The sequence below is a fragment of the Hibiscus syriacus genome, unplaced genomic scaffold (assembly GCF_006381635.1).
Source record: "Hibiscus syriacus cultivar Baekdansim isolate YM2019G1 unplaced genomic scaffold, ASM638163v2 tig00003454_pilon, whole genome shotgun sequence".
NCBI lineage: Eukaryota > Viridiplantae > Streptophyta > Magnoliopsida > Malvales > Malvaceae > Hibiscus > Hibiscus syriacus.
The window spans coordinates 2,307,535-2,379,623 of record NW_024061972.1 but is presented as its reverse complement, the minus strand read 5'-3'; positions in this window follow the sequence as shown (position 1 = coordinate 2,379,623).

Here is a 72,089-nt window from a genome sequence, read left to right as displayed (position 1 = left end):
CTGAGCCAAAAATAACCCGAATCGAAAGCAGCCCGAACCAAAATGAATCGAAAATGGTCCGAACCAAATTTAACCAGATATGAATCTAACCTGGACCGAAAGCTTTCCGAATCGAAAATAACCCGAATTGAAAGCAACCCGAACCGAAAGCAATTTGAATTTAATTTAACAAAATCCAATTTGGACCAAACATTGACTAGATTTTTAACCCGATAAATGAGTAAAAGTGACTTAATAATTTATTGTTATTATATATTTCTTAATAATATGTTGAATAGTAAAAAGAGGCATGTTTTATTCTCTTTTTCCATTACATTACTAGTTAATTACCATCTTTGATAATAGTTTAATAACCAACAGTACCGCGTTTGATAATAATTTAATAGTTTATTATTATTTCATCTCGTTTAAAAGATCATCTCTATATTTAATCTGATAATTTTGAAAAAAAAAATTAATTGATATGAAGTATTATAAAGTCAAGCTTCTACCCAAAATTTCATTTTATATGATTAAATTTAATTATCATCACTTATATGATATATTATAATTAACTTAAAATAACAGAAATTTCACTTTTTTACGAACACAAATTAGCATAAAACACAAATGTCAAATAAAGAGAATTCATTTTAATTAAAACGATCATAGTTATTTTAAATAATAAATTAATGTAAATATAGTTAAAAATTAATAAAATATTAAATTTATAATAAAAAATTATTAAAAAATTACTTAGGTTTTATTTTTTTAAATTTAATATTTTTAATAAAACAATTAAGCATTAAACATATGATTGAAAATTTTAATTGAGAATGAAATTTATAATAGCAACTTTTTTTTTACCAAAATAGTTTTCACTATAATTTTTTTGGATCAGTTCAATATAAAATTCAAGTTACAAATTTTAGCACGAGTTATATAATCGAGTTTAGATTAAATTATCATATCCAATTAATGATTTAATTCAAAATATTGAATGATTGAAAGTTGAAATTAAACCTAAATGACAAGATTATCAAACAAATTGACATATGTTTTTACAATAATATATCAATAATTCTAAATATACTTACTTAGACTTATATCAGACTCAACCCAAATTGACCCAATCCAAAGGTTGACCCAAACTGAAATCAATTGATCCGACATTAACTTGAACCGAAAATCAACTGATTCAATCCAAAAATCAACTGATTTGATATTAACCTGACCCAAATATCAACCGATCTGATATTGACCCGAAGGAATAAAATAACCGACCTGTAAATTAACCCGATTCAATTCTTGAAGCGACCCAATTTATTAAACACCCGAACTTATTCCAAACCAAACATGATCTGATTCGAACAAAATTAAACCAATCTAGATCTAAAATAATTCAATCCGAATGACCTGTTTGCCACCTCTAAACATCATTTACTATACAGTGTCTTTAACCATTTTTGTAACACCTAAAACCCGTATAATTATACCTATACAGATTATAGATGTCACAGGAATTGCTCAAAATGTTTTCCAATTCAAAACTGATTTAAATTTTATTTTCTTAAAATGGTAACTGATAATATAAAAATATCATATCATATTAAACTATCACATACTATTTAAAATATATATTAGTATGTAATTATACTATTCATACTGAAATAGAGTAAAATAGTTTAGTTTAGTTATAACAAACCAGTTCCAAAATAGTTCAACATAGAAACTAGGACATTGATAAGTACATGCCACTAACTAAGTCAAAATCACATCATAGGATGTCTTACTCATATGAAAATATACTCCTCGATGCTTGATGTCGCTCCGAACTCTTTACTCTACTACTGGCTTTTTACCTACGTGTGAAAATCATCACACGCTAAGTATAAACTTAGTGAGGCAATTTAAAACAATAAATAGTGGAATACAACTCATGCATGAAATTCAATGTCAAAATCAAAATGCCATAAGATCTTGTTACCTGCATGTCCATTATTTTACCATGATCAAAACATTATGATAATCGTGCATTATAAAATATTTTCAATAAACCATAGGCAATATGTAAACTCCGAGGACCCTGGGTACATGAGTCAATATAAATAAACACCGTAGTGTTAACCCGAGTATGACACATAAGGTCGTATCCACCATATGTACTAGGTATCATTAAGTATAATCCCGAATATGCAGCATGTTGCTGGACTATATGGTATGCCAACTATACCCTGTCGCTCAATAACTCACTTGGGCTTATAGTTTATTTCATTCATTCATGGTATTATATAACCATACATTTAACATTAGGGAAGTTCATACACAAAATAACATCCATGGTAAAATATCACAATATTCATTATCAATACACTATAATTTCACGCCATAACTTATCAATGTCATATCGAAGTTATAAAAATGACATAATATCATGCTGATATAAACAAGGTCGACTTATCACAAGTCCTCCTAATGATGTATAAAACATCCATGTACAATGTCATGCATGTATTACACTCACCTTGACATTTTATATATCCAAAAGACGTGCCTCACTACGATCCACAATAAACCCTTTTATACTTGACTTACTTCGATCACAAATCAATCACGATTGTACAAATCACAAATTCATAACAATACATATGTTAGTATTGTACTAACATAAACACATTCCCAAAACAAAATCCACAATATACTTGACACTCATTTTCTTTCAAAATACTTAACACTTAATAATTCCTTTTTAACATTGGCACCAACTTTTCCAATTTACACAAAATGGTTCTTCACCATTTTATCACTTAGATTCTTAATATCAAAATTCCAGCATTGAATTGTTGCTATTCTAATGCTTTTACAAAGGCATAATTACATTTAAGTACCCTAACTATGCGAATTTTGCACTTAAATCCCCAATCTTTTCAAACTTCCAAAATGGTCATATTCATATCTAAACACTCATTTCAATTCCAAAACAGTAGTTTTCAGCATAGTACACCAACTACTAAACAATTATACAACCCTTCACAACTTTTCCAAAATTACCAAATTGGTCCCTAACTTTTTCAAAAATTACAAAATGGTCCCCAAAATTTTATAAGGCTTGTACAATACTCCGTATATCATTTCCAGCCCTTATATAATTTTTCCATAATTTTTCTCACTCAAATAACCCATGGCCAAATAATTTATCCTTAAAAACTAAGTTTTCATGATTTTGCTCAATTTTGATTCAATTCTAATTTCTTCAAAACACCAAGATCTATAATTTCTTCATTTGACCAACATTTCTAGAATCATGTATAGGAAGTTTGAACATGTTTTAATCATAATCCATGCTTGAAAATGAATCTACAACCTCAAAAACATAAATATTCATCATCAATTTCATAAACCATAGCATGAACATAAAACCTAAGATTTGGGATCTTTGAAATTAAGCAAGTTGAACAAGAATAATTGGTACCAAAAGATAGCATTTCTCGACTAGATCACTTTTCTATTTCACGACATAACTTGAATTCCATAAGAAATGGCTTAAAAATTGAAAACAAATATGTTTCCTAACCTTGGTATAGCTCACGGCAATGGAGAGGATGAAGAACAACTTTTTCTTGAATTTTAGATATTTTCCATGCTAAATTTACCTTTAATGAATATTAAATTCATTAAACTAGAAAAATACCAATTTACAGTTAATGAAACTTCATAATTACCATTAAACCAATACACCTAACCTTATCATCTTCCGAACCAAGACACCTAACCCTTATCCTCTTACAAAAGTCAAATATGAACCAATAAGATCTTAGTTTACCGATTTGCCCTTGCATTTTTCCAAAAATCACAATCTTGCCACTTTAATCCAACGATCCAAATTAAACATGGAATTAAAACCTTAAATCTATTGATTTATATTATTTTCCAACATTTACAAATGTGAAAATAATATTTTCGGTCTAATGTTTCATCCTTCAGATTTTTCTGAATTTTCTATTCGATACGATTTACCGAATTTTTTCTCAACTTCCTTGCTCTATAACTTTTATTACAATTCTCGGATTAAAATTCTAATTCCCACCAAAACATTATTCTTGAAATAAAATATTTATTTACGAGGATAAAATGTAACTTTTTTTAAAATTACCATTTTGGTCCCTAAACTTTTCCAAAGTTTATAATTTGGTAACCAAATTTTAAAAAAAATTTATTTTGGTCACTAGCTAAATTTCGGGGTATCACAATTTTACCCAATTTATTAAATTATACGTTCTTAGACCTCAAATATAAATCCAATTCATATATAACTTGCATATGCTACATTCTATGGAATACATGCATTGAATCAAACATTTATGGGAAGTTATGCTGTGAGGCGGTTAAAATATGACTAAAAATGGTGTGGCTGGTTAAATAAGTGACCGGTTAAAATCGATACCAGAAATGTTATATGATTTCACTAAAAATATTATTTGTGTTGGTAATAATAATGGTAATAACCGATTATGTTATCGTCGTATGTAAAATGCGCCAAAAAATATTGACGATAACATAACCGGTTAAATACTGGAAATATTATCAACCATAATAACATATTAGGTAGCACTTATGTAACGTAATAGGTAGCGCCTTTTTAAAGCTTATGGGGCCTTAAAAATTTGACGATAACAAAATAGGATAATTACTTAATTTGTTATCAGTATTATTAACATATTAGGTAATGCCTAAAATGTTATCAAAGTTTAAGCTAATGGAGCCTTAGAAATCCGAAAATAAAATAATTGATTAATTACTAAAAACATTATCAAGCATAGTAACATATTAGGTAGTGTTTATATAACGTAATAGGTAGCGCCTTTTTAAAGTTGATGGGGCCTTAGAAATCCGACAATAACAAAACCGGTTAAATACTAGAAACATTATCAAGCATAATAACATATTAGGTAGCACTTATGTAACGTAATAGGTAGCACATTTTTAAAGTTGATGTGGCCTTAGAAATCCGACGATAACAAAATAGGTTAATTACTTAATTTGTTATCAGTATTATCAACATATTAGGTAACGCCTAAAATGTTACCAAAGTTTAAACTGATGGAGCCTTAAAAATCTGACGATAACATAACCGATTAATTACTTGATTTGTTATCAAGCATAATAACATATTAGGTAACGCTTAAGTAACGTAATATGTACCACCTTTTTAAAGCTGAAGGGGCCTTAGAAATCTGACGATAACAAAATAGGTTAATTACTTAATTTGTAATCAGTATTATCAACATATAAGGTAACGCTTAAAATGGTACCAAAGTTTAAGCTGATGGAGCCTTAGAAATCCGATGAGAACATAACCACTTAATTTATTGATTTGTTATCAAGCATATTAACATATTAGGTAGCGCTTATGTAACGTAGTAGGTAGCATCTTTTTAAAGCTGACGGGGCCTTACAAATCCGACGATAACAAAATAGGTTAATTACTTAATTTGTTATCAATATTATCAACATATCAGGTAACGCCTAAAATGTTACCAAGTTTAAGTTTATGGACCCTTAGAAATCTGATGATAACATAACTGGTTAATTACTGGAAACATTATCAAGAATAATAACATATTAGGTAGCGTTTATGTAACGTAATATGTAGCGCCTTTTTAAAGCTTATGGGGCCTTAGAAATCTGACGATAACAAAATAGGTTAATTACTTAATTTGTTATAAGTATTATTAACATATTAGGTAACGCCTAAAATGTTACCAAAGTTTAAGCTGATGGAGCCTTAGAAATCTGACGAGAACATAACTGGTTAAATACTGGAAACATTATCAAGCATAATAGCATATTAGGTAGCACTTAAGTAACGTAATAGGTAGCATATTTTTCAAGCTGATGGGGTTTTAGAAATCTGACGATAACAAAACAGGTTAATTACTTAATTTGTAATCAGTATTATCAATATATTAGGTAACGCCTAAAATATTACCAAAGTTTAAGCTGATGAAGCCTTAGAAATCCGACGATAACATAACTGGTTAATTACTTGATTTGTTATCAAGCATAATAACATATTAGCTAGCGCTTATTTAATGTAATAGGTAGCGCCTTTTTGAAGCTGATGGGGCCTTAGAAATCCGACGATAACAAAATAGGTTAATTATTTAATTTGTTATCAGTATTATCAACATATTAGGTAACGCCTAAAATGCTACCTAAGTTTAAGCTGATGGAGCCTTAGATATCCGACGAGAACATAACCGCTTAATTACTTGATTTGTTATCAAGCATAATAACATATTAGGTAGCGCTTATGTAACGTAATTGGTAGTATCTTCTTAAATCTGATGGGGCCTTAGAAGTCAGACGATAACAAAATAGGTAATTTATTTAATTTGTTATCAGTATTATCAACATATCAGGTAACATTTAAAATGTTACCAAAGTTTAAGCTGTTGGAGCCTTAGAAATTTGATGATAACATAACCGATTAATTACTTGATTTGTTATGAAGCTTTACCAAAATATTATCGTGTATATTGTTTACACATATTATCATGATACTAATTGACTTTAATAATTTTTATTGGAAATTAACCTATTACTTTAAAGTAATAGGTTTTGAAATTATAAGTATGGAATATATATATATATATGTATGTATGTATGTATTGATACATCTTGTGTGTAGATTGTTTGAGCCTTTATGTGGAATTATCCAAAGTTCAAGCTTATGAAACCTTAGAAATCTGACGATAAAATCACCGGTTAATTACTTGATTTGTTATAAAGCTTTATCAACATATTACCATGTACATATTTTAAGCATATTATCATGATATCGATTGACTTTAACCATTTTCATTGGAAATTAACTTATTACTTTAAAGTAATAGTTTCCAAATTATAAGTTTGGAATATATATATATATATATATATATATATATATACATTTTGTGTGTAGATCGTTTGAGCCTTTATGTTGAATTAAAGTATCGAGACCGATATAACAAAGTATTGATACTATGAGTTTACGTTATTATCATTATACCTGTATACTTTTACCGTGTACATTGTAAATTTACCTATTACTTCTACAATGCTCTTTAAATATGGGTTATCAGAATGTTGGATTTACACATAAAGACATCTACAATGCACTTGAAAGAGGTTAATCAAAGGAAATCATCGATGGGATGTCAATGCACTAATTGCTTAGTTAAAACCGATACTTGGAGTATCGATACTTCAAATTTTGAAACCTATCACTTTAAAGTAATAGGTAAATTAACAATGTAAACAAATAAGCCCATTCTTTCTCAGAATCCCTCCATGTTTTATGCAACTACGAGCCCTTTTTCATATGTTCCCTTGTACCGTGTACTTGAACTTTTCCAAATAGTCTGTAGAATATAGTCTCCCGCAAGTTGTTGCCGAAATCAGTTCTGTAGTTAAGATTAACCAAGTTAATCATGTTGACTGCATAACCACTAAAACCCCCTTGCAGGGTCTAAATGGAAAGCTAGACATTGGTTTAGGGACTGCATGATTGAACATTACATAGAATAGTTATATTCAGTTCTTGAAGAATTGTTCTTCATTGTATATAGGAATAGTTGTAATGATATCCGTTCACATTTCCAAACCAATAATTGTCATGCATGCAATACCTTATATCCTCGACACAGACGACAAGAAATCTGTAACTTAAAATTTTACCAAGAGCGGTAGCTTTTGCTCTGCATGAAGACCAAACCTAGAATCAACTTCTCCATTATTCCCATACTGCTCAACCGTGAGTGTTTTATGGTAAACCCCAGTACGGGTTTCCCCAGACATCTCTTTTGTAGAATTTTAGCAGAGTCCTTAGGGTTTCTGATAAAATACTCATAGTTGTGTACAAATCCTATCATTTAGCAGGTTCTCTTGAGTAGTATATGCATAATGAAAAAGATGATTATAGGTTTGATCTTAATGCAGAGCAGAAGCTACCGCTCTTGGTAAATCTTTAAGTGGTAGATTTCTTGTTGTCTGCCTCGAGGATATAGGGTATTGCATGCATGATACTTATTGGTTTGGAAAAGTTAACGGAGACCATTACAACTATTCTTATATACAATGAAGAACAATTCTTCAAGAACTGAATACAATTATTCTATGTAATGTTCAAACATGTAGTCCTTACCCAAGAGGGGTTGAGTCCCTAAACCCTCAAATGAAGCTTGTCTTACCAATTCCTAGCTTACCATTTGGACCCTACCCTCCAGGTTTTATTGGTTATGCAGACGACATGATTACCAACTTCATGCATCCTTAAGCATTTTGTCATATTGTCAAGATTTGAAATTTGTGATCAATTAAAAATTCTTAAATACTTTAATTCATTTACCATTTTAACAACAATTACACAAATACATTGATACTTACTAGAAGTACATTATCCACCCAGTGTTTGCTTTCGATTTTGTTCAATGTTGATACTCTCGGCTTCCATTTCAATGTCATCATCTTTGCGAACAACGATTGCACTTCTACCTATAATAGGATCAAAATGTTTCTTTACTTTAAAACCCTAAACTTAGAAACCTAACCCCTATTTTCAAATATTATAATACTAAAAATCAAGGTTCGATAACATACCTTTCTATTTGATTGCATCAACAAACAAACAACTACGCTTCAAAAAATGCCTTGCTACGACTATTTCACAACAACTAACTTCCTTCGATCTCTAAAACTATGATCGGTTTCTATCTATTTCTCTGGTTTAGGGTTTTCTTTGTAACTGATTATGTTATTTATATTGAGTACCCTTACCAAAACGCTGATACTTTTGTGTAAGGTATCGATACTTTTGAGACGTTTCGTTTTTGTGTAAACTAGTAGCGCTTTATCGATTTTGTCATATTTAAACCGGTTTTGTCAATTTTCAACCTGTTATATTGTTATGTATCGATACATGTGTCTGAGCTATCAATACTTTATAGGTGCTATTATTGAAACCGATTCTGTCAATTTTCAACTTGTTATGTTATTTATATTTAATAGATACCATTACCCATATCGAAGTGTTGATACTTTTGTGTAAGATATCGATACTTTCGAGATGTTTCATTTTTGTCTAAATCGGTAGCTCTTTACCTATTTTGTCATATTGAAATTGTTTTTGTCAATTTTTAACTTGTTATATTATCATGTATCGATACATGTGTCTGATGTATCAATACTTTATAGGCTCTATTATTGAAACCGGTTTTGCCAATTTTCAACCTGTTATGTTATTTATATTTAATCGATACCATTACCCTTACCGAAGTGTTGATACTTTCGAGACATTTCATTTTTGTGTAAACTGATAGCTCTTTACCGGTTTTGTCATATTGAAACTAGTTTTCTCAATTTTCAACCTGTTATATTATCATGTATTGATACATGTGTCTGAGGTATCGATACTCTATAGGCATTATTATTGAAATCAGTTTTGTCAATTTTCAACCTGTTATGTTATTTATATTTAATCGATACCATTACCCTCACCGAAGTGTTGATACTTTTGTGTAAGGTATCGATACTTTCGAGACGTTTCATTTTTTTGTAAACGAATAACGTTTACTGGTTTTGTCAATTTTCAACCTGTTATATTGTCATGTATCGATACATGTGTCTGAGGTATCAATACATTATATGCATTATTATTGAAATTGGTTTCGTCAATTTTCAACCTGTTATATTTAATCAATTTTGTCAAATTTTAAATGTTTAGTCAAATTCGTTACTTGTTTAAAAGTTTCAATACTTATATAGACATTTTCGATAGTTGTATTTACGTTAAAACGATAGATGTTGACCGTGTACATTGTAAATTTACCTATAACTTAAAAGTAATATGTTTAAAATTTGTTGATAAGCATAGTGGACTAAAATTATGAATACCCATACAAAACAAATCGGTGCTTGCTATTTACTCCTATAATTACCTATTTTTGTTGTCACCGATGGGGATAGGGCAATGCAAAGGGTTATCAAATCTATTATCCCTTTTTCTAAGAACATATTATGTTCTTGGCATCTTTCTCGCAATGCACAAGCTAACATTGGTGACCCCAAATTTACAGAAGCATTCTCAAAATGCATGGCTTCCTTGTGGACAACGGAGGAATCTAATACTCAATGGCATTCAAGTATTTTATAATTCAATGTCGAAAAGCATCCATGGGTGATTGAGAAGGGAAATACTCGGCACTTATGGGCATAAGTATATCTAACCAATCATTTCTTTGCCAGTATTCGCTCAACACAAAGGTGCAAGTCTATGAATGCTTCACTCGCAATTGCACTGAAAAACAAAAAGACATATTTAGATGATGTTCGTGCACTTGAAGAAGGAATCTGTAGAATGCGTATCAACGAGTTGAAAGATGATTACTTAATTTCCCATACAAAACCTTTCCAGATCAAAAAACTGATTGACCTTGAAAGCCATGCTACTGAAATTTATATGTGCGAATTTTTCGTTTGTTCCAAGAAAAACTTCAACGGGAGATATTGTACCTTCTTCACGAAGAGATTCAATCCTTATCAGATGAATGTCAAAATTATATTTTGACAAAGTACAAAGAAAAAAAAACAAGAGATTTGAAATCAGTTTTGATGTCGGTACGAAAACCCTAACATGCTCATGTAGAAAATTTGAGATAGTAGGAATTCTATGTCACCATCAACTTCACGTTTTGATGCACTTGTATTATACATCTTTGCCTATGTCTTTAATTCTAAGTAGGTGGACTAAGGATGCAAAGGCTTGTATTGATACATGTTATATTGTCATATTGTCATGTATTGATACATGCTTCTAAAGTGTTGATACTTTATAGGCGCTATTACTGAAATTCTTTAAAATTCCTAAAGTATCGATAAATTGGTGCATATACTTAGAAATGTATCGATACAAATTTCAACAATTTCGGTATCTCTACCGATTTTGTCAAATTGAAACTGGTTTTGTCAAACTTTAACTTGTTATATTGTTATGTATCGATACTTCTACAAGGTATTGATACCTACCTATAACTTAAGTTCGTCGGTTACCAAATTTTTAAATATTTCTTCATGATTTCCACTTACAACATTGTTATTACTCAACATTTAAGGTATCGCTAAACCGACTTTGTTAAGTATCTTATTATGTTTCTTGTAATGTCATATATTAGTCGTATTTAGTCCGCCTTTCCTGAGACAACCCAACATTTATTGATTTGAAGAAAAAGGCAAAAGTTGTCATTTCCGTGAAGAGATAAACAGTAACATCATCATGGGAAGGCCAAGGCCAATTTTAATGCACTCATTTTTCTAATCCAACTAGGCGTAAGGGTGAAAAATACTCGACTCGACTCAAAAAACTGATTTTCCACTCAACTCAATTCGAAAAATCTTGACTCGAAATGACTTCGAGTTGTAATTTCATAAACTCTACTCAAATCGAAAAAAAATTCAAATTCAAATCGAGTTGTAAAAGACAACTCAAATAACTCAAAAATTTTAGTAATTAGTGGACGAATTTTCAAGTTTGAGTCGAGTCTCTCAATTCTGTATGATATATGTATATCACATATGAAAGAAATATATATGTATTGTATTTTTTTTTATCAAAAATCACACATGAATGGAATGTTATATATATGTATTGTATATGATCATAAAAAACATTTAAATTAAAATCAAATAATATCATAATATTGTAAGTATTGGTAATTAAATTTAAACACAAACTCGAAAATTTGATTTGACTCAACTCAACTCGAAAAAATTTAAAGTCAACTCCGAGATGTAAAATAGGACTCGTCAACTCGAAATTTTTTGACTCGACTCGATCGAACGCTACCCCTAAATCCAACTCGTACATCATTTTTTGTATCTCTTACTTAGGGCCCGAGTAAAGTTATGTTTTATAATAAAATGAAATTAGTTTGTTTTTAATTTCCTTATTATATATGGCCAGAGACGAACGTAAAATTTTATGTTAGATGGAATAAATTTATAAAAATACAATAGTTTATAAATATACAAATATGGGGACGAAAATAGACTTCTAATAAAAAAATTTATAATATATAAAAAACTGAAATTTCTAAGGGTGAAATATATAAATATACAATTTTACTTATATGTTATTAAACATGTTTTTAACAATGTCCCTCGGTTTCTTGACCATCTTTTTAAAGTAATGAAATTTAAAAAAATGATGATAAGCCGACACTGATGTCTTAATCATCCACGTTGTTCCGTCATGTTCATATTGTTTCACCCACGATTTTATTTTCTTATTAATGTTATTTTAACTTTTCCTTTTGTAATCTCCAATTTTCACCATATATTAAAAATAACAGTGATCAATCCTCGAATATCTGGGGCATTTATTACCCTGATCACAGTACCACAAGCTCCCTGCCATCTCCACTAACTGACCCCAGCTCATCCACAGTCGCTGCAATGATCAACACCAAATCAACCAGAGCAATGTCACTTTAAAAGAGAGGAAAAAAATGTAATTTGAAGAAAAAGGAAAAAAATGGTTGTAATAGTTGGGGTTATAAAAACCCCAAAAAATCAATGTAAAAGGGGTTTTTTTCCTTTTATCTGATTTAAAAAATGAAGGGCAGCAATACAAACCAAGAAATATTTTTCAAGTTCTTTATTCATTTTCTCGGTTATTGTTTTTCTTTTTTTCTTCAAGTAAAATAGAGGAAAAAACGAAGAAGGAGAGAAAGAGGGGGTTTACCTTCAGTCGGAGTTCTTTGCCAGCGTTCGGAGGGACTAATCATGGATCGCGACGGTGAGGATGAACGCACGAGGGAGGAGAACAACATACGCCGGAAACAAAGCCATCAAACGGTCCGGCAACGATATCGTGAGCAAAGAAGCTAAAAAATTTCGGCGTTGATTCATTGTCGATTGGACATTTTTTGGTAAAACAACGGTCTGATCTGAACTCACAGCGCCAAGATGAGCAAACCCCCAAGGTTTGGTGGCCAAGGCCACCAGAGACGGAGGTAGCTCGGCGACTGGTGGTAGGAAGTGGGGCGGTCGGTGGTGGCACTCATTGTATGCTTCTATAGAAGTGGAGAGAGAGGGGAGAAAGTTTGAGTGAAGAGAAAAATGAAAAAAAAGAAAAAAGAAAAGAAAGGGGTATATGTAACCCAGATCGAACAGTGTCGTTTTGGGACCATAACTGTGCATTTTGGCCTATGATGGTCAAATTATCTTCGCAACCATCCCACCTTTGCTTTCTTTCAATTTAGTTGCCATTTTCAAGTTATTTCATGATTTTCTTAAATTATTTTGTCCTTATTTTGTTAATTTTCCATTTTATGTTATAATGCTAATTTTTTGGTTTACTTTCTTTCAGGTTCCTATAATATTTAGCGTGTTTTTACACTTTAGTCAACAAATCTTCCTTTTTATTTATTTTGATTTTGGCACTATGTTTTATTTCTTTTAAATTTAGTCATTCTGTTGTTATGTTATTTCTCTAAAATTAACTGTTGAATTTTACATTTATTCATTTTAGCCATTTTGGACTCTGCTTCTTTATTTATTTATTTATGAATTTGATGTGATACTTTCAATTTATTCATTTTTTATTTCTGATTTAGCTATTGTTCTTTATTTTATGCATTTTAGTTACTGTTTATTTCTGATTTAGCTAGTGTTCTTTTATTTTATGCATTTTAGTCAATGTTTATTTCTGATTTGGGTATTGTTCTTCTATTGTATGCATTTTGGTCACTTTTTATTTCTGATTTGGCTACTATTTTTTATTTTATTTAATTTTATTCCTTGTTGTTTAAGATACGAATACCAAACTCTATCGACTTTGTGGTGACCCGATCTGGGGTATGATCCACATTATTATGGTCATGACTCTTTCAACTACTAACTTTTAACCTCTACCTTTTTATTTATTTATGTATTTCATTTTATGTTTGAATCAATTTCGACCTTGCGACGACCCATCTTGGGGTACGGCTCGCATTATTTACGGTATGGGTTAAATATTAAAAGTTAACACTAACATTTTTATTGCTCTTTTATTTTTGTTATTTAATTTTATGCACATTTAAATTTATACCATTTAGTTTTTATTTATTTAATTTGAACCCTTTAAATTCTAGCTTTGATTTTCTACAATTTTTTAATTTCAGCTTTATGTTTCGATTTCCTTACATAATGTTTTAATGTTAGTTCTATATTTTTAAATTGTTTTAATTTTGTCAATATTTATGTGTTAATTGTCTTTTATTTAATAGTTGTTTTTAATTTCAATTTCTTTAAATTAGTCATAGAATTTTATATTTTAAATTAAACCTTTCGATTTAGATTTAGAATATTTTAGTACTAATCTATATTACATAGATTTTAGGTCTAGTCCATAAATTTAGACTCCTTTAAATTTGATCCCTAAACTTTTAATTGAGGAGAATTTTTTGTTCGACCCTTGTGTGTGCTCAAGGTCTTAAATTAATTATTCGAATTCAATAGCCGACTAAAATTAATTAGAATTAATATTAGAGCCTCTAACTTAGGCCTAAATTCATATTTAATACTTAAAATAGGAGAACTTTTGATTTGGTCTTCGCTTATGCTCGGAGTTCCATTTTGGTTGTTCAATTCAATAATTTACTAAAAAATTATTAGTATTAATATTAGAGCCTACACTTTTCAGGTTTATACATCTAGGTTATTTATTTATTCATAATTTGACACTTTAAGTTTAATCCATCTTTAGTTTAATCAGGATTAATAATAAACTGTTTGATTGTGTCATATTTTAAAACCTAAGGCAATGTTCACTTATTATTCATTCAATAGTATATCTCTCGCAAGTATGCTTAAGGGTGACTACTGGTGATTCCCGAAATAGGTCGACATCATTTTCAAGACTACACCATGATTTCTAAAATTGAGGCAATTTACGATTATTTGGAACAATAGTTGATCTCTCGCATTCATGTTAGGGGGAGAATATTATTGGCTTTAATAAACTAATATCCTTTTCAACTTTTCATCCGTAATGATTTTTAAATTTGATAAAGTTCGAACTCAAAATTTATGATTCTAAATATAGAGTAATCAACTAGGTACCAATTTTTGAGCGCTGTAGGGGTATTAATCCTTCCCCATGCGTAACTGGTTCCCAAACCTATTTTTTTGTTTTTATAAACCCTAAGCTTGGTATTTTGATAAAAATAAAATATTTTATTAAAATCACCCGATTTTTATGGTGTCTTGATTGAACCTTAAAATGATTGGTGTTGACTCTTCACATTTCAAAATCTTTTCAAAAAAGAAAAACCCTAAGATGTACCAATTTTTTTACCCCACTTGGCTAAAAAATGGTGATGACAGCTTGGTGACTCCACTAGGGACATTTTATTTTCTAAAACAAATTGAGAGTCAAGCCACGAGTTGGTTACCCTATATTTAGGATTATGGAAATTATGAGTTCAATCTTATTTAATTTACAGTTCATTATGTTATTTCAAGAAAAAAATATTTTCTCTCTGGTTAATGCTTACACTTCTGTGAATATTTAGGACTGTTGTATATCATAGCTTTAAATCTGAGATCAATCTCGATTTATTTAAGTAGGGGAAATGATAACTCCAAGACTTAATTTCTAGTCTTTTCACTTAAGTTATTGCTCGTCTAAACATAGTACTCATAACAATTTAGTTGCATTTAGTTTCATATAGGTTATATTAGCTTGTGGTGAATAAATTTTGCTTAGGAAAAATTTAGTTGGTTTGATTGATGCTGCTGAGGAGAAAGGATTGTTTGGATTGTGCCTGTGCAGGGAACTTACAGGGGGAGAACATTTCAGTCGTGACAATTTAATTTTGCAAAGGCCAATGGAACAAATGAGAATGTGAGGAGCATATTTATCTCACCGAGGCAAGATTTATCTGAGGGAGTCTGAAGTAGGTGTGACGAAAATGCCTATGTCACAACCGCCTTTCCTTTTTAAGTCTGGACATTTATTTGATAACGGTTATTTAAGGAAACTCCAAAACATATGCAAAGCCCTGGGAGATTTTTCCTTATAAATAACCAACCGTAGCCGCCAAAGAAATAGAAAAAGAAGAAGAGAGAAGAAAATTACCCAAGGCGTGAGCAAGCAACTACAGTGCTTCTTCACCGTCTACCCACCGACCTTCCTTGGTGACCTCCATAACCAGACATTAGCAGAGCCATGATCAGGCCTCAAGAGAGGGTGATCACCAAGGCAGGCGTAGTGCTGATCAGAATCGTCGTGACAGAGCCCCCGATTTTGGGAGTCGTTCTTCCTTTGTTTTAACTCTTTATCTATTTGGGGTTGTACTAAACATTGAATTTTGGATGATCTTTGATAGTACCATGAGTGTCTTACTTGGTGTTAAACGTTGTGTTGTCTGAAAAATATTTTATGTTTTATGAATGATGAATTATGTATCGCTTATGATTGTTTTGCTTACTGTTTAATTATTTTGCCTTAACACTGTAAGAGCATCGAGAGATCGCCTGGGGTTTTGGTAAAACATGTCTGGGCATTGTGAGAGCATCGAGAGATAACCTTTTGTCTAGATAGTGATTCTTATATTTAAGAGAATTAAGTAGAACGACGTAAGCAATAAATGAATCCGGGATGGTGAAATTCTAACTTGTCTGCCTTAGAGATAAAGAGTGGTTTCAATCGACTAAAAGGGATAAATGCTAGATAATGCCTATAGTTTATGCTAAGAGGTAATGCTATAACAACGGATTGTAGTTAACGTTGAGGAGTATTGCCATAGAAACTGTCTAAAAATACCTAGTAATCCTGTCGGGCAGCTTGGGCAAGTCATAATAATTCATTCTAGACTTAGAAATAATTGTTGACAATGTAAGGGTTTAGCATGAGTGCTCTGTGATATGTCTGAATATGTGAGGTTTTTTGCATTCGATTTAAATCAACCTTTATCTTGTTCTATTTACTTTAGCATCCTGCATATTTATTTTGTCTTGACCAAACTTTCCTACACTCATTAAATCACCTCCTTGTTTTAATGATATTAGTTCTTAAGTTGACAACTTAGTAGGACTTAGTTTGAGACACTAGTTCTAGTTGTGGTGAAAATATATTTCTCGACCAATCCCTGTAGAGACGATACTCACGTACCCTATATTACTTGAATCGATTGTGTATACTTGCACATATTTTCTTGCCTTAACATATACATTTACAAGCGATCAAGTTTTTGGCGCCGTTGCCGGGGATTGGCAATTGACAAAATTTTTAGACATAACAAGTTATCTCTATCACATTTTACTTAGTCTAATGTAGTTTACTATTTTCTTTTGTAGGTTTTTATTATTGCATGACCCTGAGATCTTCATGTAAGCCTTTGGAACCATTCGACCCTAAAGTTGAGCAATCACTCAGCCAAAGGTTATGCACCCAAAGAACCAGAGAACAATCAAATCAACTCCAAATGCAACACAACATGGGAGATTTAGGACCTGATGCAGCTATCGATCTTCAAGTTGCAAGGCCAAGAGCAATACAAGATCATTTGACCCCGATTCTCGATGATCTCAATCCAGGCATAGTGGCACCTGAGATAAAATCCACTCACTTCGAACTCAAACAGGTGATGTTAAACTCTATCGGACAATTTGGTGGTTCACCCAAGGAGGATGCTAGACATCATGTTCGTGCTTTCCTTGAAGTATGCGACTCGTTTCGGCAACAAGGGGTACATGAAGATGTGCTAAAAATGAAACTTTTCCCATATTTCCTACGCGATAGAGCAAGAGCCTGCTCAACAGAGTTCCTTCCGGCTCAATGGAGTCATGGGTAGATTTATGCAAGAGCTTCCTACTGCGATACAATCCGCCTAATATGAACACACAGCTTTGCAATGACATTGCTAGTTTTCGCCAAGGAGATTATGAATCAATGTACGAATGTTGGGATAGGTACAAAAGCTTACTTCACAAATGTGTTAACCATGGCTTTCAAGATTGGACGCAAGAGCTAATGTTTTACAATGGAGTCAATGTACCAACTCGAATGATGCCAGATGCCTCAGCAAATGGAACCTTACTAGACAAATCACCCGAGGAAGCTTTTGACATCCTCGACAGGATAGCAAATAATGATTATCAATTTCCAAATACAAGATTGGGAACCAGAAGAAAAATATCTGGAGCATATGAATTAGAGGGTAAGGATTCGGTAGCCGCTTAACTTTCTGCCATAACTAATATGTTGAAAAATTTGCAACGTCCTAATGAGGTAAGAGAAGTCAAGGTGACAAATAACGCATGCTTATTTTGTCATGGCAACCATCATTAGAGTGAATACTCGAAAAACCATGAGTCAACCAATTTCGTGGGTAATTACAATCGGAACAACAATAACCAATATTCGAACACATACAATCCTATTTAGAGACAACACCCAAATTTCTCATGGAGTCATCAAGGAAACAATAACAACCAAACAGCAAATAACAGGCCACAACAAAATAATTCTGAACATCAACATTTTGAGAATCAGCATCACCAGCAGTCCTGGCAAAACAATAAAGGTATAACTTCTTCCTCTAATACTAATTCCAATGTTAATTCCTTGGAGTTATCATTGCAGGAATTTATGGCTTCGACGAAAGATTTCATGGCCTCTACAAAGACCTTGATGCACAAACATTCTGCAACAATTAAAAATCAAGGGAATTTATTACAAAGCCAAGCAACACTTTTGTAAAGCCACAATTCATCCCTAAGGGAATTGGAGAATCAAGTGGGATAAATTACTGCGACATTACACTCTCTCCCACAAGGAAATCTTCCTAGTGATACGGAGATCACCAAGCATCATGGGAAGGAACAATGCAATGTAGTTACGCTAAGTAATAGTAAACAGATCAACCAAGATGACAAGTTTGGGGGAGAAAACTCAAACAATTTTCGCCATGACATAGCGCAACCTGAGGATCGAGCTGAAAATGTTGACCCGAGAGGAAACACCTAAAGAGAAGGAAAGAACTGAAGAAATGTATCGATCAAACAATGAGAAATTCATGGAAGAGGCAAAAAATTCTTCTGCAACAACGATAGATAATGCGAGACCTCCACCACCTTTCCCTCAACGGTTGAAGAAGCATGTTGATGACATCCAGTTCAAAAAAATTCGTTGATGTTTTGGATCAGTTGTGTATTAATGTGCCTTTACTTGAAGCCTTCGAGAAAATGCCTTCCTATGCCAAGTTTCTTAAAGACATTGTTACGAAGAAATGAAAGGTAGAATGCGTTGCCACGACAATGAAAATCTGTTCAACAGTGAGCAAACTCCCACCAAAGAAAAAGACCCTGGAAGCTTCGTAATACCATGCTCAATTGGTAGTAACTTCATAGGACGAGCTCTTGTTGATTTGGGATCAAGTGTGAATTTGATACCAAAGCCCATACTTATGAAACTAGACGGGTATCACGCCTGCCCAACCTCAGTCATCTCACAGCTAGTTCATCGGTCATATGTGCAGCCAGAGGGCATAATAGAGGATGTCATTGTAAGGGTGGATAAATTCGTCTTTCCAGTTGATTTCCTTATCCTGGATTGCGAAGCTGATGAAAATGCCTTGATCATCCTGGGACGACCATTCTTAGCCACTAGAAGAATCCTAATAGATTATGAAAATGGAGAGTTCACAATGCGAGTAGGAGAGTAAAGTTTCACCTTCAATGTATTCAACTCCATAAAATATGTGGACGATTCAGAAGAATTCCAATGCATTAGAGAAGTCAAGGATAAGATAATCTCAGGACAAGGTGAATCTCTACGACTCGATGAATACAATGCTTTGTATCACGATCCTACAACCGAGATACGCAAACAAGATACATTTAGCCCAAGCGAATTAAACTCATAAGAGGATTCAGAAATTCATGGCCCTGACAACATAAATCTGAACAATGAATGCCCTGCAATTGACACCAATGCACGATACGAAAGAGAGACAAATGATCAATCGAAACTTCTTCATAACAGATCAGGTATAAAATTTGAACCCTTAGAATATGATGAAATAAAGTCTTAAGAATCATCCTTGCAATAAGAACCAAAACTAGAACTTAAAACTTTGCCATCACATTTGGAATATGCTTATCTAGGAGTTGATGAAACTTTACCAGTGATAATTTCTGCCAACCTAACCTCCGAACAGGAGAATAGTTTGTTGAATGTATTGTCACAACACAGAAAAACTCTCGGATTGACAATGACAGACTTTAAGGGAATCATTACGGCTATATGCATGCACAAAATCAACCTTGAAGATAGCCATAACACTTCGGTGGAACCTCAAAGAATACTCAATCCAATCATGAATAAGGTAGTTATTAAAAGAAATCATAAAATGGTTGGACGCAGGAGTAATATATCCTATATACAATAGTTCATGGGTTAGCCCGGTGCAGTGTGTGCTAAAGAAGGGTGGTGTAACCATGATTAAAAGCGAACATGACGAACTCCTCACCACACGAACAATCATAGGTTGGCGCATATGCATGGATTATAAGAAGCTCAACAAAGCCAAAAAGAAAGACCATTTCCCTTTCCTTTCATCGACCAAATGCTTGATAGGTTGGCGGGAAAAGCATTTTACTACTTCCTCGATGGATATTCAGGGTATAACCAAATAGCCATAGCACCGGAGGATCAAGAGAACATAAATTTCACATGCCCGTATGGCACCTATGCATTTAGAAGAATGCCTTTTCGATTATGTAACGCTCCAGCTACATTCCAAATATGCATGATGGCAATATTTTCAGACATGGTGGAAGAATGCATGGAAATATTTATGAATGATTTCTCCGTCTCGGGTGATGATTTTGAACGATGCCTCGGTAAATTATTTAAGGTATTGAAATGATGTGAAGAAGCCAACCTAGTGTTGAATTGGGAGAAATGTCATTTTATGGTGACCGAAGGAATAGTAATGGGTCACAAAATTTCATGTCAAGGTATTAAAGTAGATAAATCAAAGGTAAAAATAATTGCAAACCTACTCCCACCCACCAGGGTGCGAGGTGTATGAAGCTTCCTTGGACATGCAGGCTTCTATAGGCGGTTCATAAAAGATTTTTCTCAAATCTCTAAACCCTTATGTCTTTTGCTTCAACAAAATCATCCATTTGAATTTACTAATGATTGTTTGAATTCCTTCATAGATTTAAAGAAAAACCTTTCGACGGCACAAATCATTGTCCTGCCAGATTGGAACGAACCATTTGAACTCATGTGTGATGCAGTGACTATGCAGTCAGAGCAGTGCTAGGGCAACGAAAAAGTAAAATTTTTCATGTCATATACTATGCAAGTTGTACTCTTAATGATGCACAAGTTAACTATACCACCACTGAAAAAGAACTCTTAGAAGTAGTATTTGCATTCAATAGGTTTAGACAATACTTAATAGGAACTAAGGTAATTGTGCATACAGATCACTCAGCCATTAAATATATGATTAATAAAAAAGATGCGAAACCTAGACTAATTTAATAGATATTATTACTACAAGGGTTTGCTTTAGAAATTAAGAATAGAAAAGGTATAGAGAATCAAGTGGCAGACCATTTGTCTAGGCTAGATAAAAAACCTGATTGTGTTGACACAACAGAAATTAGAGAAGATTTCCCTGATGACAAAATCTTATTTGTCACGGCTGTGCCGTGGTATGCTGACATTGTTAACTTTCTTGTTAGTGGTATTGTTCCTTCTGATTTAGCTAGCTAGGGAAAAAAGAAGTTTCAACATGATGTGCGATATTACTACTGGGATGAATCATTTCTATTAAAGCAATGCGGAGACCAAATAATTCGAAGAAGCATTCCAAAAGAAGAGCAGAAAGATATTCTACACCAGTGCCACTCGTCACCATATGGAGGGTATTTCGGTGGAATAAGAACAACAACAAAGGTGCTACAATCTGGACTTTATTAGCCAACCCTGTTCAAGGATGCGCATGAATTCTATAAGACATGTGATAGATGCTAAAGAACAGGAAATATATCAAAAAGGCACGAGATGTCATGGCAAAATATTTTGGAAATTGAACTCTTCGATGTATGGGGAATAGACTTCATGGGACCTTTTCCCTCATCTTTCGGAGATGTATACATCCTCTTAGCAGTAGATTATGTATCAAAATGGGTTGAAGCCATTGCTACACCAAAAATGATTCCAAAATGGTGTTAAAATTTTTTGCACAAAAATATATTCACCCGATTTAGAACACCACGAGCTATTATCAACGATGAAGGCACTAATTTTGATAATAAATTGTTTGCCAAGGAACTAAAGTGATATGGAGTACGACATAGGATTGCTATGGCGTATCACCCTCAAACGAATGGACAAGCCGAAGTATCTAACCGGAAAATCAAACAGATCCTTGAGAAAGTGGTCAACCCAAATCGAAAGGATTGGTTGTCGAAGCTAGATAAAGCACTATGGGCTTATTGTACAACATTCAAGACACCATTGAGAATGTCACCATTCAAAATGGTATATGGAAAGGAATGTCATCTACCAGTTGAACCCGAACATAAAGCCTACTAGGCCATCAAGAAGCTAAACATGAATGCTCAGCTTGTTGTTTGAGAAATAAGACTCTTGGAACTCAACGAGATGGATGAATTCAGAGCACACACACACGAGAATGGCCACATATACAAAGAGAAAACAAAGTGATGGCATGACAAAAAAATACTGCCGAGGTAATTTTATTCTGGACAAAAAGTACTACTCTTTAATTGACATCTCAAGTTATTCCCAGGCAAGTTAAAATCATGATGGTCCAGGCAATTCATTATACACCAAGCCAATGACAATAAATCAATTGAAATCCTGAACCAAAACAATGGTTCCATCTTTAAGGTTAACGGGCAGAGACTTAAGGAGTACAAAGGAGCCCCAGTCATGCGCGAAAAAACGACATCGTTGGCACATGATTCCCAAGAGTTTGTTTTACTTTCTTGAACAAAATTTCGTTGCCTAGGCAATGAAAATTTAAATTGTGTTCATAAACAAATTAAGTTATTTTATGCTTTCGTTATCCCTTTTATTTTATTTTCTTTATTTATTGTAGGCAATCACAAAACCCGTGGCTGCATGGGTAATAAGCGCATGCATGAGATGAGAAGAAACCCTAGGACACATGGTTTTGGCGGTAAAATAAATAGGGAAAGATATCTTTTTCCCCCACATTATGTCCAATCATATATTTCTCATTAATGCACAAATCTTTTCCCTCTAAGAAAGGACAAAACTACCCCAAAACCACCCATTACTTTCCAAAGAAATGAACTGCTTAACTTATTCTTCATCATCATACCTCAATCTCTCAACACTAAGCAAGAAAATTTTATTTCACGCCCCATCATCAACACTGATATAAACCATGAACAATGGAAAAAAGAAGGAAAGCCCCATCCCCAACACAGAGTTTCGAACGCTTCCAAACAACTGAAGCAGAAGCACGCTTCAAAATTTTTCAGAAACATCATGTCTATTTGGAAGATGGATTCTTCTTTCCTGCCAAGGAAGAGGAGTTGTTTGGACCGGAGGTGATGGACGTGATAAAGAAACCCAACTGGGAGAAGTTTGCTCACAATCCCAAAGCCGTAGCATCGGCAATGGGATTGGAATTCTATGCCCATATTGAGGACCCGTCTATCCACACAATTTATGTTGGAGGAAAGCTCATTAGATTTTCCCCCTCTTTACTTAACCGATACTTTAAGTTGGGAAAACTGGAGGAGCAACACAAGCGATTTATGGTTGAGGCCGATCAATAAACATATGACGGTGTACTACACGATTTATGCTTTGGGTGGGCTAAGTTCGAAGTGAATGCCCGAACAAGGAAGAGAGTAGATCACCGAGCACTAAAACCACACGTGAAGTTCTGGAACCACTTTCTCAAAGGCAAGCTAATGCCAACTTCCCACAATACCACGGTCCTCGTGAAGAGACGGATGCTCTTGCACTCGATAATATACGGGAGGAAGATCGACGTTGGAGAACTCATTTTCGAGCATATCTATGAATGTGCCAAGAGAAACTGGGGTAACCTTCTATTTCCCAACTTGATAACCATATTATGCAAGAATAAGAAGGTTCCTAAGGAGCACTTCAAGGATTTCATTAAACCCAATGAGGGTATTACCAAGAAAAAGGTCCCCGAGTTGATGAGTTTCAATGATGACGACCCAAAGGAAGGTTTGGAGCGAGGAGCAAAATCTGTTGTCGCGGCTAGAATGGCTGTTCTGGTCACGCACACTCGAAAAACGCGTGAAAAGATCGGTCACCTAGAGGACCACATGGAAATATACTTCGAGTATGCCAAGGCAAGGGACATGCAACTCAATGCTTTCTTCAAGGAGTTGCGCCCAAACACTAATATCAGACTACCGACATTCCAAGTGTAATCCTCAAATACACTACGGGCGGCAGCACATTCCATGCCTCGAAACCGTATGCCCCTCCAGAAGTTCCCCCAAAAGTACCCATTGATGTGCCACCACAAGCAACTCAAGTACCACCCGTACCAGAGGAAGGCTAAGGCGACACAGAAAAATTCCTTAGCTCCTCCTCCTTTTCACCCTCCGAAAGAAGTGATGATACTTCACCCCACTTCTTCTCCGATGAAGATTTTACTCCAGCACCGCCGTAAGTTACGCAAGAACCCATTCCGTCCCCTTTCAGTCAAGCTACACCAGTCCCAGTAGCAGTTCCTAGTCCAATACCAGTTCCAACATAACCAACTCCTACTGCATAGCAGTCAACTCCTACACGAGCCTCGTCCAGCAAGAAGCGTTACAAGAGAACCGCAGGGCGTATACTTAAGCCATCTTCTTCGCCAGCAGTAGTAGACTCGTGATCCTAGAGTCCCTCTCCTCCCAAACGATGTCGAACGAGGGTGTTTAACCAATCCACCCCACCATAATGAGTTCCTATTTTATTTTTTGTTTTTTTCTCATCTTCATATATATTCATGTAGTCTAAATTTCACGCATTGAGGACAATGCATCCCTCAAGTTTAGGGGAGGTATTGTACCATATTCTGTCATACTTTGTTAGAAAGCAGTTGATGATAATTGGTTGAAAATTTTGATTGTCATGATATAAGCAAGGTTTTTGTTAGGAATGAATTAAGGATGCCCAATGATGAATGCATAATTTGATTGCCTAGGCCATAATTATTGTTAAGACTGTCTAAAGAAGAGAACCAACCTTAGGAATGATTCTTTGAAGTTCATAAACACGACTGTAGGCTGTCTTTGTTTCAAGTAAGCTATAAAATTTTTGGAAAAGAACTTTCTGCTTACCGAGACTTCAAAAATATTTTAATGGTGAAGTAAAAACTCTCTAGTGTTTAAAAACTTGAAAAATAAGAAGGTACACTCCTCTGTGTGAAGGTATAAACTTAAAAACTCCATAAGAAATTAAGAGTAGCCACAACATATGAGTGAATGAAAGTAGTCACAGGATGACTCGGCCTGACTAGCTTGGGGGTGGAAGGTATGCTCCCTTACACATAGAGTGTGGAATGGTAGTTGTGATGAGCTGACTCCCCTGCTTAAAAAAGTAGATAAATAACTACGAATATAAACTAAGCCTGACAAATAATTTGTTGCCTTGACAAACCAGAAGTTCTTCTTAAGTTTTCTAATTACCTTTATGCAAAGACTGATTACAATCACGCATACACTATAGCGAAGAATCCTGACTAGAGAAGGGACTTGACTTAGATGACTGTCGAACATGCTGAGGCCAAACAATTTTTGCCGAGGGCTGAAATCTCAAACCATATGATTTCCTTAACTCTGCTTTGCCATGACAATTCTGATTTTCTTCGAGCTATTGTACATTGATTGAGGATAAGCAATAACTTAATTTTGGAGGTGTGAAACTCCGTAAAAAGACTTAATTTTGAGTCTTTTCACTTAAGTTATTGCTCGTCTAAACAAAGTATGCATAGCATTTTAGTTGCACTTAGTTGCATATAGGTTATATTAGCTTGTAGTGGATAAATTATTCTTAGGCAAGATTTATTTGGTTTGAATGATGCTGCTGAGGGGAAAGGATTGTTTGGATTGTGTCTCTGCAGGAAACTTACAGGGGAAGAACGTTTCAGTCATGACAACGTAAATTTGCAAAGGCCAACGAAACAAATGAGAACGTGAGGAGCAGATTTATCTCGCCGAGGCAAGGTTTATCTGAGGGAGTCTGAAGCAGGTGTGACGAAACTGCCTATGTCACAAGTTAGCTGGAAGAACTACTTCACGTGCAAGCAAGCCTTAGTTATTTTGACACCTGCCTTTCCTTTTTAAGTCTGGACATTTATTTGACAACGGTTATTTAAGGAAACTCCAAAAAGCATGCAAAGCCTTGGGAGATTTTTCCTTATAAATAACCAGCCGTAGCCACCAAAGAAAGAGAAAAGGAAGAAGAGAGAAGAACTTTACCCAAGGCGTGAGTAAGCAAATGTAGTGCTTCTTCACCGTCTACCCACCGACCTTCCTTGGTGTCCTCCATAACCAGACGTTAGCAGAGTGGTGATCAAGCCTCGAGAGAGAGTGATCACCAAGGCAGGCGTAGTGCTGATTAGAATCGTCATGACAGAGCCCCCTATTTTAGGTGTGGTTCTTCCTTTATTTTAACTCTTTATCTATTTGGGGTTGTAATGTTACTTGGTGTTAAACTTTGTGTTGCCTGAACAATATTTTATGTTTAATGAATGATGAATTATGTATCACTTATGACTGTTTTGCTTACTGTTTAATTATTTTGCCTTAACACTATAAGAGCATCGAGAGATCGCCTGGGGTTTTGGTAAAACATGTATGGGCATTGTGAGAACATCGAGAAATAACCTTTTGTCTAGATATTGAATCTTATATTCAAGAGAATGAAGATAGATTGACGTAAGTAATAGAATGAATCCGGGATGGTGAAATTGTAACTTGTCTACCTTAGAGATAAGGAGTGGTTTCAATCGACTAAAAGGGATAGACGCTAGAGTATGATAGACAATGCATATAGTTTATGCTGAGAGGTATTGCTACAACAACGGATTATAGTTAACGCTGAGGAGTATTGCCATAGAAACTGTCTAAGAATACTTAGTAATCCTATCGGGTAGCTTGAGTGAGTCATAATAATTCATTCTAGACTTAGAAATAATTGTTGACAATGCAAGGGTTTATCATGAGTGCTCTGTGATGTGTCTGAATATGTGAGGTTGTTTGTATTCGATTTAAATCAACATTTATCTTGTTCTATTTACTTTAGCATCCTGCATCCTTATTTTGTCTTGACCAAACTTTCCTGCACTCATTAAATCACCTCCTTGTTTTATTGATATTAGTTCTTAAGTTGACAACTTAGTAGGACTTAGTTTGTGATATTAGTTCTAGTTGTGGTGAAAATATATTTCTCGACCAATCCCTATGGAGACGCTACTCACTTGCCCTATATTACTTGAATCGATTATGTATACATGAACAGATTTGCTTGCCTTAACATATACATTTACAAGCAATCTGGAAACGTCACACATCATGAGGAGCATTGGGCTTCCTTTTATGGGTCTGAAAAATTAACCCTGGAAAGAATCTAAGTTGTATGCCTAGATATCACTTCCGAGGCACACTTTTAGTAGTGTGATCTCCTAAGTAGAATCTAATTCGCGAGTTTGTAATGGGCTAGAATCGGAGTCAACTTTAGCATGATGTAAAGATGGCTCGATAACCCTTTTATAGAAGCCAACTTCATATAGAGAATTTAGTAAACCTACTATACTATAGCCATATGGATAACCTAGTAGAACTAAAACGTATACGGTTAGGACTTAATTTCCTTTGTATGTTTTATTTTTCAGTCTCAGCTTTGAGTTGAATTTAATTATTTTTGTTAAGATTACATTTCTTTGAATAATCATTTTAACTAACTTGATTGTTTTTGTCTTGTTTCTACTAATTTGATTTCCTTTTGTCTTATTTTTTCTGTTGTTGTATTTTTGCATGAACATGAGATATCCTTCAAAGGTATTGATCCCTAGAATAAGTGATCTTTTAGAAGGCTCTTGAAAAACAATTCCCACAACAAGGCCTTTCATTGGGTTCAATAGAATTTAGAAGATTCTCTACGTAGATCAAGTAAAACCAAGAGATATTCTACCTATTAAGGAGACAAGCCAGACATTCTATCTACTAAAGAGACAAGCAGAACCCAATAAGGTTCAACATTGAAGACAATAATAGAAGGTTGTGAGCCAAAAATGATGGAGAGGAAGAAAAAAACTAAATATTTTAAAGTGACAAAGAAGTGACTCATTATCCAATTACTCACACAAGTTGTAATATTTGATTTTCCCTTCCCTAGTGTACCGAGACATAGTCGATTTTTTCAAGAATTGTTGAAGTAATAGTTATTCTTGGGATCAATTCCTTTGTTGCATTTACATTTTGAATTTTGCATTCCCATTTGCATCTTTGCATTCATATGTGCCTCTTTGTATTCGAATCTATACTTCATACATTGCATCTCAATGTGCATTAATCATGGAGTATGGAAGTAACTCGCGAAGAATATTATGATAGAATTTTTTGAGGTAAATTGAAGTTACCCCATTCGTACCTAAAAAAGGATTGAGAGCTATGGACGTAATCTTAGCAGCGTTTAAAGTTCGAGGCACATCGTAGAGATCTGTAGGGAACCGATGAGTAAGTTCCAGATTTTGTTTGACCCAGGGTTATTGACCTTTAATGCGTAATTAGACATTCTGGTGCCAATTAAAAAGAAGTTCTAACATCCACTGTGAAACCTTATTGCATTGGCTTTGTCATGTTTGAACATGTTTTTATTCTTTCTTTGTATGCTCAATAAATATTTTGTTGATTGAACTTATGTCATTTTCCAATGTTACGAGCAATAAATCAAGTTTTAATCTTGTAATTCTTTGAATATCAAATTAATTAAATGTTCTTTTACAATTTCATTAATTATAAAAATTTGACAAGTGGCAAGATTAAACCTTCCATACCCCATCCAAAGCCGAAAAAACCAATACATTGTTCCTTACCCAAAATAACATATGTTTACTACCAAAAGACTGGACCTTGACATCGCTTCCTTTTGAAGCAATAAAGTCATGCCTTCATCCTCCCCGAGGCACCAAAACATGTACTTTTACCTTCCTAGACAGAAATAACCTTTCCATAATATTACTTTTTTTAGAATTATGACTTTAAAGTCACACATTTCCCTTTCTAGACACAGAACTAGTATTTATTTCCCATCATCAATATATTCTGGAGCCATAAATTACAAGATGGTCGTGCACGAGAACCATTCCTTCAAGAAAGACAAGATGGAGTGTTACGGATCAAGTTTTTGAAAGAGAATTCGAATAATTTGGGCATACTAGGAGCGAATGAAATAAGAAGAAATAAATGAAATAATTGAAATAACTATATCATGCATTAACTACATTATTTTCATGTAAATAAGGTTAATTATGAACATTTGTCCCCCCTAGGATACCGCTTTTACAAGGACTTCTATTTATGAGATGATGAATTAATTTGTTTTATTTATCCTATCAAAAAAGAAAAAAAGAAAAATATATCCCTTGTTGTCCCCATTTGAGCCTAAATTATTTTCTTTTGATTCAACCTAACCAAGGATCACCCTCCACACTAGGGGTAAGGTAAAGGCAATCTGCTTGAAAGAATGAAAGCCATCGATCTATATTTTATTACAAAGGCAAGTCATGGTGAGAAATAACAAGATATCGCAATGTAGACTAAACACAAAGAGCTTGAAGATCAAATCAAGTTGGCATCACAAAGAAAAAAGGAAGATATAACAAAAATAAGAAAAAAGAAAAAAGAAAAGAAAAGAAAAAAAATATATAATAAAAAGAAAGAAAGAAAATACTTCGAGACGAGTGAATCAGTAATCATCAAACCACAAGGTTGATCAAGTGCCACTAGTTCGAAGATCCGAATTCAATAAGAAGATCATGAATGTGATAGCATAGCGAGATGGAGATGAACTCTAGGGAGAAAACCCAAAAATGGGTAGTCTAAAGGGATCCAAGAAAATGAAGAAAATTAAATGGTTGTAGGCATATTCAAATCAGGCAGAGCAAGATTAAAGATGTCAACACAAGTTGATCCTTTGTTCAATCACCATTAAACACTTATTTGGGTCTATTTATCATTTTCTTTCATAACCGTAAACCCTAGCCTACATTACGTGCCTAAAAAGTCATTTCTAATCATACATGGATTTCTTACTGGAGAGATTATCTTCAGATTTCATTCAGCCTCTGATAACTCCGTAAAAAGACTCAATTTCTAGTCTTTTCACTTAAGTTATTGCTCGTCTAAACAAAGTATGCACTACATTTTTAGTTGCATTTAGTTTCATATAGGTTATATTGGCCTTTGGTGGATAAGTTTTGCTTAGGCAAGATTTATTTGGCTTGACTGATGCTGCTGAGGAGAAAAGGTTGTTTGAGTTGTGTTTATATAGGAATTCTACAGAGAAAGAACATTTCAGTCATGACAATGAAAAGTTGCATAGATTAACGGAACAGAAGAGAACATGAATAGCAGATTTTTCTCTCCGAGGCATGATTCATCTGAAAAAGTCTGAAGCAGGCGTGGCAAAACCGCCTATGTCACATGCCAGCTGGATGACATACTTCACGTGCAAGCAAGCCTTCATTGTTCTGACAGCCGCCTTTCCTTTTTAAGCTTGGGAAATTAATAACGGCTAATTAAGGAAACTCCAAAAGCATGCAAAGCCCTATAAGATTTTTCCTTATAAATATTCAGTCGTAGCCACAAAGAAAAAGAGGTAAGGAAGAATAAGAGAGAAGAGCTTTACCAAAGGCATGAGCAAGCAACTGCAGTGCTTTCCCACCGTCTACCCACCAATCTTCCTTGGTGTCCTCTATATCCAGACGATAGCAGAGCGGTGATCAGGATTCGAGAGAGGGTGATCACCAAGGAAGGTGTGATGCTGATCAGGATTGTCGCTATAAAGCCCTCGGTTTTGGGAGTCGTTCTTCATTTGTTCTTAATTCTGATTTTATTTGGGGTTGTATTAAATGGTTAAATCTTGGATGATCTTTGATAACACCATGAATGCTTTACTTGGTGTTAAACTTTTTTTTACCTAAACAATATTTTTATGTTTATGAATGATGAATTATGTTTGCTTATGACTGTTTGCTCATAGTTTAAATATTTTGCCTTAACACTGTAAGAGCATCGAGAGATCGCTTGGGGTTTCGGTAAAACATGTCTTAACATTGTAAGAGCATCAGAAGATATCCTTTTGTCTAGATAGTGATTCTTATATTCGAGAGAATTAAGATAGATCAATGTGAGCAAAGGAATGAATCTAGGATGGTGAATTTCTAACTTGTCTACCTTAGTGATACGGAGTGAGTTTCAAGCAACTAAAAGGGATAATTTCTAGAGTAGGTGAATACAACGTCTATAGTTAACACAGAGAGGTATTACCATAGCAACCATCCAAGAATACCTAGTAATCATGTCGGTTAGCTTAGTAAGGCATAATAATTCGTTCAGAACTTAGAATAATTGTTGTCAAGACAATAGTTTAGCATCAATGCTCTGTGACACGTCTGAATATGAGAGGTTGTTTGCATTATATTTAAACCAATACTTGTTTTATTTTATCTGTATGCATATTTCATTTGTCTCGACTACATTATTATGAAATCATTGAATCATTCTTCTTAGTTTCTTCGTATTAGTTCTTAGTTCAAATACTTAATAGGATTTAGTTTGTGACATTAGTTCTATTTATGGTGAAAAATATATTTCTAATCCAATCCCTGTGGAGACGATACTCACTCAATACTATATTACTTGCATCGAATGTGTATACTTGCACAGATTTGCTTGCCTTAGCATATACATTTACAAGCGATCAAGTTTTTGGCGTCGTTGCTGGGGATTGGCAACTGACGAAATTTTTAGCCATAACAAGTTCTTTTTGTCACTTTATATTTATTTAGTCTAACGTAGTTTTTATTTTCTTTTTATAAGTGCTTATTATTGCATGACATTGAGATATGCTGGTAAACATTTGGAACCATTTGACCCCGAAGTTGAACAAACATTAAGACAAAGTTTGCGTGCCCAAAGAACTAGAGAACATTTGAATCAAATTTAAAAGGACATGGGAGATCTAGGAGACCCAAATGCAGCGATTAATCTCCAAGTTGTAAGACCAAGAGCGATACGAGATCATTTGAACATTATTCTCAATGACCTCAATCTTGGCATAGTGGCACCCGAGATACAAGCCACTCATTTTGAACTTAAACCAATGATGTTTAATATGCTGAACTCTATCGGTTAATTTATGGGTACACCCAATGAAGATGCTAGACAACATGTACGTGCTTTCCTTGAAGTATGTGATTCATTTCGACAACAAGGAGTACATGAAGATGTGCTCAAACTAAAGCATTTTCCTTACTCCTTACGTGATAGAGCAAGAGCTTGGCTCAGTGTAGTTCCTTCCGGATCAATGGAGTCATGGGCAGATTTATGCAAGAGTTTCCTACTCCGATAAAATCCGCCCAATATGAATACACAGCTTCGGAACGACATCGCAAGTTTTTGCTATGGAGATGATGAATCAATGTACGAATGTTGGGATAGGTATAAAAGTTTACTTCGAAAATGTGTTAACAATGGATTTCACGATTGGACTCAAGTGGTGATGTTTTACAGTGGAGTCAACGCACCAAGTCGAATGATGCTAGATGCCTCAGCGAATGACACCTTACTAGACATATCCATTTCCAAGTGCAAGAATAGGAACCGGCAAAAAAACCCCTGGAGCTTATGAATTAGAGAACAAATATTCGGTAGCAGCTCAACTTTCTGCCATAACTAACATGTTGAAAATTTTGCAACGTCCTAATGATGTAAGAGAAGTCAAAGCAACTAATAATGTGTACCTGTTCTGCCATGGAAACCATGAGAGTGAATGTCCTGAAAACCATGAGTCAACTAATTTTGTGGGCAACTACAATCGGAACAAAAATAATCCCTATTTGAACACGTACAATCCTAGTTAGAGACGACACCCAAATTTCTCATGGAATAATCAAGGAAGCAATAATCAAGCTGCAACTTACAGGCCACAACAAAGTAATTCCGACCATCAACATTTTCAAAATCAGCATCATCAACAACCCTGGCAGAACAATAAAGGTATAGCTTCCTCCTCTAACACTCATTCCAATATTAACTCCTTGGAATCATTCTTGCATGAATTCATGGCCTCAAAAAAATATTCCATAGCTCCTACTAAGACCTTGATGCACGAATATTCTGCAACAATTAAAAATCAAGGAAATTTGTTACAAAGCCAAGAAACACTGTTGCAAAGCCATAGTTCATCTCTCATAGAGCTAGAGAATCAAGTGGGACAAATTGCCACATCATTATATTCTCACCCACACGGATATCTCCCTAGTGATACTGAAGTCACTAAGCATCATGGGAAGGAGAATGCAATGTACTAACGCTAAGGAGTGGAAAACAAGTCGATCAAGATGACAAGTTTGGGGGAGATCACCTAAACAAGTCTTGCCAAGGCGTAACATAACCTGATCAATCTGAGAATACTGAACGAGAGCAATTGGCTGAAGAGAAGGAAAAAAGTGAAGGCTCGAAAAAGCATCAACCAGATAATAAGAAATTCATGGTCACTGCCAACGATTCCTCAGCACCATCAGCAGTAGATGTAAGACCTCCACCACTGTTCCCTCAACGGTTGAAGAAGTATGATGATGACATCAAGTTCAAGAAATTCGTTGATGTTCTAGATTAGTAGTGTATCAATGTGCCCCTACTTGAAGCCATTGAGCAAATTCATTCCTATGCCAAGTTTCTAAAAGAAATTGTTACAAAGAAAATGAAGGTAGAACAGGTTGCCACGACAAAAAATCTTCTCAGAAGTGAGCAAACTCCCACCAAAGCAAAAAGACCCTGGCAGCTTTGTGATACCACGTTCCATTGCTAATGACTTAATAGGACGAGTCTTATTGATTTGGGATCAAGTGTAAACTTGATACCAAAGTCCATATTCATGAAACTAGACGGATATCACGCCCATCCCACATCAGTCTTCCTATAGCTGGCTTATCGGTCTTATGTGCGACCCAAGGGTAGAATTGAAGACGTTGTAGTAAAGGTGGATAAATTTGTATTTTTAGTTGATTTTCTCATCCTGGATTACGAAGCCGATGAAAACGCACTAATCATTTTGGGACGCCCATTCTTAGCCACTGGCAGAATTTTAATAGATTGTGAAAAGGGAGAATTCACCATGAGAATTGGAGAGCAAAGAGTCACGATCAATGTATTCAACTCTATGAAATATGTGAACGATCTAGAGGAATGCCAATGCATTAATAAGATTGAACAAAAGTCAATCCTTGGATGAAGTGAATCCCTAAGGCTCAATGAATATAGTACTTTGTATCATGAACCTATAACCGAGATGCATGAAGTAGAAAACTTTGACCGAGAGCAATTATTTTCAGAAGACGATTCTGACAATTATGGCCCCGACCATAGAAATCTGAGCAATGAACAACCTGAAAGCGATACCAAGGCAAGATGCGAAGGAAAGACAAATGAACAATCGAGATTTCTTCATAGGTCGGGTATGAAATTTGAACCTTTAGATTATGATGAAGTTAAGTCTCAATAGTCATCTTCACAACATGCAACGAAATTGTAACTTAAAACTTTGCCATCACATTTGAAATATGCTTATTTAGGAGTTGATGAAACCCTATCTTTGATTATTTCAACCAATCTAACCTCCGAACAGGGGAATAGTTTGTTGAATGTTTTGTCACAGCACAGGAAAGCTATAGGTTGGACGATGGCAGATTTGAAGGGAATATGTCTGGCAATACGCACGCACAAAATCAATCTCGATGATAGCCACAACACCTCGGTGTAACCCCAAAGATGGCTCAACCCGATCATAAAGAAGGTAATAATGAAGGAAATAATAAAATGGCTGGATGCGGGAGTAATTTATCATATATCTGATAGTTCATGGGTTAGCCCAGTACAATGCATACCAATTAAAGGTGGTGTGACCGTGGTCAAAAGAGATCTTGAAGAGTTACTCACCACGAGAACAGTCACAGGCTGGCGTATATGCATGGACTACAGGAAGCTCAACAAAGCCACAAAGAATGATCATTTTCCCCTCCCTTTTATCGATCAAATGTTGGATGATTAGGGGAAAAGCATTTTATTGCTTCTTCGATGGATACTCGAGATATAATCAAATTGCCATAGCACCTGAGGACCAAGAAAAGACAACTTTCACATGCCCGTATGGTACCTATACATTTTGAAGAATGCCGTTTGGACTGTGTAACGCTCCAGCTACATTCCAAAGATGCATGATGGCAATCTTTTCAGATATGGTGGAAGAGTGCATGGAAATATTTATGGATGACTTCTCCGTTTCGGGTGAGGACTTTGATCGATGTCTCGACAATTTATCCAAGGTGTTAAAATGATATGAATAAGCCAACCTAGTACTGAATCGGGAAAAATACCATTTTATGGTAACCGAAAGAATAGTGTTGGGTCATAAAATTTCATGCCATGGCATCGAAGTCGACAAAGCTAAGGTGGATGCAATTGCAAATCTGTCCCCACATACTAATGTGCGAGGTGTACACAGTTTCCTTGGACATACATGATTATACAGGCGGTTCATAAATGACTTTTCTCAAATCTCTAAACCATTATGTGTTTTGCTTAAACAAAATCATCCATTTGAATTTACTAATGATTATTTAAATGCCTTCACAGATTTGAAGAAAAAGCTTTCGGCAGCACCAATTGTTATCCCAACAAACTGGAACGAACCATTTGAGCTCATGTGCGACGGTAGTGACTATACAGTCGGAGCAGTGCTAGGGCAACGAAAAAGTAAAATTTTTCATGTTATCTATTATGCAAGACGAACTCTTAATGATGCACAAGTAAACTATACCACCACTGAAAAAGAGCTCTTAGTAGTAGTATTTGCATTCGATAAGTTTAGTCCATATCTAATAGGCACTAAGGTAATTATGTACACGGACCACTCAGCCATTAAATATCTGATTAATAAGAAAGATGCAAAGCCTTGACTAATTCGGTAGATATTATTATTGCAAGAATTCAATTTAGAGATCAAAGATAGAAAAGGTATAGAAAATCAAGTGGCAGACCATTTGTCTAGGCTAGATAACAAAACTGATTGTCCTGACATTACAAAAATTAAAAAGGAAATTTCGACATGATGTGCGACATTACTTTTAGGACGAACTATTTCTATTCAAGCAATGCGGGGACCAAATAATATGAAGATGCATTCCAGAAGAAGAGCAACAAGATATCCTACGCAAATGCCACTCGTCACCATATGGAGGGCATTTTGCTAGAATGAGAACAACATCAAAAGTGCTTTAGTTTGGATTTTATTGGCCAACCCTGTTCAGAGATACGCATTAATTCTATAAGTAATGTGATAGATGCCAACGAACAGGAAACATCTCGAAATGGCATGAGATGCCATGGCAAAACATTCTTTAAATCAAACTTTTCGATGTATAGGAAATAGATTTCATGGGACCTTTTCCAACATCATTCAAAGATATGTACATTCTCTTGGCAGTGGATTACGTATCAAAATGGGTTGAAGCCATTGCAGCACCTAAGAACGATTCCAAGACGGTGTTGAAATTTATGGACAAAAATATATTCACCCGCTTTGTAACACCACAAGCTATCATTAGCGATGAAGGCACACATTTCGACAATAAATTGTTTGCCAAGGCACTAAAAAGATATGGAGTACGACATAGAATCGCTATGGCGTATCACCCTCAGACGAATGGACAAGCCGAAGTGTCTAACCGAGAAATCAAGCAGATCCTTGAGAAAGTGGTCAACCCAAGTCGAAAAGATTGGTAGCCGAAGCTAGATGAAGCACTATGGGCTTATCGCACAACATTCAAGACACCGCTGGGAATGTCCCCATTCAAGCTGGCCTACAGGAAAGAATGTCATTTACCGGTTGAACTTGATCATAAAGCTTATTGGGCCATCAAAAAGATAAACATGGATGCTCAACTTGCTGAAGAACGAAGACTTTTAGAGCTGAACGAGATGGATGAATTTAGAGCACATGCATACGAAAATGGCCACCTTTACAAAGAGAAAACAAAACGATGCCATGATAAAAAAATATTGTCGAGATAATTTTATTCTAGACAACAAGTACTGCTCTGCAATTCACGCCTTAGGTTATTCCTCGGCAAGGTAAAATTGAGATGGTCAGGACCATTCATTATTCACCAAGTCCATGACAATGGAGCAATTGAAATCCAGAACCAAAACGATGGTTCTATCTTTAAGGTGAACGGACATAGACTCAAGGAGTATAAAGGAGCCCCAAACATGCGCGGCAAACCGACATCGTTGGCACATGATGCCCAAGAGTTTGCTTTACTTAATTGAGCAAATATTTGTTACCTAGGCAACGAAATTCTGAATTCTGTATATAAATAAGTTAAGTTATTTTATGCTTTAATCCATTTTATTTTATTATTTTCTTCTTTCATATTGTATGCAAGCAATGAACACGTGGCAGCATGGGGAGTTGAAGTATTCATGAAGGAAAAAGAAAAAAACTAGGGCACAAGGTTTTGGCGGTAGAGTAAAGGGGGAAAGAAATATTTTCTCCTCCTTTATGTCAAATCACATATTTCTTAATTAATGAGAAATAGTTTCCCCACCATGTAAAGACTAAAACACCCCGAAACCACCCATCACTTTCCAAGAAAAACTACCTACCAACCTCTTCTTCATCGTGTTTCCCTCTTTCTCTATAAACCATATTTTTTTTCTCTCAAAAATACCTCCCCATCGCCACCACTAAATTTAGCAAAGAAAAATGAGGAGATCAAGACCAGCCCCAGCCCCCAAATAGAGTTTCAAACATTTCCAAACAGCCGAACCAGAAGCACACTTCAAAACCATTCAGCAACACCACGTATATTTGGAAGATGGATTTATTTTTCCAGCCAAGGGCATGTAGCCGTTTTGACCCGAGGTGATGGACATCATAAATAATCATACCTGGGAGAAGTTTGCTCGAAATCCAAACGCCGTAGCACCAGCAATGGTGCGGGAGTTCTGTGCCCATCTTGAGGACCCCTCCAACCACACAATATATATTCGAGGAGAACTCATTCGCTACTCCTCCTCTAAACTCAAAAAATACTTTAAGTTGGGAAAGTGGAAGACCAACACAAGATATTTGTGACCGAAGAAGATCAAGAAACGTACAGCTGATGCCAACGTCCCACAACACCACTGTCCTCATCAAGCAACTGCTGCTCTTGCACTCAATCGCATATGGTAGGAAGATCGACGTGATCGAAATCATCTTTGAGCAGATCCATGACTGTGCCAAACGGAACCGGGGTAACCTACTATTTTCAAACCTTATAACCACGCTATGCAGGATGAAAAAGGTTCTTGAGGAACCATTCAAATATTTCATCAAACCCAAGGAGGGTATTACAAAGAAAAAGGTCCCTGAGTTGTTGAGTTTCAAAGATGACGACCCGAAGATAGGTCTGGAGCGAGGCGCAAAATCAGTTGTCGCGGCTAGAATGGCTACTGTGGTCACACACACGCGAGAGATGCGTGGAAAGATCGAACGCCTGGAGGACTACATGAAAATTTACTTCGAGTATGCCAAGGCAAGGGACATGCAACTCAACACATTCATCAAGGAGTTGATACCGACCATAATTATCAGAATGTCAACCTTTCCCAGTGTTATCCTCAACTACGATGCAGGCGGCAGCCTATTCCATGCCTCGACATCTTATGTCCCTCCAGACGTTCCACCAGAAGTACCCACTACTGTGCCACCACTGGCAACCCATGTCCCACCCGTATCAGAAGAAGGCCAAGACGACACAGAAGAGTTCCTCAGTTCCTCATCCTTCTCGACCACCGAAAGCAGCGCTAATACTCCCCACTTCTTCACTGATGAAGATTTTACGCCAACACCGAACCAGCCCGGGCATGATCCTATTCCATCCCCGATTCAATCAGCATCACCACTCCCAACAGAAATTCCTAGTCCACTACCCATCCCAGAACAACAGACTCCTACCACCGAGCAGTCCACTCCTGCACACGCCTCATCTAGCAAGAAGCACTACAAGAGAACAACATGACGTATACATCAGCCATCTCCCTCCCCAGTAGTAGTAGACTCCGGATCTGAGAGTCTCTCTCCTCTCAAACGACGTCGCACGAAGGCTTCCAGTCAAGCCACCCCACCAAAGTAAGTTATTCTTCTTATTTATCATTTTCTTTTTATTTTAATTTTTTTTCTTTTGCATCTTCATATAAAATCATATAGTGTAGTTTTCATGCATTGAGGATAATGCACCCCTTAAGTTTGGGGGAGGTGTTGTACTATTTTGCCATACTTTGTTAAATAGTAATTGATGTTAATTGGTTGAAAATTTTGGTTGTCATGACATTAGCAGGTTAAGATTATTGTTAGGAATGAATTATGGATGCCCAATGATGAAAGAAGAATTTTATTACCTGGGCAAAAAATTATTGTTAAGACTGTCTAAAGAAGATAACCAACCATAGCTCACAAAGATTATTGATTCATTTGAGATAAAAACAAGTTATAGGGGTTGGGCCCTATAGACTATAATAGGCGTGAGCCCGAAGGTAAAATCCTATTCAAGGATCAATTTAAATCGAGGAAAAAGCTATAGCATAAGGTTGATTTCTAGCAATTAAATTTTACCACTTTATTTTATTTCAATCAATTTTATTACTTCTCTTTAGTTCTCCAAAATCCCCCTCTAATTTCTTTAAGAAATCACGCCTGAAGCCAGATCAAAAGCGAGGAAATCATCAAACTCTTAGTCCCAATAGATCAACCCTTACTCTCACTATTCTACTTATTTTTATTCATTTTATTAGGATTAAGGCTACTTATTTTGACATAATAACGATGCGTGACAAAATTGGCGTTGTTATCGGGGACTACGACAAAGTTATTGATTTAATTTTCTTGTATTTTATTTATGGCCAGGAAGAATCCGGGTACATTAGAAAAATTTGATCCAGAAATCGAAGAACGAGTGAGACGAATTCACGGGTAGACACTTTGGGAGAAAATAAGGAAACGACAAGAACAACCAAGAAAGTTTTGAAGACGCAACTGACGCCACATACGAGGAATCCACAGATTCCATAGAATCCACCAACTCAATCGACGCCTATAACACACCCATTGCTGATCTGACGCACAACATACAACACCCAGAACGAATGGGTGATCAAACCATCTGTGAACTAGTTGCAGCTCCTGCGGTACAACAACCACTCTACATCGCTTTCTCTAAAGGCGACACACAATTCTAACTCAGGATGGTCTTGATACATTTACTTTCGACCTTTCATGGCTTTCCTAGCGAAAGTCTACATAATCACTTACCTGAATTTCATTTGGTCTGTTTAAGCATGAAATCTCAATGAGTATCCAAAGACCAAATTAAAATACGAGTATTTACATTTTCAATTTCTGGCATTGTAAAAGAATGTCTATTTTACTTACCACCAAATTCGATAAATACTTGCACTGATTTAAATCGTAATTTTCTTGATAGGTTTTTCACAACAGGGAAGGCAACCGAACTGAGTCGAAGTATCCTAGGAATTAAACAAAAGAATGATGAGTCACTTTATGACTACTGGGCGTGATTCAAGAATCTATGTGCCAGTTGTCCGCAATACGGATTGACAAAACAAACACTTCTACAATATTTCTATGAAGGTTTGCTTCCCATGGAGGTGAAAATGATCAACTCTACTTGTGGGGGATCTCTCATCAACATGACACCAAACCAAGCAAGGGAGTTAATTTCAATGATGTCAGCTAACTCTCAGCAGTTTGGCGACACGAGTGAACCTAATCGATAACTCACGAAGTAAGTATTGTTTTGTTAAAAGATAAAATCGAACAATTAACTAATATTGTTAATTCCCTTATTGCCGGAAAGAACGGATCAACCAGAGTATGTGGGATTTTTACGATGCAAGACCACCCAACCAATTGCTGCCCAACACTACAAGAAGAAGTGGGCACACAAGTGAATGTCGTGGGTAATTTTTTGGGACCTCCCCAAAGGCCCTAAAATCCCCATATCAATACATACAATCCGAGGTGGTGAGATCATTCTAATTTTAGCTATGCACAAAATCAGAGGCCAAACCAAGCTTACCAACCGAGGTCGTCTCTAATGCAGCCATATCAACTGCCAAAGAGTTCACTCAAGTAGCTCGTGGAATGGTTGGTGAAACACTAAAAAAAATTCAAAATCACACGGAGTCACACTTACAATAAATTAACAAACAAATCAGTCAATTGGCATAAATCGTATACCGCTTAGAAACATAGGGTAAGCTTCCCTTTCAAACCAAATTTAACCCATGGGAGAATTTGTGCGCCATCACTCTCAGAAGCAAAACAATTATCGAGCAACCAATCTAAGAGAAGATTGACTCTAAATCCCAGAAAAAGATGAAAAAACAATTGACTTGGAGAACGATGAGGTAAATGACACCAACTCCCATGAGAAAATGGAGGATCACACCACAATTCAAAAAAAAAAAGAGTTTGATACTCTAATCTACACTATCTCCATATACCATACCACCTCCTTTCCCATCGATATTCATAAAGAAAGACAAGCAAGCCGAGGAGAAGAAGATTCTAAACATTTTCTCAAAAGTTGAGATCAACATCCTACTCTTAGAAGTAATTCAGAAGGTCCCAATGTATGCCCATTTCTTTAAAGAAATTTGTAATACTAAAATAAGACTTGTTGGGCATGAGAAAGTAAACCTTGGAGAGCACGTCTCTTCGGTTTTGACCCGACGAAAAGGATAAAGGCATGTTCACCATACCTTGCAAAATCGATAAAGTGGGTATTAAGAGGGCGATGTGCGATTTGGGAGCCTCAATAAACGTGATGACATTATCTGTGTACAATACTCTTTTAGCTAAACCATTGCAGACACAAGTATACCATTCAATTAGCAGACCGCTTAGTTATCTACCTAGAAGGACTCTTGGAGAACATCTTAGTAAAGGTAAATGAGCTAATCTTTTCTATCGATTTCTATGTCGTCAACATGGAAACAACCGCTCAAATACTTCATCTGAGATTCTCCTTGGACGACTTTTCCTTAACACTGCCAATACAAAAATCAACGTGAGGAGTAGTATTCTCACAATGAAATTTGATGGCTAGATCGTTAAACTTAATGTTTATAAAGCGATGTGGTATATTTAAAATGTTTAAAGTATTAATTTTATTGATTTGATTGAGTATGTGATTCATTAATATATTGAAACTAACTTTGTCGATAAGTTTTTCAGGGAATTGGACAACTTTGATGGTGAATTTACGAAGTTCAAACAAAATTTTTCGATTAATTCTATTTGTTCTAATGAAATTACTACACCTTCAAAATCTAAACATTTACCTTCTAATTTGCAGGCTCCTCATATCAAATTAAAAGAATTATCGGATCACTTGTAGTATGCAGTTTTGGGCGATAACGATACTTTACCAGTGACTGTGTCAAACAAATTAACCAAGGAAGAGGAAGAAGATCATGTAACGATATTCCATGTGCATAAAGAAGCTATTGGTTGGACCACAATCGATATTAGGGTTGAGTCCCTTAACTTGTATGCACCAGATTAAGATCAAACAAGGAGCTAAACCATCACAAGAAGGAGAACGCCAACTAAATTTGCCGATGATGGAAGGGGTAAAGAAGGAAATTCAGAAGCTTCTCGAGCTAATGTTATCTATCCAATCTTGGATAGTAGTCGGGTAAGTCTAGTTCATGTTGTACCTAAGAAGGCTAGTGTTACGAAAATCAAAACTTTGAAAGGTGAGTTAGTTCCAACTATAATACAAAATGGGCGATGAGTCTGCATAAATTACAGGAAGTTGAACTCTCTAACTTGCAAATATCACTTTCCTTTACCTTTTATTGATCAATTAATAGAAAGATTAGCCAGCAAAACTCACTATTGAAATCTCGATGGATTTTCACGTTTCTTTCAAATCGCAGTGGCACCTGAAGATCAAGAAAAGATGACGTTCACATGCCCTTTCGGAACATTATTTTATAGGTGAATGCCATTTGGACTGTGCAATGCGCCTGTTACATTTCAAAGTTGCATGCTCAACATTTTTTATAATTTTGTCAAGAAATGTATAGAGGTATTCATGGACGACTTCACGGTATATGGTGATTCTTTTTTCTAATACCTTTTTAATTTATCAAATGTTTTAAAGCAATGCATAGAATACATCATTTTCTTAAATTATGAAAAATGTTATTTCATGGTCGATCAAGGGTTGATTCTATGACACATTGTTTCTTTGAACAATATTGTGGTCGATAAAGCCGAGATCGGTGTTATTTGGTCACTCCCTTACCCCACTACGGTAAGGGAAGTGCGTTCTTTTCCTGGCCATGTAGGATTTTATCGATAGTTTATAAAGGACTTTTTCAAGATAGCACAATCGTTATGCAATCTTCTCCAAAAAACCAAGCTTTTAACTTTAATATGGAGTGCCAAAAATCATGGAACACATTGAAGGAAAAGCTTAGTAGTCGATCACTTCAGCCGATTCTTATCATCTTACCCGACCTGCTAATTAAAGTATAATTTCCATAAGAACAATTAATGTTGGTGATAACACTGTAAAAAGATAATATTTTAGGTCTTTTTACTTAAGTTATTTATTGTCTAAAAGCCATTGACATAGTATTTTAGCTGCATAGTTTTGCTTTTAGGACATATTTTCATATGGTGGATATGTTTTGCCAAGGAAAAGTTTATTTGATTAAACTAATGTTGCTGATGAGAAAGGTTGTTTGTTGATTATGATGTGACTGAGGAGAAATTTATTTACCAAAACTTATTAATTTGATAGGGCTAATGGAACACAGAATACGAAGACAGTGAATAACATATTTTCCGTGCCGAGGCAAGGAAAATCTTGCAAGTCTGGCACGAATCTGCGAACTACTGACGTCACATGCCAGCTGCTTGATTGACCTCACGTGCAAGAAATCCCCCAAAAGTCTGACAACAGCCAATCACCTTTCCATTTATAGCTGGACAAGAAAAAATAGTTATTTAGGGGGCATTTAATGATGTAAACCCTAGGAAAATTCCCATTATAAATACCCAGTAACAGCCGCCAAAAAGAAAGGCAGAGAAGGGAGAGAGGGAGAATTATACAGAGAAAATTCCCCAGGTTTGGAAAAAGGCAGTCGCGGCATCCTTTTTCCACCGCCCCACTCATCCGTTCTTGGTGCCCTCCATAGCCAAGCTTCGCCGGGGTGGCGGCCAGACCCTCGAGAGAGGCTGGTACGCTGGAGCAGTCGTGGTTGTGGTCTGATGTCACGACAGAGCTCTGTTCTAGTAGTTTTTCTTCCTCTTGTTCTTCATGTTTTTATTTTTCTAAGGGCTTATACATAATGAATATTTTTGGGATGATGTTAACCACACCATAAACTGTTTTATTTGGTGTTGGGAATGCTTGGATGATATTTTATTTTACCGTTAATGAATGATTAAATATGTTTTTGTTAAGTGTTGTTTTGTTCACTGTTTTAACCTTTTGCCTTGACACTTTAAGAGCTTTGAGAGATTACCTGGTGCCTAGGCGAAATATTTCTAGACCTTGTAAGATCTTTCAAGAGATTACCATTTTTGTAGAAACTGATTCTTAGATTCAAGAGAATTAAGATAGATCTATGTGAACAATAGAGTCGATCCGGGATGGTGATGTTCTAACTTGTCTACCTTAGAGATAAGAAGAGGGTTTTAATAGACTAAAAGGGATAAATGCTGAAGTAGGATAGACAACGACTATAGTTCATGTTGAGGGGTATTGCCACAACAACAGTCTGACAAACCAAGGGTTATAGCTAATGCCGAGCAGTATTGCCATAACAACCGTCTAAGAATACTGAGTAATCCTGTCGGGCAGCACCAAATCATTCTTAGCATAAAATAACTTCTCGCCATAGCAAAACAAACCTAAATGCCCTGTTAGAAGTCTGATTGTGTGAGGTTTCCAGACTATTTACATAGTTTTGATAAATTTAGCCTTGACAACTTTTATTTATTTACCTTTGCATATATTCCTTGCCTCGACAACACTTTTCTGCTCACTTTAGTTTACAGTTTTTCTGCATACTTTCCTTGTTTATATAATTTGACTTAGATACTTAGGATTAGTTAGTGACACCTATTCCTAGTTATAGCATTCTTTGTGTACTTGCACAAATTTTTTGCCTTAGTATATACATTTACAAGCGATCATGTTTTTGGTGCCATTGTCGGGGATTGGCAATTGGTGTTTTAAAAGTTTTGTTATAGCATTATCTTGTTTCTTTATTATTTTATTTTTTCTTTTATTTTTATGGATTTATTCGCTATTTTTGTTTACCCTTTTCAGGTGTTGTCTGGTTGCATAACTTGTCGAAGTCCAAAGGAACCATTATCTTATTTTGAACATGAGATCGAAAAAAAATTCTATCAAAGATTATTTGTTCAAGGAGCTCAAAAAGCTATATATGAAGTTCAAAATGAAGTGAAGAAACCTGAAGAATTAAATGTCACGGCAAATAATAATGCAAACAATGCTACAGACCATGAACTATCAGATATCACTTAGCTCCCCCCTTGGATTACCTTAAGCCTGCTATTGTAGCTCCCAAGATTCATGCATACCACTTTGAGCTCAAACCGGTTATGTTCGACATGTTAGACTTGATTGGACAGTTTGGTGGTGCTCCTCATGGGGATACAAGGCAACATGTTCGAGCATTTTTTGAGGTCTGTGACTCCTTTCGACAATAAGGTGTACATTAAGATGTGCTTAAATTTAAGTTATTTCTATATTCATTGAAAGATCATGCCAGGGCATGGCTTAATGGACTACCTTCTGGCTCGATAAGGTCTTGGGTAGATTTGTGCATACAATTTTTAATATGGCATAATCCACCCAATATGAACAACCATCTCAGGAATTCCATATCATCTTTTTGCCAAGGTGATGAAGAGTCTATGTACGATTGCTGGGATCGATACAAAAGTTTGCTTCCCAAGTGCACCAATCATGGATTCCATGACTGGACTCAAATTGTGATGTTCTACAATGGAGTCAACGCATCCACTCACATGATGTTGGATACCTCGACGAATGGTACTCTGCTTGACAAATCACCTGAGGAAGCCTTTGATATCCTTGATAGGATAGCCAATAACGATTATCAATTCTAGTCTACAAGTCTTGGAACCGGAAGAAAAGTGTCTAGGGTATTTGAACTTTACGTCAATGATTCAGTGTCTGCCCAACTTTCTTCCATAACAAATATGTTGAAAAATTTGCAGCGATCCAACGAGGTGTAGGAAGTCAAGGTAACCAGCTCATAATGCAATTTTTTCCACGTCAACCATCTTGAAAGTGAGTGCCCAGAAAACCAGGAGTCCATCAATTTCGTGGGTAATTTTTATAGAAGAAATAATAACCCCTACTCTAATACATACAGTCCTGGATGGCGACAACATCCAAACTTTTCGTGGGGTAATCAATAGACCAATAACAACCATGCATGCAACCTTAACATGCAACAACAAAGTATTTCTAAAACTACAAATTTTTAGCATCAACAGATGCCCTGAAAAAATATTAACAAGGGTTCAACATCTATCTGAAATTCTAATTCCCTCGAAGCTTCACTGCAAGATTTTATGGCATCGACAAAAGATCTCACGACCTCAACTAAGGCCTTACTGTACGAACAATCTTCAATAATTAAAAGACAAGGCATATTGTTGCAAAGTCAGACAACTTTATTATGAAGTCATAGCTCATCTTTGAGAGTATTGGAGACCCAAGTGAGCCAAATTGGCACAGCGTTACATGCTCGCCTATAAGGAAGCCTCCCTAGTTATATTGAGGTCACTAAGCCTAAAGAAAATGAGCAATACAATGTGGTTACAATTTGCATTGGTACCCACCACAATCAAGAAGACAAGTTTGGGGGGAATAATCAAGAAAGGTTTTGTCGTGGCACTGTACCAGAAGAATCTGAAGGTCAGCTGAACTTGTTGTACAAGAAGAAGTGCATATGGAGAAGAAAAAGAATGAGGGTTTAACAAGTCATCCTATTGATGGTGGAAAATTTATTGCCATGGCAAAAGTGTTACCCCCACCTGCAACATATGAAGTCAGGCCCCCTCCACCCTTTCCTCAACAATTGAAGAAGCATAACGAAGAAATCATATTCCACTATGATTCAGCTTCACTCGGAGAGTAATTTAAAGGAGAGAGAACTACTGCAAAGGTCCTACAATTCAGATGTGAAAGACACGAACTGGAAAGGCAAAATATTTTGAAGGTGGAACTGTTATATGTGTGGGGCATTTTAGTCTATACTGGTGCTTCGATTGAACGTGACAAAACTACTATATCAATTCATGATGTTTGGAGTTTGCATCCCTTCAACCCTATTTATTTTATTTTGGTCATGATAAATTTTTTTTGTGTTTCTATTTTTTTGCTTTATTTCTTTATTTACTTTTAATATTGGTTTTTTTATAAGAACAGGCTCCCAAACATGTTGACAAGAGTAAAGCCTCTATGGATATTCACCCACTTAGAAATAATACTCAATTGGTGTTTGCACAAATGATGACATTACTGATGATGTTCACCCATCTGCACAAATGCCATGGCGAATTGCAACACCTCTGATCAAGCATCGCCTGAAGAGGACGAAAAATCACGTTTGAACTTCTCCACCTGAGGAATTTGCGTAAAACAACCCCACCATCATCAAAATAGATGTTAGTTTAGGTACCTTGAAATACATTTCATCTTTAGTTTAGTCTTCATGCATTATGGACAATGCATCTCTCAAGTTTGGGGGAGGTATTGTACTCCATAGTTAGTTTTTTATTATTATATTTGATAATAATTGGTTGAAATATTTGTTGTCATGGCATGAGTTTCATTAGGATAGTTTTTGGTAAAAGTTGATGATGCCCAATGATGAAAACAAATTTATTGCCTAGGCCAGAATTATTTTACATGACTGTTGAAGGCTAGAACTGACCTTAGGACTTGATTCTTTGAACACGATTGTATGTTTTCTCTGCTTAAGGTGCTTAGAAAGTTTTTAGGAAATAACTTTTTTCTCATCGTGGCATTAAATGTTTGAAAGGCTAAATTGAACTCCTTAATGTTTTGAATTGTGTTGAATTACAAATAAATGTCTCGGCATAACTATTGAGGGACACTTCTCTGTGCGATGGCATGACCTGGAAAAATCCCTTAAATAAATGGTTGCCTCGGCATATGAGTGAATGAAAGCAGTCACAGGATGACTCTGCCTGACTAGCTCGGGGGTGGAAGGTATGCTCCCTTTTACCTAGAGTGTGGGATGGTAATGTGATGGACTCACTCCCCTCGAAGCAGTGTTAAAAAATTATACTAGACTAGCTCGGGGTGGAAAGTATGCTTCCTTTTACTTAGAGTGTGGGATGGTAGTGTTTTGAGCTAACTCTCCTTGAAGTATGTTAAAAAAATGTTGAAGTTACATGTTGGAAAAAAATATGAGTGAAACTATGCTTGATGAATAATTTTATGTCTTGGCAAAATAGAAGCGCTTTCTTATGAATTTTCTAACTACGTTAAAGCATATACTGTTATACAATCACGCATACACACCGATAAAGAATCCTGACCTAGGAAAGGTAATTGACTTCTCGTACAGTCTACCATGTTGAGGCTAACCTTTTGGTAAGGGCTGAAATTTTAAAGCACATGATTGTCCTAATTTTTTGCTTTGCCATGGCGACTTATTTCTCTACTGCTTATTATCCATTGCGTGAGGACAAGAAATAGCTTAAGTTTGGGGTGTGACAACTCCGTAAAAAGACTACATTTTAGGTCTTTTACTTAAGTTATTGATTGTCTAAAAGCCATTGACATAGCATTTTAGCTGCATATAGTTGCATTTAGGACATATTTTCATGTGGTGGATAAGTTTTGCCAAGGTAAAGTTTATTTGATTAAACTGATGCTGCTAATGAGAAAGGTTGTTTGTTGATTATGATGATGCAGGAAATGATTGAGGAAAAATTTATTTTCCAAAACAAATTAATTTGATAGGGCCAATGGAGCACAGAAGACGAAGACAGTGAAGAACTTATTTTCCTTGCCGAGGTAAGGAAAATCTTGCAAGTCTGACGCGAATCTGATGAATTGCTGACGACACCTACCAGCTGCTTGATTAACCTCACGTTCAATAAATCCCCCAAAAGTCTGACAATAGCCAATCACCTTTCCATTTATAGTTGGACAAGAAAAACGGTTATTTAGGGGGCATTTAATGATATGAATCCCTAGGAAAATTCCGATTATAAATACCCAGTCACAACTGCCAAAAGGAAGGCAGAGAAGGGAGAGAGGGGAGAATCATATAGAGAAAATTCCATAGGTTTGGAAAAAGATGGTCGCGGCGTCCTTTTTGCCACTGCCCCCACTTGTCCGTCCTTGGGGCCCTCCATAGCCAGGCTTCGACGGGGCGGCGACGAGACCCTCGAGAGTGGCTAGTGCGCTGGAGTAGCCATGGTGGTGGTCTGATGTCATGCCAGAGCTCTGCTCTAGGAGTTTTTCTTCCTCTTGTTCTTCGTGTTTTATTTTTCTAAGGGCTTGTACTTAATGAATATTTTTGGGATGATGTTAACCATACCATAAACTGTTTTATTTGGTGTTGGGAATACTTGGATGATATTTTATTTTACCGTTAATGAATGATTAAGTATGTTTTTGTTAAGTGTTGCTTGGTTCACTGTTTTAACATTTTGCCTTGACATTATAAGAGCTTCGAGAGATTGCCTGGTGCCTAGTCGAAATATTTCTAGACCTTTTAAGAGCTTTCGATAGATTGCCATTTTTTCTAGAAATTGATTTTAGATTCGAGAGAATAAGAATAGATCTACGTGAACAATGGAATGGATCCGGGATGGTAATGTTCTAACTTGTCTACCTTAGAGATAAGGAGAGGGTTTCAATCGACTAAATGGGATACACGCTGAAGTAGGATAGACAACGATTATAGTTCACGCTGAGGGGTATTGCCATAACAACAGTCTGACAAACCAAGGGTTTTAGCTCACGCCGAGCAGTATTGCCATAGCGACCATCTAAGAATACTTAGTAATCCTGTCGGGCAGCCTAAGCATAGCATACCAAATCATTCTTAGCATAAAATAACTTCTCGCCATAGCTAAACTAACCTAAATACCCCGTTAGAAGTCTAATTGTGTGAGGTTTCCAGTCTATTTACATAGTTTTGATAACTTTAGCCTTGACAACTTTTATTTATTTACCTTTGCATATTTTTCTTGCCTCGACAACACTTTTCTGCTCACTTTAGTTTACAATTTTTCTGCATACTTTCCTTGTTTATATAATTTGACTTGGATACTTAGGATTAGTTAGTGACACCTATTCCTAGCTGTAGCAATCTTTTAAAAGCCTTCCAATCCATGTGGAGACGATACTCACTCACTACTATATTACTTGCATCGATTGTGTATACTTGCACATATTTTCTTGCCTTAGCATATACATTTACAAGCGATCATTTGGCGCAACAAACTTTTTTACATGGTTTTCTGACATGGTGAAATACTTTGCCATGGGTAAAATTCTGATACACTTACCAAGAGCGATAATTAATCGAATTAAGAGGGGATTTCAGTTTTACATTTGGGATGACCCTTATATTTGGAAGCACTACTCCGATCAAGTAATCCAGTGTTGTGTCACCAAATAAGAGGTAAACTCAATCTTTGATTTTTTTCATTCATACTCAAGTGGCAATCATTTTGGACTGAAACACATTGTGCACAAGATCTTAGAATGCGGTTTCTTTTGGCCAAATATTTTTAGAGATGCTTATTTTCATTGTAAATCATGTAAAAAGTGTCAATGAATAGGTAATCTAAGTCTTAGAAATGAAATTCCTTTAAATCCAACCCATATATGTGAAACCTTTACATATGGGGTCTTGATTATATGGGTCATTTTGTTTGATCTTTTGGTAAAACTTATATTATTCTCGTTGTAAACTATGTTTCAAAATGGGTTGAAGCGAAAAAACCCACAATAATGATGCGATAATACTGTGAATTTTCTTAAAAAAATATTTTTTCTAGGTTTGGTACATCAAGGGCGATTATCAGCGACAGGGGACCCATTTCATCAATCGCATTATCGAGGCGATTATCAATCGCAAACAAATAGGTAAGCAGAAGTGTCGAATCTCGAAATTAAGGTGATTTTAGAAAAGATTGTCAAGTTAGATCGGAAGGATTGGAGATTAAAGTTACCCGATGTGCTTTATCCATATCGAACCGCTTATAAAGGGTCGATTTGGATGTCTCCATACCGCCTTGTTTTTGGTAAACCATAACATTTGCCAATTGAACTAGAACATTGAGCCTATTGGCTGATGAGGAAATGCAATATGAAAATGGAATCAATTGGAGAAGCTCGTAAGCTACACATTCAAGAGTTGGAAGAAATTCGACGAAACATTAACGATAGTGCCGAAATTTTAAAACTAAATATGAAAGAGTTCCATGATCAAAGGATATCCTTTAAATTATTTAATGTTAATCAAAATTTTTGTTATTTAATTCTAAACTTAAGTATTTTTCAGGTAAACTTTGATCAAAGTGGCTCGAACCATTTACAGTGACTCAGGTTTTTCCTTATGGCGTAGTACAAATCGAAGATAATTTAGGAACTCTATTTAAAGTAAAAGGCCATAGGTTAAAGTCATATTATGAAACACTTCGGTTGAATTATTCAAGGATATTGAATTGGAAGAACCCACGCTTTAAAATCGGGTCGTCGAGCTAACGCCGTTAAATAATAGAGTTTGATGGGAGATATCCCATTTCGTTTTCTTTTAATTCGTTTCTTTTTAATTTATTTTCAATTTTTTATTTTTATTTTTGTTCCTTGTTTATTTTATTTTTTTAATTCTTAATTTGAATTTTATAGGTTCCCCAAGCATTTTAATTCCAGTTTAGACAAAGACGAAGCGAAGAATTATTTCAATCAAGCAGGAGTCGGTTGAATTTAAGGCCAATTTCAGAGTAAAAATCATGGAAGTTCTGTGCCCATCTTGAGGACCCCTCCAACCACACAATATATATTCGAGGAGAACTCATTCGCTACTCCTCCTCTAAACTCAAAAAATACTTTAAGTTGGGAAAGTGGAAGACCAACACAAGATATTTGTGACCGAAGAAGATCAAGAAACGTACAGCTGATGCCAACGTCCCACAACACCACTGTCCTCATCAAGCAACTGCTGCTCTTGCACTCAATCGCATATGGTAGGAAGATCGACGTGATCGAAATCATCTTTGAGCAGATCCATGACTGTGCCAAACGGAACCGGGGTAACCTACTATTTTCAAACCTTATAACCACGCTATGCAGGATGAAAAAGGTTCTTGAGGAACCATTCAAATATTTCATCAAACCCAAGGAGGGTATTACAAAGAAAAAGGTCCATGAGTTGTTGAGTTTCAAAGATGACGACCCGAAGATAGGTCTGGAGCGAGGCGCAAAATCAGTTGTCGCGGCTAGAATGGCTACTGTGGTCACACACACGCGAGAGATGCGTGGAAAGATCGAACGCCTGGAGGACTACATGAAAATTTACTTCGAGTATGCCAAGGCAAGGGACATGCAACTCAACACATTCATCAAGGAGTTGATACCGACCATAATTATCAGAATGTCAACCTTTCCCAGTGTTATCCTCAACTACGATGCAGGCGGCAGCCTATTCCATGCCTCGACATCTTATGTCCCTCCAGACGTTCCACCAGAAGTACCCACTACTGTGCCACCACTGGCAACCCATGTCCCACCCGTATCAGAAGAAGGCCAAGACGACACAGAAGAGTTCCTCAGTACCTCATCCTTCTCGACCACCGAAAGCAGCGCTAATACTCCCCACTTCTTCACTGATGAAGATTTTACGCCAACACCGAACCAGCCCGGGCATGATCCTATTCCATCCCCGATTCAATCAGCATCACCACTCCCAACAGAAATTCCTAGTCCACTACCCATCCCAGAACAACAGATTCCTACCACCGAGCAGTCCACTCCTGCACACGCCTCATCTAGCAAGAAGCACTACAAGAGAACAACATGACGTATACATCAGCCATCTCCCTCCCCAGTAGTAGTAGACTCCGGATCTGAGAGTTTCTCTCCTCTCAAACGACGTCGCACGAAGGCTTCCAGTCAAGCCACCCCACCAAAGTAAGTTATTCTTCTTATTTATCATTTTCTTTTTATTTTAATTTTTTTTCTTTTGCATCTTCATATAAAATCATATAGTGTAGTTTTCATGCATTGAGGATAATGCACCCCTTAAGTTTGGGGGAGGTGTTGTACTATTTTGCCATACTTTGTTAAATAGTAATTGATGTTAATTGGTTGAAAATTTTGGTTGTCATGACATTAGCAGGTTAAGATTATTGTTAGGAATGAATTATGGATGCCCAATGATGAAAGAAGAATTTTATTACCTGGGCAAAAAATTATTGTTAAGACTGTCTAAAGAAGATAACCAACCATAGCTCACAAAGATTATTGATTCATTTGAGATAAAAACAAGTTATAGGGGTTGGGCCCTATAGACTATAATAGGCGTGAGCCCGAAGGTAAAATCCTATTCAAGGATCAATTTAAATCGAGGAAAAAGCTATAGCATAAGGTTGATTTCTAGCAATTAAATTTTACCACTTTATTTTATTTCAATCAATTTTATTACTTCTCTTTAGTTCTCCAAAATCCCCCTCTAATTTCTTTAAGAAATCACGCCTGAAGCCAGATCAAAAGCGAGGAAATCATCAAACTCTTAGTCCCAATAGATCAACCCTTACTCTCACTATTCTACTTATTTTTATTCATTTTATTAGGATTAAGGCTACTTATTTTGACATAATAACGATGCGTGACAAAATTGGCGTTGTTATCGGGGACTACGACAAAGTTATTGATTTAATTTTCTTGTATTTTATTTATGGCCAGGAAGAATCCGGGTACATTAGAAAAATTTGATCCAGAAATCGAAGAACGAGTGAGACGAATTCACGGGTAGACACTTTGGGAGAAAATAAGGAAACGACAAGAACAACCAAGAAAGTTTTGAAGACGCAACTGACGCCACATACGAGGAATCCACAGATTCCATAGAATCCACCAACTCAATCGACGCCTATAACACACCCATTGCTGATCTGACGCACAACATACAACACCCAGAACGAATGGGTGATCAAACCATCTGTGAACTAGTTGCAGCTCCTGCGGTACAACAACCACTCTACATCGCTTTCTCTAAAGGCGACACACAATTCTAACTCAGGATGGACTTGATACATTTACTTTCGACCTTTCATGGCTTTCCTAGCGAAAGTCTACATAATCACTTACCTGAATTTCATTTGGTCTGTTTAAGCATGAAATCTCAATGAGTATCCAAAGACCAAATTAAAATACGAGTATTTACATTTTCAATTTCTGGCATTGTAAAAGAATGTCTATTTTACTTACCACCAAATTCGATAAATACTTGCACTGATTTAAATCGTAATTTTCTTGATAGGTTTTTCACAACAGGGAAGGCAACCGAACTGAGTCGAAGTATCCTAGGAATTAAACAAAAGAATGATGAGTCACTTTATGACTACTGGGCGTGATTCAAGAATCTATGTGCCAGTTGTCCGCAATACGGATTGACAAAACAAACACTTCTACAATATTTCTATGAAGGTTTGCTTCCCATGGAGGTGAAAATGATCAACTCTACTTGTGGGGGATCTCTCATCAACATGACACCAAACCAAGCAAGGGAGTTAATTTCAATGATGTCAGCTAACTCTCAGCAGTTTGGCGACACGAGTGAACCTAATCGATAACTCACGAAGTAAGTATTGTTTTGTTAAAAGATAAAATCGAACAATTAACTAATATTGTTAATTCCCTTATTGCCGGAAAGAACGGATCAACCAGAGTATGTGGGATTTTTACGATGCAAGACCACCCAACCAATTGCTGCCCAACACTACAAGAAGAAGTGGGCACACAAGTGAATGTCGTGGGTAATTTTTTGGGACCTCCCCAAAGGCCCTAAAATCCCCATATCAATACATACAATCCGAGGTGGTGAGATCATTCTAATTTTAGCTATGCACAAAATCAGAGGCCAAACCAAGCTTACCAACCGAGGTCGTCTCTACTGCAGCCATATCAACTGCCAAAGAGTTCACTCAAGTAGCTCGTGGAATGGTTGGTGAAACACTAAAAAAAAATTCAAAATCACACGGAGTCACACTTACAATAAATTAACAAACAAATCAGTCAATTGGCATAAATCGTATACCGCTTAGAAACATAGGGTAAGCTTCCCTTTCAAACCAAATTTAACCCATGGGAGAATTTGTGCGCCATCACTCTCAGAAGCAAAACAATTATCGAGCAACCAATCTAAGAGAAGATTGACTCTAAATCCCAGAAAAAAGATGAAAAAACAATTGACTTGGAGAACGATGAGGTAAATGACACCAACTCCCATGAGAAAATGGAGGATCACACCACAATTCAAAAAAAAAAAAGAGTTTGATACTCTAATCTACACTATCTCCATATACCATACCACCTCCTTTCCCATCGATATTCATAAAGAAAGACAAGCAAGCCGAGGAGAAGAAGATTCTAAACATTTTCTCAAAAGTTGAGATCAACATCCTACTCTTAGAAGTAATTCAGAAGGTCCCAATGTATGCCCATTTCTTTAAAGAAATTTGTAATACTAAAATAAGACTTGTTGGGCATGAGAAAGTAAACCTTGGAGAGCACGTCTCTTCGGTTTTGACCCGACGAAAAGGATAAAGGCATGTTCACCATACCTTGCAAAATCGATAAAGTGGGTATTAAGAGGGCGATGTGCGATTTGGGAGCCTCAATAAACGTGATGACATTATCTGTGTACAATACTCTTTTAGCTAAACCATTGCAGACACAAGTATACCATTCAATTAGCAGACCGCTTAGTTATCTACCTAGAAGGACTCTTGGAGAACATCTTAGTAAAGGTAAATGAGCTAATCTTTTCTATCGATTTCTATGTCGTCAACATGGAAACAACCGCTCAAATACTTCATCTGAGATTCTCCTTGGACGACTTTTCCTTAGCACTGCCAATACAAAAATCAACGTGAGGAGTAGTATTCTCACAATGAAATTTGATGGCTAGATCGTTAAACTTAATGTTTATAAAGCGATGTGGTATATTTAAAATGTTTAAAGTATTAATTTTATTGATTTGATTGAGTATGTGATTCATTAATATATTGAAACTAACTTTGTCGATAAGTTTTTCAGGGAATTGGACAACTTTGATGGTGAATTTACGAAGTTCAAACAAAATTTTTCGATTAATTCTATTTGTTCTAATGAAATTACTACACCTTCAAAATCTAAACATTTACCTTCTAATTTGCAGGCTCCTCATATCAAATTAAAAGAATTATCGGATCACTTGTAGTATGCAGTTTTGGGCGATAACGATACTTTACCAGTGACTGTGTCAAACAAATTAACCAAGGAAGAGGAAGAAGATCATGTAACGATATTCCATGTGCATAAAGAAGCTATTGGTTGGACCACAATCGATATTAGGGTTGAGTCCCTTAACTTGTATGCACCAGATTAAGATCAAACAAGGAGCTAAACCATCACAAGAAGGAGAACGCCAACTAAATTTGCCGATGATGGAAGGGGTAAAGAAGGAAATTCAGAAGCTTCTCGAGCTAATGTTATCTATCCAATCTTGGATAGTAGTCGGGTAAGTCTAGTTCATGTTGTACCTAAGAAGGCTAGTGTTACGAAAATCAAAACTTTGAAAGGTGAGTTAGTTCCAACTATAATACAAAATGGGCGATGAGTCTGCATAAATTACAGGAAGTTGAACTCTCTAACTTGCAAATATCACTTTCCTTTACCTTTTATTGATCAATTAATAGAAAGATTAGCCAGCAAAACTCACTATTGAAATCTCGATGGATTTTCACGTTTCTTTCAAATCGCAGTGGCACCTGAAGATCAAGAAAAGATGACGTTCACATGCCCTTTCGGAACATTATTTTATAGGTGAATGCCATTTGGACTGTGCAATGCGCCTGTTACATTTCAAAGTTGCATGCTCAACATTTTTATAATTTTGTCAAGAAATGTATAGAGGTATTCATGGACGACTTCACGGTATATGGTGATTCTTTTTTCTAATACCTTTTTAATTTATCAAATGTTTTAAAGCAATGCATAGAATACATCATTTTCTTAAATTATGAAAAATGTTATTTCATGGTCGATCAAGGGTTGATTCTATGACACATTGTTTCTTTGAACAATATTGTGGTCGATAAAGCCGAGATCGGTGTTATTTGGTCACTCCCTTACCCCACTACGGTAAGGGAAGTGCGTTCTTTTCCTGGCCATGTAGGATTTTATCGATAGTTTATAAAGGACTTTTTCAAGATAGCACAATCGTTATGCAATCTTCTCCAAAAAACCAATCTTTTAACTTTAATATGGAGTGCCAAAAATCATGGAACACATTGAAGGAAAAGCTTAGTAGTCGATCACTTCAGCCGATTCTTATCATCTTACCCGACCTGCTAATTAAAGTATAATTTCCATAAGAACAATTAATGTTGGTGATAACACTGTAAAAAGATAATATTTTAGGTCTTTTTACTTAAGTTATTTATTGTCTAAAAGCCATTGACATAGTATTTTAGCTGCATAGTTTTGCTTTTAGGACATATTTTCATATGGTGGATATGTTTTGCCAAGGAAAAGTTTATTTGATTAAACTAATGTTGCTGATGAGAAAGGTTGTTTGTTGATTATGATGTGACTGAGGAGAAATTTATTTACCAAAACTTATTAATTTGATAGGGCTAATGGAACACAGAATACGAAGACAGTGAATAACATATTTTCCGTGCCGAGGCAAGGAAAATCTTGCAAGTCTGGCACGAATCTGCGAACTACTGACGTCACATGCCAGCTGCTTGATTGACCTCACGTGCAAGAAATCCCCCAAAAGTCTGACAACAGCCAATCACCTTTCCATTTATAGCTGGACAAGAAAAAATAGTTATTTAGGGGGCATTTAATGATGTAAACCCTAGGAAAATTCCCATTATAAATACCCAGTAACAGCCGCCAAAAAGAAAGGCAGAGAAGGGAGAGAGGGAGAATTATACAGAGAAAATTCCCCAGGTTTGGAAAAAGGCAGTCGCGGCATCCTTTTTTCCACCGCCCCCACTCATCCGTTCTTGGTGCCCTCCATAGCCAAGCTTCACCGGGGTGGCGGCCAGACCCTCGAGAGAGGCTGGTACGCTGGAGCAGTCGTGGTTGTGGTCTGATGTCACGACAGAGCTCTGTTCTAGTAGTTTTTCTTCCTCTTGTTCTTCATGTTTTTATTTTTCTAAGGGCTTATACATAATGAATATTTTTGGGATGATGTTAACCACACCATAAACTGTTTTATTTGGTGTTGGGAATGCTTGGATGATATTTTATTTTACCGTTAATGAATGATTAAATATGTTTTTGTTAAGTGTTGTTTTGTTCACTGTTTTAACCTTTTGCCTTGACACTTTAAGAGCTTTGAGAGATTACCTGGTGCCTAGGCGAAATATTTCTAGACCTTGTAAGATCTTTCAAGAGATTACCATTTTTGTAGAAACTGATTCTTAGATTCAAGAGAATTAAGATAGATCTATGTGAACAATAGAGTCGATCCGGGATGGTGATGTTCTAACTTGTCTACCTTAGAGATAAGAAGAGGGTTTTAATAGACTAAAAGGGATAAATGCTGAAGTAGGATAGACAACGACTATAGTTCATGTTGAGGGGTATTGCCACAACAACAGTCTGACAAACCAAGGGTTATAGCTAATGCCGAGCAGTATTGCCATAACAACCGTCTAAGAATACTGAGTAATCCTGTCGGGCAGCACCAAATCATTCTTAGCATAAAATAACTTCTCGCCATAGCAAAACAAACCTAAATGCCCTGTTAGAAGTCTGATTGTGTGAGGTTTCCAGACTATTTACATAGTTTTGATAAATTTAGCCTTGACAACTTTTATTTATTTACCTTTGCATATATTCCTTGCCTCGACAACACTTTTCTGCTCACTTTAGTTTACAGTTTTTCTGCATACTTTCCTTGTTTATATAATTTGACTTAGATACTTAGGATTAGTTAGTGACACCTATTCCTAGTTATAGCATTCTTTTGTGTACTTGCACAAATTTTTTTGCCTTAGTATATACATTTACAAGCGATCATGTTTTTGGTGCCATTGTCGGGGATTGGCAATTGGTGTTTTTAAAAGTTTTGTTATAGCATTATCTTGTTTCTTTATTATTTTATTTTTTCTTTTATTTTTATGGATTTATTCGCTATTTTTGTTTACCCTTTTCAGGTGTTGTCTGGTTGCATAACTTGTCGAAGTCCAAAGGAACCATTATCTTATTTTGAACATGAGATCGAAAAAAAATTCTATCAAAGATTATTTGTTCAAGGAGCTCAAAAAGCTATATATGAAGTTCAAAATGAAGTGAAGAAACCTGAAGAATTAAATGTCACGGCAAATAATAATGCAAACAATGCTACAGACCATGAACTATCAGATATCACTTAGCTCCCCCCTTGGATTACCTTAAGCCTGCTATTGTAGCTCCCAAGATTCATGCATACCACTTTGAGCTCAAACCGGTTATGTTCGACATGTTAGACTTGATTGGACAGTTTGGTGGTGCTCCTCATGGGGATACAAGGCAACATGTTCGAGCATTTTTTGAGGTCTGTGACTCCTTTCGACAATAAGGTGTGCATTAAGATGTGCTTAAATTTAAGTTATTTCTATATTCATTGAAAGATCATGCCAGGGCATGGCTTAATGGACTACCTTCTGGCTCGATAAGGTCTTGGGTAGATTTGTGCATACAATTTTTAATATGGCATAATCCACCCAATATGAACAACCATCTCAGGAATTCCATATCATCTTTTTGCCAAGGTGATGAAGAGTCTATGTACGATTGCTGGGATCGATACAAAGTTTGCTTCCCAAGTGCACCAATCATGGATTCCATGACTGGACTCAAATTGTGATGTTCTACAATGGAGTCAACGCATCCACTCACATGATGTTGGATACCTCGACGAATGGTACTCTGCTTGACAAATCACCTGAGGAAGCCTTTGATATCCTTGATAGGATAGCCAATAACGATTATCAATTCTAGTCTACAAGTCTTGGAACCGGAAGAAAAGTGTCTAGGGTATTTGAACTTTACGTCAATGATTCAGTGTCTGCCCAACTTTCTTCCATAACAAATATGTTGAAAAATTTGCAGCGATCCAACGAGGTGTAGGAAGTCAAGGTAACCAGCTCATAATGCAATTTTTTCCACGTCAACCATCTTGAAAGTGAGTGCCCAGAAAACCAGGAGTCCATCAATTTCGTGGGTAATTTTTATAGAAGAAATAATAACCCCTACTCTAATACATACAATCCTGGATGGCGACAACATCCAAACTTTTCGTGGGGTAATCAATAGACCAATAACAACCATGCATGCAACCTTAACATGCAACAACAAAGTATTTCTAAAACTACAAATTTTTAGCATCAACAGATGCCCTGAAAAAATATTAACAAGGGTTCAACATCTATCTGAAATTCTAATTCCCTCGAAGCTTCACTGCAAGATTTTATGGCATCGACAAAAGATCTCACGACCTCAACTAAGGCCTTACTGTACGAACAATCTTCAATAATTAAAAGACAAGGCATATTGTTGCAAAGTCAGACAACTTTATTATGAAGTCATAGCTCATCTTTGAGAGTATTGGAGACCCAAGTGAGCCAAATTGGCACAGCGTTACATGCTCGCCTATAAGGAAGCCTCCCTAGTTATATTGAGGTCACTAAGCCTAAAGAAAATGAGCAATACAATGTGGTTACAATTTGCATTGGTACCCACCACAATCAAGAAGACAAGTTTGGGGGGAATAATCAAGAAAGGTTTTGTCGTGGCACTGTACCAGAAGAATCTGAAGGTCAGCTGAACTTGTTGTACAAGAAGAAGTGCATATGGAGAAGAAAAAGAATGAGGGTTTAACAAGTCATCCTATTGATGGTGGAAAATTTATTGCCATGGCAAAAGTGTTACCCCCACCTGCAACATATGAAGTCAGGCCCCCTCCACCCTTTCCTCAACAATTGAAGAAGCATAACGAAGAGATCATATTCCACTATGATTCAGCTTCACTCGGAGAGTAATTTAAAGGAGAGAGAACTACTGCAAAGGTCCTACAATTCAGATGTGAAAGACACGAACTGGAAAGGCAAAATATTTTGAAGGTGGAACTGTTATATGTGTGGGGCATTTTAGTCTATACTGGTGCTTCGATTGAACGTGACAAAACTACTATATCAATTCATGATGTTTGGAGTTTGCATCCCTTCAACCCTATTTATTTTATTTTGGTCATGATAAATTTTTTTTGTGTTTCTATTTTTTTGCTTTATTTCTTTATTTACTTTTAATATTGGTTTTTTTATAAGAACAGGCTCCCAAACATGTTGACAAGAGTAAAGCCTCTATGGATATTCACCCACTTAGAAATAATACTCAATTGGTGTTTGCACAAATGATGACATTACTGATGATGTTCACCCATCTGCACAAATGCCATGGCGAATTGCAACACCTCTGATCAAGCATCACCTGAAGAGGACGAAAAATCACGTTTGAACTTCTCCACCTGAGGAATTTGCGTAAAACAACCCCACCATCATCAAAATAGATGTTAGTTTAGGTACCTTGAAATACATTTCATCTTTAGTTTAGTCTTCATGCATTATGGACAATGCATCTCTCAAGTTTGGGGGAGGTATTGTACTCCATAGTTAGTTTTTTATTATTATTTTTGATAATAATTGGTTGAAATATTTGTTGTCATGGCATGAGTTTCATTAGGATAGTTTTTGGTAAAAGTTGATGATGCCCAATGATGAAAACAAATTTATTGCCTAGGCCAGAATTATTTTACATGACTGTTGAAGGCTAGAACTGACCTTAGGACTTGATTCTTTGAACACGATTGTATGTTTTCTCTGCTTAAGGTGCTTAGAAAGTTTTTAGGAAATAACTTTTTTCTCATCGTGGCATTAAATGTTTGAAAGGCTAAATTGAACTCCTTAATGTTTTGAATTGTGTTGAATTACAAATAAATGTCTCGGCATAACTATTGAGGGACACTCCTCTGTGCGATGGCATGACCTGGAAAAATCCCTTAAATAAATGGTTGCCTCGGCATATGAGTGAATGAAAGCAGTCACAGGATGACTCTGCCTGACTAGCTCGGGGGTGGAAGGTATGCTCCCTTTTACCTAGAGTGTGGGATGGTAATGTGATGGACTCACTCCCCTCGAAGCAGTGTTAAAAAAATTATACTAGACTAGCTCGGGGGTGGAAAGTATGCTTCCTTTTACTTAGAGTGTGGGATGGTAGTGTTTTGAGCTAACTCTCCTTGAAGTATGTTAAAAAAATGTTGAAGTTACATGTTGGAAAAAAATATGAGTGAAACTATGCTTGATGAATAATTTTATGTCTTGGCAAAATAGAAGCGCTTTCTTATGAATTTTCTAACTACGTTAAAGCATATACTGTTATACAATCACGCATACACACCGATAAAGAATCCTGACCTAGGAAAGGTAATTGACTTCTCGTACAGTCTACCATGTTGAGGCTAACCTTTTGGTAAGGGCTGAAATTTTAAAGCACATGATTGTCCTAATTTTTTGCTTTGCCATGGCGACTTATTTCTCTACTGCTTATTATCCATTGCGTGAGGACAAGAAATAGCTTAAGTTTGGGGTGTGACAACTCCGTAAAAAGACTACATTTTAGGTCTTTTACTTAAGTTATTGATTGTCTAAAAGCCATTGACATAGCATTTTAGCTGCATATAGTTGCATTTAGGACATATTTTCATGTGGTGGATAAGTTTTGCCAAGGTAAAGTTTATTTGATTAAACTGATGCTGCTAATGAGAAAGGTTGTTTGTTGATTATGATGATGCAGGAAATGATTGAGGAAAAATTTATTTTCCAAAACAAATTAATTTGATAGGGCCAATGGAGCACAGAAGACGAAGACAGTGAAGAACTTATTTTCCTTGCCGAGGTAAGGAAAATCTTGCAAGTCTGACGCGAATCTGATGAATTGCTGACGACACCTACCAGCTGCTTGATTAACCTCACGTTCAATAAATCCCCCAAAAGTCTGACAATAGCCAATCACCTTTCCATTTATAGTTGGACAAGAAAAACGGTTATTTAGGGGGCATTTAATGATATGAATCCCTAGGAAAATTCCGATTATAAATACCCAGTCACAACTGCCAAAAAGGAAGGCAGAGAAGGGAGAGAGGGGAGAATCATATAGAGAAAATTCCATAGGTTTGGAAAAAGATGGTCGCGGCGTCCTTTTTGCCACTGCCCCCACTTGTCCGTCCTTGGGGCCCTCCATAGCCAGGCTTCGACGGGGCGGCGACGAGACCCTCGAGAGTGGCTAGTGCGCTGGAGTAGCCATGGTGGTGGTCTGATGTCATGCCAGAGCTCTGCTCTAGGAGTTTTTCTTCCTCTTGTTCTTCGTGTTTTATTTTTCTAAGGGCTTGTACTTAATGAATATTTTTGGGATGATGTTAACCATACCATAAACTGTTTTATTTGGTGTTGGGAATACTTGGATGATATTTTATTTTACCGTTAATGAATGATTAAGTATGTTTTTGTTAAGTGTTGCTTGGTTCACTGTTTTAACATTTTGCCTTGACATTATAAGAGCTTCGAGAGATTGCCTGGTGCCTAGTCGAAATATTTCTAGACCTTTTAAGAGCTTTCGATAGATTGCCATTTTTTCTAGAAATTGATTTTAGATTCGAGAGAATAAGAATAGATCTACGTGAACAATGGAATGGATCCGGGATGGTAATGTTCTAACTTGTCTACCTTAGAGATAAGGAGAGGGTTTCAATCGACTAAATGGGATACACGCTGAAGTAGGATAGACAACGATTATAGTTCACGCTGAGGGGTATTGCCATAACAACAGTCTGACAAACCAAGGGTTTTAGCTCACGCCGAGCAGTATTGCCATAGCGACCATCTAAGAATACTTAGTAATCCTGTCGGGCAGCCTAAGCATAGCATACCAAATCATTCTTAGCATAAAATAACTTCTCGCCATAGCTAAACTAACCTAAATACCCCGTTAGAAGTCTAATTGTGTGAGGTTTCCAGTCTATTTACATAGTTTTGATAACTTTAGCCTTGACAACTTTTATTTATTTACCTTTGCATATTTTTCTTGCCTCGACAACACTTTTCTGCTCACTTTAGTTTACAATTTTTCTGCATACTTTCCTTGTTTATATAATTTGACTTGGATACTTAGGATTAGTTAGTGACACCTATTCCTAGCTGTAGCAATCTTTTAAAAGCCTTCCAATCCATGTGGAGACGATACTCACTCACTACTATATTACTTGCATCGATTGTGTATACTTGCACATATTTTCTTGCCTTAGCATATACATTTACAAGCGATCATTTGGCGCAACAAACTTTTTTACATGGTTTTCTGACATGGTGAAATACTTTGCCATGGGTAAAATTCTGATACACTTACCAAGAGCGATAATTAATCGAATTAAGAGGGGATTTCAGTTTTACATTTGGGATGACCCTTATATTTGGAAGCACTACTCCGATCAAGTAATCCAGTGTTGTGTCACCAAATAAGAGGTAAACTCAATCTTTGATTTTTTTCATTCATACTCAAGTGGCAATCATTTTGGACTGAAACACATTGTGCACAAGATCTTAGAATGCGGTTTCTTTTGGCCAAATATTTTTAGAGATGCTTATTTTCATTGTAAATCATGTAAAAAGTGTCAATGAATAGGTAATCTAAGTCTTAGAAATGAAATTCCTTTAAATCCAACCCATATATGTGAAACCTTTACATATGGGGTCTTGATTATATGGGTCATTTTGTTTGATCTTTTGGTAAAACTTATATTATTCTCGTTGTAAACTATGTTTCAAAATGGGTTGAAGCGAAAAAACCCACAATAATGATGCGATAATACTGTGAATTTTCTTAAAAAAATATTTTTTCTAGGTTTGGTACATCAAGGGCGATTATCAGCGACAGGGGACCCATTTCATCAATCGCATTATCGAGGCGATTATCAATCGCAAACAAATAGGTAAGCAGAAGTGTCGAATCTCGAAATTAAGGTGATTTTAGAAAAGATTGTCAAGTTAGATCGGAAGGATTGGAGATTAAAGTTACCCGATGTGCTTTATCCATATCGAACCGCTTATAAAGGGTCGATTTGGATGTCTCCATACCGCCTTGTTTTTGGTAAACCATAACATTTGTCAATTGAACTAGAACATTGAGCCTATTGGCTGATGAGGAAATGCAATATGAAAATGGAATCAATTGGAGAAGCTCGTAAGCTACACATTCAAGAGTTGGAAGAAATTCGACGAAACATTAACGATAGTGCCGAAATTTTAAAACTAAAGACGAAAGAGTTCCATGATCAAAGGATATCCTTTAAATTATTTAATGTTAATCAAAATTTTTGTTATTTAATTCTAAACTTAAGTATTTTTCAGGTAAACTTTGATCAAAGTGGCTCGAACCATTTACAGTGACTCAGGTTTTTCCTTATGGCGTAGTACAAATCGAAGATAATTTAGGAACTCTATTTAAAGTAAAAGGCCATAGGTTAAAGTCATATTATGAAACACTTCGGTTGAATTATTCAAGGATATTGAATTGGAAGAACCCACGCTTTAAAATCGGGTCGTCGAGCTAACGCCGTTAAATAATAGAGTTTGATGGGAGATATCCCATTTCGTTTTCTTTTAATTCGTTTCTTTTTAATTTATTTTCAATTTTTTATTTTTATTTTTGTTCCTTGTTTATTTTATTTTTTTAATTCTTAACTTGAATTTTATAGGTTCCCCAAGCATTTTAATTCCAGTTTAGACAAAGACGAAGCGAAGAATTATTTCAATCAAGCAGGAGTCGGTTGAATTTAAGGCCAATTTCAGAGTAAAAATCATGGAAGTTAACAGCTCTATCTGCCCAAGCATTGAGCAAATTGTTTCATTAAAGTAAAGGAGTTCGGCACACGATAGCAACAAGTGTGGCCAACGAATGTTAGCGCAACTCAAACCCCAAATTTATCCCATTTCCACCCAACATTCCGTCATAATCACCATCAAACACATTTGGATTTGATAACCTTTTCCCATTATTACTCCTTTATCCTTCCCCTTTTCAAAATCAAAAACCTTGTCACCAAAACTCATTTCTAATTAAATTCAACAAGCCTTCAAATTCCTAAACCACATGAAATACCTAAAAAAATTAGCATTTCCCCTTCTTTTTATTAATCGGCTAAAACCTTGCAATCATCAAACACCATTGACACAATTCCACCTCACCGTTGTTAGTCGAGCATCGCCATGCCCTTACCGTTTTGTCATCGCCGAACGTCAATATTATTGCTATAATTTCTTTTCTTCTTTAGCTGATAAGGAAAGTTGGTGAACCAGTCAGGCAATCCATCTTGCCCACCAGTTAATCTCGGTGGTGGCCGATGTCGTTTCATCGCTCCTCTAGTGATCGACATTCTGAGTAGCTATGACTCATTGCCATAACCCACTCTCATTCCTCAACCATCCGCTTAACATGGAGGGATACGTACGCGACAACCGCATGCTTGCTCACCCACACTCGAGCCAGTGTCGTCCTCATTTGCTCATCATTCATCCGATATTGAATTGGAAGAACCCATGCTTTAAAATCGGGTCGTCAAGCTAACGACTTAAACAATAGAACTTGATGGGAGGTAACCCATTTCGTTTTCTTTTAATTCGTTTCTTTTTAATTTATTTTCAATTTTTAGTTTTCAATTTTTTTTGTTCCTTGTTTATTTTATGTTTTTAATTCTTAATTTGAATTTTGTAGGTTCCCCAAGCATTTTAATTTAAGTTTGGACAAAGACGAAGAGAAGAATTATTTTAATCAAGAAGGAGTCGGTCGAATTTAAGGCTAATTTCAGAGTAAAAATCATGGAAGGAAACAGCTCAATCTCCCCAACCATTGAGCGAATCGTTTCATTAAAGTAAAGGAGTTCGGAACACGATAGTAGCAAGTGTGGCCAGCACATGTTAGCGTAACTCAAACCCCAAATTTATCCCCTTGCCACCCAACATTCCCTCAAAATCACCATCAAACATATTTGGATTTGATGACCTTTTCCCATTATTACTCATTTATCCTTCCCCTATTCAAAATCGAAAACCTTATCACCAAAACCCATTTCCAATTAAATTTAACAAGCCTTTAAACTCCTAACCCACATGAAATACCTAAAAAAATTAGCCTTTCCCCTTTTTTATTAATCGGCTGAAACTTTGCAACCATCAAACACCATTGATGATGTCCCACCTCACCATTGTTAGCCGAGCATTGCCATGCCCTTACTATTTTGTCACCGCCGAACGTCAATATTATTATTGTAATTTCTTTTATTCTTTAGCTATGACTCATTGCCATAACCAACTCTCATTCCTCACCCATCCGCTTTACATGGAGGGAGACGTATGCGACAACAACATGCTTGCTCGCCCACACTCGAGCCAGTGTCATCCTCATATGCTCGTCATTCATCCGATTTTATGATGTCTCTACATGGTTCAGTCGGTCCATCTAGACCATTTGGGAGCCATTTACAATTGATATATGATGTCACTCATTCAACTCCTATCAAACAATCCGAGGTAAATTCTACTCCTCTCGATATCCAACCTTTCTAATAGGGCATACTTTTTTTCGTTTTTCAGATTACTTCGCTTTCGAATTTCTAAATTTTTCGCCACAACCAAGCCCCGTGCTGACGTATTCCTCTAGTCAAAACCACGACTAGCAACAACATTCACCATCATTTACCCAAGTTATGACGAGCATCATCAAAGAGGGTGCACATTCTCTGTACTGGCCAAGAAAGTACTTCAAGGTCATCTCAACTTTGATGATGAAGAGGCTTGGCGATTTAACATTATTTGACACCGTAAGTTCCAAGTTTGTAAGTATATTATTGATCACACTCGATTCCTTGCATTTGTGTGATTCTTTCATGAATTATTTTGATGCAATTGGTTGTCATTCTTATTCTAAATTTCGATATGCTACTTATTGCGAATTGGTTTTTGAGTTTTATATGACTTTTACATTTTTGTAAAATCGTATAGCCTCTAATAAAACGTCGAGTTTAATTTCATTTAAATTACTTGGAAAACATTTCGTTCAGTCCTTAGCATATTTTAATTTTTCTATGGGTTCATGATGGATGTCATGGACCATGCTTTTTCTAACCATTTTACAGGAGATTCCGCAGGACTTCGACATAGATGTGGCATACGAAGGACTTACTGGTTTTCTCGGTGCAACCTACAATGCACACAACACCAACGAATGGCATATTCATAATTCCACCCTCCGCTACATATACTAGTTCCTTGCATATAATTATTTTGGGCTTAATGAAACTATGTCCTCACTAAGTATGGTTGAATTATTTTTTTATGGTGTATGCAAACTAGTGTGAAGGTAAATTTGGGTTTTAGGTTCGCGCACCTTTGAGCATGCTGTGCGTTCTGATCGCCCATTAATTCTCAGACCCTACATTACTAGCATTACATCTCGTTAATTTTTGTTAATGTTTGATTCTAATCAATTTACTTATTCTTTTTCAATGGATCCTTTGGATGCTAGGTGTTTGGATTCGATGAGACTACTTGTCAAAACTCCCAGTGCACCGCACATTTTCCCTCTCGGTTTGATTACACCACGAAACGAGCGTGTATTCCTTCAGAAGACTACTCAACCCGTGGCACCAGATGATCATCCACCCTAGAATGTGCATAATGAAATACATGAGGTGCATGGCTGACTAGACTCCATCAAGACCAACATTATCGAGATACTTTCATACCATCACCCGAGACCTTTTAGATGTGGTCGCGGCCACGACCGAGATTGATCGGGGTTTATTTTCACCTTCTCTATTTTGCATTTTACATTTATTGTTCATATTAGGGCAATATGATTTTAAGTGAGGGAGTATAATTAGAAATCAAATTAGCCTTTGCTTATTCTTTGTGATTGAAATTGAGTTAATTCTTGATTTGAATTGTTGATTTTTTTGTTGTCGATCTTTAGTTTGATTTAATTTCTTTGTGTTTATTTATGAGTTCAAGCATGTTATTGTTAAATTAATAATTCAAGATAGCATGGCATGATTTTTTTAGGTAATTTTTTTGTGGTAATTTCATGAATTCATTGATTGAATTGGATGCATGACTTAGTTCAATAAGCTTTTCGTGTGAGTTTTGAGCCTAATGATCATATCTTTTATTCTTGCTATTTGTTTCAATTGAGTGTGCCAAATTAATTGATTGCATTCCAGAGCTTATAACTCGATGCTTGTTGAGACTACACTTTTGATTATGATGCTTTGATGTGATATAGGCATTAGGATTAAACTCGCTTCTATTCCCAAACAAATAGCTTACCCTTTTTATTTTCCCCTAGTTAACCACTTTGAGTCATATATCATTTTCTTTGATTCACCACATTTTTTAACCTAGGCCTATTTTATTTTTCCTCTTTTTGTTACCCTTTTTCAAAACAAGTTCAATTTTTTTTCCGAAAAAATATTATTTGAAAAATACAGTGCATAATCGAAGAAAATAGTTTAGAAATTTACCCAGCTCAAACAACAGAAATAAACCAGTGCAGTTTGGTTCGACTAATATAGAAATTTAGTATCGAAAAAATCAAATAGTGTAGTTTTTATTCAAGTGAGCAGAAAAGTCGATGCAGAAAATGCAGTTTGGCTCGGCGGGAGAAAATACAATGTTTCAAGAGAGAGATAGAGAGAGAGAGAAAGAAGAAGAAGAAAAAGTGTGAATTGAGCTTTGTTGAATTTCTTGTTTTTTCTTTCTTTAATTTCCTTCCCTTCCATTTGAATAAATTTTCGGAATAATTTTCTCCTTGTTTTGGAATTGTTTGGCCTTTATCGTACCCAAACCTTAACCTTATTACAACCCGTTTTGAAGTCCTCTTGATTAATGCATCATTTTCATACTAAGTAGTGGAGTTTATGTAATACCCCAAATATCAGGTCAGTGACTTTATCGAAAAGATTTTTAATTTGAGGATTTATTTGATTAAATGATAAAAGATAAGAAATGATTTGGATTAGTGGTTTAGATTAAATTGTAACAATTGATTATTGAAAGGGCATTTTGGACCTTTGAATGAAATGAATTTAAAACTCAAATTTTATTGGGGATTAAAGAAAAGGGAAAGTTAAAAACAAAAGAGGTTAAGTTATTTACTTTCCTTCTTCTTCTTCTTCATGTGACTTTGTGCTTTCCTCTATAACCAAAGGTAAACTTCATCAAATTAGTTTTTCCTTTCGATTATGGTTTGTTTTTGCAACCTTAAGTGATATGTAAGCTTAAGGAAGTGTTAAATAAGATTAAAACTAGGAGATGGATGAAATATTTTAGATTTAAGAAAATGGGTTTTTGAATGATATGTTAGAATATGAGTTTTTATTGATGTTTATTCGTATATTTGACTTGTCAAAGAAGTAAATAAGAGATTAGAATAATTGGATGATATTAAAAACATGTTAGAAAAATTGGTATGACTCTTAGATGGAATTGTTCTTGGGAGATTTTAGATGTTTTAATAAGAAAAATGAAGGAAGGTTATTAGGGATAAGTAAAGAAGAGTTTAATAGTATTGTTCAGGGTAAACATAAGAAAATTTGACTAAATTTTGGTAAGAATCAGGATAAAAAATGGAAAATATGGGTAAGGGTATCGAAACCGATGAGATATTGATACCAAAAAGAGAAAAGTATCAATACCATGGATCCAGATGTAGAAATGGTATTGATACTGAAAGGGAGTATCTATACTATAGTATAGAAGTATCAATACCATGGTAAGGGTACCAATACTTTTGAGCCATGAATTTTAAGATGGGTTGAGATTGTTATTGAAAATGTAATAGTAGTGCTTTTGAGTGATGTTAAAGTATAAATGTTAGGGAATATACGAAAAATTGATATGGTATGTGTCTTTAATATATGTTTTAGTAAATCAAAATCAAGAACCCGAGTCCAGTAAGAAAAAGAGCAAGGAAAAAGTTGCAGAGTAGTTGGATATCACTACATCATATCAGTTGAGTACATTTATTATGTACAGCAAGAGTTATAAATGTGTTGTTAAAAGTATATGTTACAATTGTATATCAGTACTATGTGTACTATAGGCACTAAGTTTGCAACCCATGGAATTCATTATATGTTGATGAACAACCGTTTAGGCACTATGTGTGCAACCCACGAAATTCATTATATGTAGATGAACAACCGTTTAGGCACTAAGTTTGCAACCCATAGAATTCATCATATGT